The 72,089-nt window shown below is 33.9% G+C and overlaps 2 protein-coding genes across 2 annotated transcripts; both read left to right on the forward strand.

The window, feature by feature from the left end:
- The first annotated feature begins 45,163 nt into the window (after positions 1 to 45,163).
- LOC138348902 (uncharacterized) lies at positions 45,164 to 46,468 on the forward strand. The gene is made up of 2 exons (XM_069298499.1): positions 45,164 to 46,100; positions 46,230 to 46,468. Exons 1-2 carry the CDS (start codon positions 45,164 to 45,166, stop codon positions 46,466 to 46,468), a joined length of 1,176 nt encoding a protein of 391 aa, XP_069154600.1.
- A 2,509-nt stretch (positions 46,469 to 48,977) lies between these two features.
- LOC138348903 (uncharacterized) lies at positions 48,978 to 50,983 on the forward strand. Its single transcript, XM_069298500.1, has 7 exons — positions 48,978 to 48,990; positions 49,282 to 49,512; positions 49,585 to 49,653; positions 50,024 to 50,106; positions 50,446 to 50,538; positions 50,633 to 50,740; positions 50,819 to 50,983. Exons 1-7 carry the CDS (start codon positions 48,978 to 48,980, stop codon positions 50,981 to 50,983), a joined length of 762 nt encoding a protein of 253 aa, XP_069154601.1.
- Positions 50,984 to 72,089: the final 21,106 nt, after the last annotated feature.

The following is a 72,089-nucleotide window of genomic DNA, read 5'->3' on the forward strand; positions in this document are numbered from 1 at the left end:
CATAACTAACTACTATCGGCGATTGGATATATTACTCCGGCATCCAATCATTTAATGAATTCCTTTTTGACGACCTCTTGCATATATGGATTTAAGCGTCTCTGGTGCTCAATACTTCCCTTAAGATTGGGCATGAGTTTGATTTTATAGGAACAAATACAAGGAGGTATCTCAATAATGTACGCAATAGTCCACCCAGTAGCTCTTTTTAACCATTTTAGCACTTTCACCAAACTCTCAACTTGTTGTTCATTCAGGTCTGATGCAATGATTACCGGCAAAGTGTAAACATTTCCTAAAATTCATACCTGAGATGAGGTGGGAGATCTTTTAGTTCTAACTTTGGATCCTCCCCTATGGATGGTTTCGCGAGTGGAGACTTGCGGATCTTCATGTTTAACTCATATTTCATTAGTTTAAACCGAACATCACCACGATCAAGAGCTGCTAATGCTTCTACACCGAGACGATTTTCCATTTGTGTCTCGGATGACTTACTAACTTTGTAGGATATAGCTGATACCGACTCATGGAGCTACAAATGTTGAAGGTCACTTCTTCACTGTTCAACCGAAATTTCATCTGCCCCTTTTCCATATCAACAAAGGCTCTACCCATAGCAAGGAAGGGCCTCCCAAGAATGATAGGCACTTCAAAATCTACTTCACAATCAAGAATAAAAAAAATCTGCCGGAAATATGAAGGACTCCACTTTTACTAGCACATCGTGGAGTGTCCCTATAGGCCTTTTTATTGTTCGATCGGCCATCAGTAGCCGCATCGCAATGGGCTTTGTATCACCCAAACACAACTTTTTGTAAATCGATAGGGGCATGAGATTTATTCTTGATCTGGAGATTTATTCTTGACTCCAGATCACATAATGCTTTCACAAAATGTAATGACCCGATTGTACAAGGAATAGTGAACGAACTCGGATCTTCTTTCATTTGTACTACAGATCTTGTAGCAATAGCACTACAATACTGCATTTTAGCATCACCCTAAAAAGTGACCGGTCTTTTATATGTAACAAGATCTTTCACATACTTGGCATAACCGAGCATTTGTTCTAGCGCTTCCACCAAAGGGACATTGATAGAAAGCTGCTTCAATATCGTTATAAAATGCCGATATTTACCATCCTCAGTATTTTTCACTAATCTTTGACGAAACGGGGGGGGGGGGGGGGTCTAGGCATGGGAGTTACCTTTTTAGGTACTTCAACATATTTTCAAGTGTTATCTTTTACTTCACCACTAACCTCTACCACTTTGTCGTTATCTTTTATCACCTTTCCTCATAAGATGACATAGGTGGGTCAATTGTTTGCTTACCACCGTGAGTAGTTATTGCCATATAGTGTCAATCATTTTTCAGATTTTGGACAATGTTGCTAGGAACAGTGCCCGGTTGTCGTGTGTTCATAGTCGCAGATAATTGGGTCATTTGCAACTCAAGCTGCTTAATTGATATTGCATGTGTATCGACTTTCTTCCCAATACCCGCTAAATCACTCCTTAAATCTTTAATATGATCATCACTAGCATCGAACCTCCTCATTATTTTGTGCAACATATCCTCAACTCGCGCCATACTACTTCCACAATCCCTACGAGCTCCTTCTAGATTTTGATAAGGAACATAGGCACCATTCTTATCATTTTTGTTACTATAGTTACCCTTGATGAAGTTGTTGTTGTAATTTCTATCTCGGACATAATTACCCTCATGGTTATAGTTACCATAGTTCCAACCTTGGTTTCCTTAACCTTTGCACCAATTCTCCAGATTTGAGCCTTGTGAATTCGGTAGGAAACCCTTCGTCATCTCATTTACAATATATGAATCCTCCTCATAATAATATTCATCATTTGGTGGTGGTGGTTTAGACATGTAGTTTACTCCATTTATCTTTTCTGCACCCCAGTGACATGTTTTAATACCAACCCAAGCTCAGTTCTCATCTGAGCCATCTCTTCATGAATTTCATCTGCGCCTATGTTGTGTATGGATTGCACTGCAAATGTATTCTTCTAGTATCTGACTTCCTAGTACACCAAGCTTTATTAATCTAAGATATTTTCTTTAACATTTCAGAAATCTCCGTATAAAGACACTCCCCTTCAAAACCATCCACTATAGTATCTAATACCGCTTTATTATTATCATCATGTCCCCGATATAAGTATTCCTTTAGTGACTCATCATCTTTGTGGTGATTGGGGATGCTTCTCAAAAATGAAGTGAATCTCTCCCAAGAACTGCTAATTAACTCTCGTAGTAGTGCCACAAAGTAGTTCACTCTGTCTTTGTGATTTAGTTTCTTGGAAATCGGGTCATAACGTGCTAAGAAAACGACCCTTAAATAGTTCCAAGTGAAAATTGAGTTATTAGGGAGCTCAGTGAACCAAATAGCAACCTCTCCCATCAGTGAGAGAGGAAATACTTTTAGTCCTATTACATCCAAATCAAAGTCTGGCCTCCCTACCCATCTTTCACACACTTCCCTTACCTTAGCTATATGGACATGTAAGTCCTCAGAAGGTAGCCCTTAAAACAAACCTCTAGCAATGATTTGCATAAGACTAGTAGTTACCACAAAGGTGTGACCTTGTGGTAGAAGGGGCAAGACAAGTGGGTCATTAGAGTCTGCAATGTTATCATAACCTCTGTAGTATTCTTGAGGGCGTGGAGTGGGATTTTGTCCCCTTTGTTGATTTTCACCATGATCATCGGGTAATAACTGACAACGAACATCAACAGGAGTTGGGATGATCTGGTTTGGATCGTCATCGTTAATACCCAAGTTTCGATTCATATTTTGTAGTGTACGCTCTAATTCGTGGTCGTAGGGAAACAAGGGTTCTCTTCCTCTCCGTGTTTTTGGCATACAAGAAAATTAGTTCGGTAAGAATAAAAAAACAACAGAAAAGGAAAATTAAGAAAATATTGACTAAACTTTAGTAATAAATTTAAGTTAATCTTAAAACTATTTAGCCCAGAAGCGGCGCCAAAATTTGATACGCTCAAACTTACTTCTCAAGTAATAAGTAAAGTTGTTTTATCAAGTAAAGAGGTTGGGGTCGACCCCACAAGGATATAGTTCAGACTTAACTTTATTCTATTATTACTATTATTAAGTCAACTATTTCCCTAGAAAACAAAAGACAAAAGAGGGGGGTTTATTTCTAAATTAATGAAACTAATTAACTAAATTAAAGTAAATAACTAACATATTGAAATCTTGGAGCTTAATAAATTAATAAAAATAACTAGGGCTTAATTGTTCCCCAAAGGTTCCTAAGTCGATAATTATAATTATAACAATTCTTTCCTAGTATCTTGCATGTAAAGTTATAAGTTCTGTATCTCTAAAACCTTGGTCCAGCATCTAGAAAATTTCACTCCACATCTTGGTCAGGATACGTGCGTTTCTATACTAACCCTTACCTTTATATCATATTAAGCATTGTATTCGATATTTGACTAAGTTATTACGTCGTACAAATCGACACTAGCCTATTTTATAGTGTACACTAAATCTATGTTGATAATTCTTTTCCTATTATCTACCTCCTTAGTCTGGCAAGTCATATTAAGGAGATTTCTAATGTTGGCCATCTGTTAAAAGACGTTTAAATGAAAGAATTATCAGCAAGACACTATTCTAGAATTGCTATTTTAGTTTTATTTTACCTCATTACTCACCTATGGTTCCCATAACCCTAGTTATGGAGTCTAGTTACCCATGGTAATAATCACAATATTCATATATTTAATATAAGAATTCATGCACTTCCTTTAATGAGACAGAATAAAATCCTGAAATTCACTTGATTAATCAACAAAAGCACCAACAATCATTTCCAGAAAAAGTGCAATAATTGCTGAAATTAATCTTTAATTACTTGAACAAAATAACTAAAGATTATCCAAAAGTCTAACCCCAAGAATGGGGTTTTTCGAACTATTTATAATAAAAACAAAAACCTAATAAATAATGGATTCTAATTACTGAAAATCCATCAAACGCGTTTGAGTCGACGGACCTCGTGATGGACCGTCCTGGTCACAACGGGCTGGCATTGCCTCCGTCATCCCTAACTTCACAAATTCTCTTACTGCTTTTTCATTAACCTAAATGAAAGGTATGAAGGACTGTTCTAAGCACAATGGTCCGTCGAGGGTCTCCGATCCATAATAATTTGACTTGTTGGAATTTAGGTACTAGGAATACTCTCTGATCATCACGACGAACCAGCATGATGGACCTTCAAGGCTACGATGGTCCGTCATGGACTTCTGTAATCCGAAAATAGGTAAGACTTCCCCATCATCCTTTATCACCTTCTCTCCTCACTACGATGTCACCTACGGACCGTCATAGGCTCGATGGACCGTCATAAGTTCCATTGGTGGTCTCTTCTGCATTTCTTGCTCAAAAACATTGCTATGGACAGATTTCCTGCAAATAAGGAGAAACTTACATAAAAATCAATACAAAAAGCCTTTTGGACACACACCAAACTTAAGGAAAAAGCATTAAAAGTACCCAGAAACCACAGTATATCAAAGATCAAGGTTGAGGAGTTCATCAATCTTAAACATGGATCCATGACAGTCAGGGAGTATTTCCTAAAGTTTGTTCAACTATACAGGTATTCTACTTCCCTTGTATATAACTGCACAGATAAGATAAGTTTGTTCCTCACAGGAATTAACCGAGATCTAGAGGATGAGTGTCGGTCTTCGATGCCCAATGATAACGTGGCCCTCTCAAGGACGATGGTACATGTCAAACAAGTAGAGGACATCCGGAAGAAGAGGGGAATACCTAATGTTGGGAGGCCTAAGCCTCAAGATCATGCAAATCTTAATAATGGAGGCAACAAAAACAACTTTGGTGTCCGTGAACAGCCTAGATTCAAAAAGGGGCGATCGAGTTTAGGGAACTCTAACTCTCAGAGTAGTACAAAACCTACAGGAGACAAACCCAATCCTAGGAAGGGAAATGGAGGTAAGATGCAGTGTCCCAGAATGGACTGTGCTAAGTGTTGTCGTGCTCACAAGGGAGAGTGCAGATGGAGAACTAATGTCTGCTTCGGTTGTTGTAAGAGCGGGTTTATGGTTAAGGGCTGCCCACAGAGAAGAGGTCTTGATGGAGGTAATGCTATTCCTAGGCCTAATCCACAGTATGAAGCAGCAGTCGAGCCTCCTAAGAGGAACAGGTTCTACGCCTTGAAGGGCAGGAAGGAGTAGGAGAAGTCCGCTGATGTGGTAACAGGTATGCTTCAGGTATTCTCAATTTCTGTTTATGCTTTACTTTATCCAGGGTCTACACTTTCCTTTGTAACTCCTTTTCTTGCTCTCACTTTCATGATATTTCCTGAAGTTCTTTATGATCCTATAGTGGTTAGTAGTGCTTTAGGAGAAAATGTAAGAACTGATAGAGTATAAAAAGATTCCCAAATAGTTGTATGTGGTAAAACTTTGTCTGCGGACTTGGTTGAGTTACCAATGTGTGATTTTCATGTTATTCTTGGAATTAATTGGTTTCATAGTTGTTATGCTTATATGGATTGACGTGGTATGGTTGTAAGATTTCGTTTCCCTAATGAATAAGAGCTAATCTTGGAGTGGTAAAATTTGACTAGTCCTAATCCCTTGATTTCTAACCTTAAGGGCAATAAAGTAATTTTCAAGGGGTTATTGTGTCACCTTGTGAGTGTTAACGATTTAGACCATGGCATTCCTTCCATAGAGTCAATGCATGTGGTAAATGAGTTCCAAGATGTATTTCCTGATGATTTACCTGGAGTTCCTCCCCCTCGAGAGATTTACTTTGCTATCGATTAAAACCCGAAACTAAACCAATTTCAATTCCTCTTTACAGAACAACTCCAGTTAAACTCAAAGAGTTGAAGTTGCAGTTAAAAGATCTCATTGATAAAGGTTTCATTCCCAAGCATATACCCTTAGGGCGCTCCTATGTTGTTTGTAAATAAGAATGATCGAATCGTTAGAATGTGTATCGACTGTCAACACCTCAACAAAGTCACTGTCATGAATAAGTATACACTTCCTAGGGTAGATGACATGTTTGATCAGCCACAAGGGTCTAGTTTCTTCTCAAAGATTGATATTCGTTCAAGGTACCATCAGCTTAGTGTTAGGGATGGAGATATCCCAAAGACAACCTTTGTACCCATTATGGTCATTACGAGTTCTTAGTTATGTCATTTGGTCTCACAAATGCACATGCTGCATTTATGGATCTTATTAACAGAGTCTTCCGTGAATACCTTGACTGTTTCTTCATAGTATTCATTGATGACATTCTCATCTACTCTAAGACCAAGGAAGAGCATAACAACATTTGAGACTAACATTGCAGGTACATAGATAACATCAGTTGTATGCAAAATTTAGGAAATGCGAATTCTTGCTTCGATCAATGACCTTTTTGGGTCATGTTTTGTCAAACAAATGTGTGAAGGTAGATCCCAGGAAGACTGAGGCTGTTAAGAACTTGCCATAATCTCTTACTCCCACAGATATCCGTAGCTTCTTTGAATTGGCTGGTTATTACAGCGGTTTTGTAGAGAGCTTTTATTCCATTGCGGATCCACTCACAACTTTGACGAAGAAAAAAGTCAAGTTTATATGGGCAATGGATTATGAGAAGAGTTTCCTGGAGCTCAAGGAGAGACTCACTTCATTATGGTGCTAACTTTAATTAAGTGTGGTGAGAGCTACACTGTTTACTATAATTCATATTAGGTTAGTTTGGGTTGTGTTCTTATGTAAGGTGGTAAGGTGAAATCTTATGCGCCAAGACAACTCAAGGATCATTAAAAGAATTATCCCACTCATGACATGGAGTTGACAATTTTGCTGTTTGCACTGAAATTGTGGAGGCACTACTTGTATGAAGTGCATGTGGATGTGTTCACAGACCACAAAATTCTCAAGTACGTGTTCACACAAAGGGATTTGAATCACCGTCAGCGATGATGGTTCAAGCTTTAGAAGTACTATGACATGAATGTCCCCTACCATCAAGGTAAGGCTAATGTTGTAGCTGATGGTTTGAGCAGGATGAGCATGGGAAGTATAGCCCACGTTGAGAATGGAAAAAATGAGTTGGTAAATGATCTACACCTACTAGACAGATTGGGTGTGCGGTTAGTTGACTCTACTAGTTGGGGTGCTTTATTTCATCCTAGTTCTGAATCATCCTTTGTAGTTGAAGTGAAGAAGGGTCAGCATCTTGACACTGTTTTGATGGAGTTAAAGGAAATCGTGCTGACAAAGATGAATGAGTCTTTTTCCATGGGACGTGATGCCATGCTTAGGTACCAAAACAGGCTATGTGTACTATATATGGATTATTTGCAGACTGGGATTGTGGAAAAGGCCTATGGTTCCAGATATTTCATATACCCAGGTTCCACCAAGATGTATCATTATCTAAAACTGATCTATTGGTGGGACTGCATGAAGAAAGACATTGCAAATTATTTGGCCAACTCTCCTAATTGTCAATAGGTTAAGGAAGAACATCTCAAGCTTGGAAATTTTACTAAGATTATTCAGGTTCTAACTTTGAAATCGGAGGCCATTAATATGGACTTCGTGGTTGGTCTTCCGAATACTAACAGATAGCATGAATCCATATGGGTTATTGTGGACAGCATGACGAAGTATGCCCACTTTATCCCTGTCAAGTCTACTTATAGATTAAAGGATTATGCGATACTTTTATATTGATGAGACTGTGAGATGCCATGCGATTTTTTATCCATCATTTTTTATAGACGAGCTCAGTTTACTTCATATTTTTGGAGATCCTTCAAGAATAGTTTAGGAACGCAGGTGAAGATTAGTACTACCTTTTATCCTCAGACTGACGGGCAGGTAGAGCGCACCATTCATACATTGGAGTACATGTGGAGGGCGTGTGTGATTGCCTTCAGAGGTTGTTGGGACGACCATCTACCTATAATAGAGTTCTCCCATAATAACAGCTATCACTCAAACATTGTGATGGCACCGCTGATGCACTGTATGGTAGGAGGTATAGTTTTCCAATAGGGTGATTCGAGGTTGGAGAGTCATCCGTTCTGGGTCCAGAGATCATTCATGAGGCCTTAGATAAGATCAGGGTGATTAGGGATAGGTTGGATACTGCTTAAACTCGGCAGAAGTTTTATACAGACAACAGAAAAAGACCCTTAGAGTTTGATGTTGGGGACCAGGTCTATTTGAATATATCACCTAAGAAGGGGGGTTATAAGGTTTGGCAGGAAGGGGAAGCTGAGTACAAGGTATGTTGGGCCATATGAGATCCTTCAGCTTGTGGGAGAGGTGGCCTATGAGTTGACATTGCCATCTGAGCTAGCTTCTATTCATCCAGTATTTCATGTCTCAATGTTAAAGAAGTGCCTAGGTGATCCAGCATCAATTCTACTTCTTGAAGGTTTGGGGATTGATGAAAATTTGTCATACGAGGAGGTACCTGTTATGAATTTTGATAGACTGGTCAAGCGGCTGAGGAACAATAAGATTGCCACAGAGAAGGAATTGTGGAGAAATCATCTGGTTGAGGTGATACATGGGAGGCTGAGTCCAATATGAGATCCCGCTAGCCCCCTCTTTTCAGCTCTTTATGTTAGACTTCCTACTCTTAAGTGTAAGTTTTCTTATATCTCCATTCTTTGTTGCTATTGCTTGATTGTGTACAGTAACTATGTTATGATCTGACTAGATTAGGCGAAATAATTAGTAGTGTAATTTGAGGAAGAATATTCCTAAGGGGTGGATAATGTAGCAACCTAAAAATGGATATGCTAAGTAATGCTTAATGTGTCTAGAATGCCTATGATTAGACCGGGTTCACAAGGATTGTTGCGCCAAAAACAAGACCTTCGAACCCTTACTAGATCCAAACCAACTAACCTGGAAGATTATATGAGCTAGAAAAGGTTTCCCGCCATGTAGGGCTCGGGAATACGATAATTTACTCGAATGAGTCTTTATCAAATCTAAAAAGGCAAAATCTTAGGTTTGGAGGGTCTAGGGGTAAAATTGTCTTTTTACAGGCTAAGAATAGTATTCTAATTACACTAAATATATAATTAATTATTTAACTAATAAGGTGGAGGGGAATTTTTGGGAGAGAAGGCAGAAAATTCGCTCTTAGAATGAAGACTTGCTCCACCCGGATTCAAACTTAGGTGGAAGCGATGATTTAAATTGTTTTTTTATTTAAGTTGGTAAAATAATGTAGTTAATTAATTTTTTTTCTGATTTATACTAAAAGGAAAAACAGATTTTTAATATTTAACTAAACCTTATTTGACTAAGTCCTAAACTAGACTCCCAAGCCTAAGATAACTCTCGCATCTCACGTCTATCTCTCAACACACATTCAATATCTCTTCTCTTTCACGTTCTCTCTGCCAAAATAACTTCAAGAATAGAAAGATAAACCAAGTTCGTCAAACTTGAAGATCTCACCTGATACGCTCAAACTTAATTCTCAAATAAGAAGTAAAGCGGTCGTTTAATGTAAATAACCCAACTAGTGAGGTTGGATCGTTCCCACGAGGAAAATAGTCTACACTTAACTTCAATCTATTATTACTTTTGTTTAGTCAATTACTTCATTGGAAAGTAAACACAATAAAAGAGGGGTTTCTATTTCTAAATGAATGAAAATAACTACCTAATTGAAAGAGACACTTAACAGCTTTGAATGTTGGATTTTAATCAATTAATCAAAGTAACTAGGGTTTACGTGTTCCCCTTAGGTTCATAACTTGATAATTCTAACTATAAGAATTCTTTCCTAGTATCTTGCATGCAAAGTGATAAGTTATGTATTTCTAAATCCTTGGTCCGGTATCTTGAAAATTTCACTCCGCACCTTGGTCCGGCTACATGTTTTGCTATCCTAACCATTATCTTTACCTCATATTAAGAATCATATTCGATATTTGACTAAGTTATTACCTCGTACCAATCAATACTAGTCTATTAGAAAGTATACACTAAATCTATGTTGATAATTCTTTTCCTATTATCTACCTCCTTGGTCCGACAAGTAGCATTAAAGCGAGTTCTAACGTTGGTCATCTGTTAAAAGACTTCTAAGCGAAAGAATTATTAATACATGAAAGACACTATTCTTGAATTGTTATTTTAGTTAGGTTTTATCTCATTATTTGCCTATGGTTCCAACAACCCTATTTATGGAGTTTAGTTACTCATAGTCATAATCACAATATTCAAGTATATTAAATAAGAACTCATGTACTTACTTCAATGAGAAAGAGGTAAATCCAAAAGTTTACTTGATTAAACACCAATAATCACTTGAAAGAATCTCAAAGTAATCAATAATCTCACAAAAAAGTCTAATGATAATCTAGAATCTAACACTAACACACATAGTCTAATAAAGATCAAGAGTCTAACAATGATCCAGAGTCTAACCTCAAAAACGAGGTTTTTTGAACTATTTATAGAAAATAAAAACCTAATTAAACAAGGACTCTATTTGCTGGATATCTGTCAAAATGCGGCTGGGTCGACGGAACTCGCGACGGATCGTCGTGGTCAGGACGGACTGTCATGGACTCCGTCGTCCCATACTTATGCAATTTCTTCTGCTGCACTTTTCATTACCCTCGACGGCAGGTTTGACGGACCGTCATAGGCACAACGGTCTGTCGAGGGTCTTCGTTTCAAAACACTTGAACTCTTGGAATATGGCTACTGGGACTACTTCTATGAACTTCATGAAGAACCTACAGGATGGACCGTCATAGACACGACGGATCGTCATGAACTCCGTAGCCCCACACTTGGTAAAACTTCCCCATCTTCCTTAAGCAGCTGCACTACGCTGCCACCTATGGACCGTCACAAGCACGACGGACCGTCATAAGCTCCGTAGGTTCTCTCTTCTGCATTTCTTCACTCAAAATCTTCACATTCATCTTTTGTCAAATTTCCTGCAAAATAAAGAGAAACTTATATAAAAATTAGCAGAAAAAGGCTTTAAGACACACTAAACTTAAGCAAAAAGTAATAATAATACCGTGAAACCACGGTATATCATCACCGTGAAAGATAAAAAACAAATAACGAAATCAATCGTGTAGGCAAAGAGAAGGTTGTCCGTTGACTTTAGTGTTGAAATTTTTGTATTGGACGTGTGTTTCGATGAGTTCTTTGGGAAGAAAGTCGAGGTTTGAATGTAAAAAAAAGTATGATTTCTCTTCTCTCTTTGTCCATTACCTAAGAAACCTCTTAAGGTTAAGTAAATTCAGTCCAAAAACTAGGGTTGTTCCCTGTTGCATGTCCTCCCATTGAATCATAGATTTGCTATGTTTGATGGTACAAAACTAGGGATAAAACATGTTTTTGTGATGCTTATGTATTTATATGTATGTTTGGGTGTGTTGCCGTGACTATTGGTCACACTTTAAGAATTGAAATAGCATGTTAGTTCTTTGTATTTCATATACACGTTTTTATGTAAATCATGATGTTCATATGAGATGAAATGTGGCTGATTTGAGTGATAATATCTTGGATATACAGAATGCATGAAAACGCACCTAAAATGTTCTAAAAGCACTATGAAATTAGCCGAAGAACTAACGTGTAATGTAAAGGAAAAGAAGCTGAAAATGTAACTCAAATTTTCAGCACCTTGTTGATTAATTTCAGCCAAGTTAAATTACTTAAACTGTCAAGGAAAACTGAAGAAAAACAAGTGAGGTCACTGAGGGTTGAATCCGTGGCGTCACCACGTTAAAAGTTGTGAAAATAATGAACTGAAAAACAACGTGGTAAGGGGGAATCAAACCGTGCTCTTGGCTGGAAAATAATGTATGAAAATAAGAAATAAGAGGAGTGAAATTCGAAACCACAACATCTCGGTAAAGCTTAATGAAAAATGAAAATAAAATAAGTGTGAGGCGTGGGAATCGAACCCACGACCTCTAGGTTGAAAAGCAAAATTAAAAGAAAAATAAATTGAGGCTATGGGGGTTCGATCCTACATCCTCATGATCAACTCTGAAAAGTAACGATCAAACAATTATAAAATAATGAGGCTATGGGGGATCGATCCCACAACCTCTTGGTACCCAAACGGATAAAACAAAAAGATATGACATCGTTGGGGATCGATCTCGGGTCCAATGTTGTGTGACCGAAAACATATGAAAAGAAAAATGTACGTGTTGTTCAAGGGTTTCAAAACTAGGTTCCCTAGACCAAATATCCGTATTGATACATAAGTCATACATGAATAAATGTTCAACATAATGCTTCCTACATAGATCGGAATTGAGATCTTTACATACATACTTAGATGCATAAGTCTTGTACCACATTATTTTAGGAAGATATGAATTACATTAAAAAACTATTAATGAAGCCTCGTGGCTTGTATGTATAGACTCATAAGTCTAGAATACATTATAAGTATGTGAACCTAAGATGTATGTCATGAAATGATGATATGAACAATTAAATGATGAAACCCTTGAAGGGTTAAGTAAGAGTGTGAAACACACTAAATGTCCAATTGCATTGGAATATGATGAAATGAAAATTCACGTAAAAAGGGGTGAGTAATTATGAAGAGCAAATGCGCTAATGCTACTGATTGCGGTGACAACATGATATGAGGCTAATGTAAAATATGAAAGCAATCTCAAATGATTCTAAGTAAATGTTACCCAAATGTACTCACCTATGAGAGTATAAAGATAATGAAGAGACCAGTCTATATGAACACTCTAATGAATGTATTGAGATTAACACACTTAATACTAATGATGATATTACAAATCATCTAATGAGCTATGATTTAGTCATACTAAAACCCAACTTCCGTGACGTATGAGTTGAATGTAATAAAACTTTATATTAAGAAATCACAGACTAGATATGAGCGGTTATGACTTATTTTGGGAAGGGTGGAGATTCACGTAACTGTCATGAGATAAGACTGTTCAATATGCCGAGTATTGGTCACCTTATATCTCATATTCTTTGAATCTATACTTCCAATATAGGGATCTGGCGGGGTTCAATTCCACATGTATGCTAGCATGTTTTGGATTACTTTGGCACGTGATTCCACCTCTTTTCGGTTTGGGGGACACATTGGATTTTTTTCTTCTCACATGATCAATGTCGGTTAAAGTTAAAGTTCTTAATGAATGAATAATGCCAGCCTCAAATGATGCACATAATGAAATGAATGATACCAAACGTGTTAGGATACGATAATTAAGAGGTGAACTAGACCTAATAATGACACTAGGTCATTCTTAATCATTGCACAACGAACCCGATGAAAGTCTTAAACTACATCCTAGGCATAGCCGGTGTTTAAACTAGCCTATGAACAAAATGAAGTGAAGTACATAAGAATGAATGAAGCAGACTCTGTGTTTGCTAATGTAGGCTCCCTGGTTGCGGTCCCATATTATGAATCCTCATTTTTGGGATGTTTGAATGATAATTCCATGATTCCAAGGTCTCATGGCATATTAACGAATAATATGAATGATGTTATGTGTAATATGAAATATGTTATGTACTACATGCAATATGTTATGTGCTATTGGTGCAATATGATACGTATGACGATGCATGTTATTCTCATGGCATGATTATGCTAATCCAGATTTGGAAGCTTACTAACTTTCCTAATCCGAATTCGGTAAGTCCACTGACTTCTCTTTCCCGAATCATGTTGTTAGGAAAGAGATGTTCTTATTCATGCATGTCATTGGTGTGTGCTTGCATATACAAATACTTAGCGCAGGCACAGGTAGGTTGACTTGGAGCTATCCGGACATGGAGCATTAAGCCGTAATTGGTAGGCTCTCATGCTTTCGAGGATGTCTACAGTTATTATCTAGATTATATGTAGGCTATAGCTGGTGGAGCATGTTCAACTAATGTTTCTTTCCACTTTTGTTAAGACTTTGTATAGGTGTCGTTTTGGCAAAAATATGTTTGATAAAATTATGAACTTATTCTTTCATTGGATTACCTCTTTATTAGATGGTTTATTTGTGAACACCTATGATGTTAAGTAGTGTGTATACATGTATGTTAAGACACAAAAATTTTCAAATCTTTCGCTAAAATTAACCTAGATGACGTAAGAAAGACGTATGTAGGCTTGTTTGTGACCTCTAAGAGGTCAACAATGCCGTTCTCATCTAGGGTTTAGATTTCGGTAGACTTTTGTTATTCTTATAATGGGAATCCAAGTACTTGATTGGTAGACTTTTGTAATTCTTGCTAGTGATATCTTGAATCCTTTTCTTAGATTGAGAGTGTTCTTCGCTATAATGTGATACGCTAGATTTCATCTTGTTAACCTCTTGTGCATAAAATTTTTAGTATTTCACAAAACATTCTTCATCAACTCTAAAGATGTCATGCCTCCACTAGAAAATAAGATAATGTCATCAGAAAAATGCAAGATGATTAATGTTTCGGCCCCTTTTTTCATGCTAAATCCAATGAATTAAGGGTTATGATTAACTTTGTTAAGTTTACAAGAGAGAAATTCAACATTAAAAACAAATCAGGAAGGAGAGAGAGTCTCCTTGTCTGAGACCCCTCTTGGAATAACAAAAATCATATCAACTTCCATTAACTAATAGGGAATACAGGTTACCAATGATACGTCTAAAAATTAAGTCAATCCATAATTCACAGAACCCCATACTACACATAAGAATTCACATATAAGGCCAGAAGACTCTATCATAATCTTTATCTATCTCTAATTTAAGAACAACATTACCTTCCACATTAGCAGAACCTATTTTTTGAATAATTTCTTGAGAAAGAAGAATGATCTCTGTAATATATATATATATATATATTGTTAATGAAACCACTTTTTGTTATTACTAATCAAAAGTTGAAGGACCTTACTAGTCTGGAGTTCAGAACTTAAGATAAAATTTTACAGATTATATTACAAAGGAGTCCTTATATTAGAAAATTGTTGAGGGGGTGATTACTTTTGGGAATCATAGCGATGTAAGTATGAGTGAACCACTTAGAATACAAACTCATTAAAAGATAGAAAGCAAATCTATAGTAACCTTAGAGTCTACCACTCCCCTCCAAGTATGAAAAAAACTATTTGTGAATCCTTCTGGCCCAGGGACACTGTCAAGACCCATGGTCATCAAGTTTCTTTTGATATCTTTCTCGATCGAAATTATTGTAAATGCATGGTTATTATCATCTGTGATAATAATGTTGGTACCTTCAAAAGACTGTAAGTATTTAAAGTTAGGTACTTGACAAGATATTCCTTTGAAGTACTTAGCTACTATTTCAGACACATTAGCATTACCTTGCACTCATTGTTGGTACTCATCCAATAACTTATTGTTCCTAGTCCTTCTTAATAAATATTGGATGACCATATGGAAGTTGTTGAGTTTGTATCCCCATTTACTAGGCATCTGACTTTGGCTTTTTGTCTCAGAATTCTCTCTTGGATTTTTAAGTAAGACACATACTCATCTATTGTTTTTTAAAGTGTAGTTCTTGTAGTTGGAGAGATATCCGGCTACATGGTATGTTCCAAGATTATGATCTCGTTTTCCATTCTCTTGGAAACATCACAAAAAATATCCATATGTAGCTTAGGACCTTTTGTCAAATATCCATTTGGGGGGGTTTGTAACAAGTAAACAAAAACTATGAAAAATGAAAAAGAGTATAAATAAATAGGGGGGGGGGGGGTTCTAGGGATATGAATATAATATTGGATAGACTAAATCATTGGGTACATGTTCTTAATACAGAAATCATTTAATAACTATGACTAGGCTAGACTTTAAAGGTGATAAGCTCTCTCTCGAGAAACTTACCCTTTTCAAGTGTGTTTCTCCCGAACAACTATATTCCACATTAAAAGTAGCCTCCGCCTTAGGCCACTCACTCTCTTTAGCTATGTCTGTGGGAATGAGACTAGGGTTCACTCTCTCGAGCTGAACCTCATGTCAACCCACTCCTTTCCACCATCAATTTATTAGTATATGTTTTATGACTTCTCTCTCGATCAAGACGAAAACACACATATAAACTTTTATTTCCAACTATAAATTCATTAAATTAATCCATAACTACTAAACTAAATCACAATTAAAATACAATTAAACTATCAGCAAGAAAGACCCAACAACTAATCTAACTCATTTTTGCAAATCACACCCCATAAATTGTATTTTTAAGCTACACATTAAAAGACATAATGCTATACCTAAATGATCTTGCATTTTTAAATTTGTATGCAGATTTAAGTCTTAATATAAGCCAAGAATTAAAAAATCCAAGAAACCCAATTTAAAATTGAAGGAGATGAAAATATATTCTTCTTCAAGTCTTCAAAAACCTCTCAACTAAGATGAAAAATATGATAAATGAATATTCTAGACTAAAATAATAGTATTGTTCTACTATTTAAACACTAACTCTAACTAGTATTTATAGTTTTCTCATATATGTGCTGCAGCAAATTATTCGGCATCATTTGTAGGAATTACCGATCAACTCAGCGATTCACCATTTGGTGTAGTTCATCACAATTTTACATCTACATTAGAATTGTCATGCTTAGGTTCATTAGGCGATATAGGATTGCATCTCGGAATTGCTCGGTGATGCCGAATGCTCTTTCATCTAGCCTTCAATTTGTCATCAATTCTTGACCCTATTCATTATAACTAACAGCGATCTTGGATGAGGTCACCAATCGATTTTGAAAATTTCCATTTTCCTTGCTACTTTACCATTCAACACTTGTTTACAATTATCATCCGCTCCTCGGCGATGAGGTAATCTAACGCTGAATGGATTGGTGATATCCTGAATGAAATCAGTATTCACCGTCATTATGCTCTAACGTTATTTAACTTTCGGAAATTGAGTGACCTTTTTAGCATGTCGCCTAATGGTTTTGGTGATCTTCAACTTTTTATTTACCCTGCTTTTTTGGGATGACATTCTTGGAACAACTAGGAAAATTGAAGATCACATTGGCGGATCGCCAAGATGGTTAGGCGATCATCAGGTTGATATTTCTTCATTCTTTATAGAATTTTTGTTCCTTTTATTCAACTTAGTGTCTATGATTTCCTTCAAACTTCAAATACCGGAAACTTATGGGTTTTCATAATATTTTGACGTAAAATCAGAATTTGACGATGATATTTCTATCAAAATATAAACATAAATGACTCAAACTTGTGGACTCATAATGTCCCCGCAATGGATTTTTTTAACCATGAAGTTATAAATACTTTGAGTGTATCTACATAAGATTTATTTATAGCTATATGATTTATTAACATAAGTGTTATAGATCATGCAACGTAAATCTTATCATTCCTAATATTAATTTCACAAAGAAGGGATAGCACCTTGAGTTTCTGCAATCTATTTACCAAATGTTGGAAAAATCGACAAAATTCAAAGAACATTTATTCTCCTCTTGGAATCTTACTCTAAAGACTTTAGTTGTTTATGAACATATAAGAAATCATTAACACCTTTTAAGACCTCAAATATATTTAAAACATTGTGGTATAGTCTTAAACTAGGAATCTGAACAACGTATCTTAGGTATCAAACATATACGGGAAAGACCAAAATTACCCTAACTTAAAAATAATGAAGTTCCCTTAAAGAAAGTCTTGATTGAATGTTTAGGGCTCTACAGTTCGTGAAAAACTATAGTAGTAGTGTACTAATCCGTGAAACTTTGATTGTCTTATAGGGTATTATTAAAATACGCATTAAATTTTTCTCCAAACATAAAAGGGAGAAAAGTTTCTGTAGATGAAAAGAGGACTTGTAGAACATAAATTTTATAGATCATAGGTCACCAAATTCATTTTGTATTCACAGATATGGTCATTTTAATTTGATCCAAGTAAAATCTCATATTGAAACTCAATGGGTTAGAAAGCTATAAACTCAACTTTCTTTTAGAAGAATCTTTTGACCTTAATAAATATAAAATTCATTCCTACATTTTTAAGAATTGATATAACCTCAAAAGTTGACAGGAAACTATAAAGAACCCTCAAAGGGTCATATAAGTCACCATGGGTCTTCTAGGATCCCATACAAGATACTCAAATCCTGGCAGCCCTAGACGTTGGGATACCTCTCCTAAATAGCTTGTGTACCCCTAGCCGGACAGATAAGGGTTCCCTGAAGGTTCCATGGTCCATTTTATGGTCGAGGACTTTCTTGTTAGCCCTTTTTAGACTTTGTAGATGTAGAAGGTCTTACAACCTTGAAGAAATACCTACATAACTTTATTGAAGCCCTAAGCAATGATGTAGAAAGGAGGCTTGAACTTGAAGAACCTCGCTTCTTCTTTCTTGGTCTATAGAGAGGATTTTTGAGAAAACCGAGGAAAGAATGTACAAAATTAAGGGAATGAAATTATGGTGGGTAGTTTTAGGACATGATAAACTTTTATAAATCAAAGGATTAGAGTTTAAATTATATATCTTTTCTTTTTTAGTTCATCTTATATCAAAAGTTGCATATGATCTGAGGGAGATCACACTTAGTGAAATAATACTCCTATGAGATTAGAGGATATCAATCTATCCTACTCAAGATGAAAAAACTGCAAGAGGTGGCTTTTACATTTATCTATATTAACTAAGTGAGAAATATAACAAAATCTATATTATCTATTGCCAGTATACAATTTGCTCTGAAGAAATATCTTAGATCAGATCATTACTTTTCTTCATGGTTGTAAAGTTTGTCATCTCCCATCTTTCCATGTTCATTAGTTTTGGTAGTTCTACAAAAACATCATAGGACCACTTTTTGTTATTACTAATCAATAGTGGAAGGACCTTTTCAAGTTTGGAGTTCAAAACTTTAGAGAAAATTTTACAGATTACGTTACAATGGCTAATAGGACTCATATAAGAAAATTGTTGAGTCAGTGATTAATTTTTTAAATTATGGCTCCGTTAGTATGAGTGAATCATTTAGAAGACAAGAAAAAAAAGAATCAATGAAAATCTTTTGTTACCTTAGATGCTACCAATCCCAACAAGTCTGAAAAATCTTATTTGTGAATCCATCAGGCCCAGGGACACTGTCAAGATGCATGGTCATCAAGTTGATTTTGATCTCTTTCTCCATCGAAAATGTTGTGAATTCATGGTTTACTTAGCTCCTTCTTCAGACACATTAGCATTACCTTGCACCCATTAATGATGCTCTTCCAATCTCTTATTGATCCAATTCCTTATTCATATATCTTGTATAAACTTATGGGACTATGTTGAGTTTGAATCCCCGTTTACTAGCCATTTTACTTTGTCTTTTTGTCTCAGAATGTTCTTTTGGATTTTTAAGTAAGACACAAACTCAACTTTTGTCTTTTTGAGTGTAGTTCGAGACCTATCAGGCTGCATGGTAATTTCCAAGTTTATGATCCCCTTTTCCTATCTCTTGGAAACTTCATAAAAATCTCCATAAGTAGCTTAGGACCGGATGTGAGATGAATAGCGGTTTTTTTTAGTTTTTTATGAAGTACCCGCATTGGATTTCTATGACATTCAATGTTCCACATTCCTTGAACTATTTTGAGTGATTGTGTGTTATCTACAAGTATTAAGGAATCTGAAGTATATCTTAAACTCCTCTTCCTCCCTACAGAGTTACATCACCTAAGGTACATGAACAGAATAGGTTCTAGCCAGGTGAAACACTACTGTTTTGTAGAAGTGACTAAACCATTTTGTCCAACCTTCTCCAGATAGTGCTCGAAGGATCCATGTTATTATATCACGTAAATATGTTCCCAGCAAAACAAGCCTCTTTAACACTAACATCTTCCATAAAATTTATGAATTCAAAACTTTTCTCCAAGCTATATGGGGTTCCTCCTTGCTTTTCCATGACCTTAGAAATTACATTGAAATCTCCCATAATCTCCAGGGGCCTTGGTTATTGTTTGAGAAGGAAACCAAGTCCTCCCATAAGTCTCTTCTCATATTAGCCTTGCATTTGGAATATACAAAGGATATATGAAAGTTAGTCCCTAAAGTTGTATAATTTGAATGAGGTGTAACATGTTTCTTAGTATCATGAGTAATGATGATATTGATATCATTCGTCTACAAAAGCCAAATTTTGTAATTAACATTGGAATAAGAACCCTGCATGTCTCTTGTAGGCTAATGAAAGAGGTGTTAAATTGGTTTTCATATTATAAAGCCTTTAAAATGCACCTAGGGTTCTAACAGTCCTAATAATCCATGAGATGGTATTAATCATTAAAAATATTAGGTATGGAAGTAAGCATATTATTTTGAGATAATTTATTACATTCCACTATGGAACAATCCTTATCAGCTAAAGAAGTTCCTTCAGCGGCTAGTGTGATATGAAACGAATAAAGATTATGCTCATTTTTAATAGTTTCTTTAGAGTTAGTAATAACTCCCTTATTTTCTCCATTTAATTTGTGGAATTCACTATCAAGAGTTTGATGTAGAATATCTTAGAAGTTGTCTTCCTGCATATCCTCCTCTGTGATGTAGATTCATGATGGTTGTATTTGCCTTTCATTTTGGCGTCTGTTCCTGGGTTGTTGTTGTTCTTCGGCTCTTGGGCCTTTTTTTCCCTCGATCTACTGGGGCCAAAGTATCTACAACTTTCAAATTAACAGTTTTTTTATTATGTAGTATCTTTTCAACCACGTTTACATTGTTTTTTCTCCTTGTTATTGTGAACTGTGAAGGCCTTATTGTTGTCGCTTTGTTGTTCATCCTTTTCCTCTCCTTTTTCTTTATCTGTATTCTTAATTCTTGTTTTTCTTTCTTACAGGGGGCTAAAGGTCTCAACCATTCTCTTTTGTATTCTAGGCTTCAGAATTTCAACTCGGTTGGCATTTTCTTGTATCCATGTTGGTTTGGTGGTGACTTTTTTCTTGCCTCTTTTTGAGCTTATGTTTCATTGTTATGCTTTTCCTGAGTTGTGAATGTGATGCCAAACAAGTTGGCGATGTCCGTTGGTCTGTCTTCATCCTTGTTTACCACTTTTTGTGTTATAAAGTTAAATGTGTTCCCATGGTCTTTTGACTACCCTGATCATTGTTCCCCTAAATTCTTATTTTTCCTTTCCGTTTAGATGCGGTCTCCTTCTTTCAACCTCTTCCGTACTTTTACTTTTAACTTCACTTATACTTATTTTGTCCTGTTTTATTGTTGAGCTTTCATTACTTCCTTTCTGCATACCATCAATGAGATAACATTAAATGTCACCCGAACAAAATTAGATACTAAAAGAACCGCACTCAGCAAGGACTTCCTGTATAATAGTCTTCAACAAGTCATCACCACCACCAATAAATTGCAACTGTGTCATGAAATTTTTTCCCTACTTTGCTTTCGTGTGAAAAGATTGTATTAGGGATCAAGATAAAAAATAATCGTCTTTAAATTAGATTCACCACCTATATATAGTAAATCCTTGAATAATCAATGTTAAAAAGGGAAATACAAACTTATATGATTGGAGCTATATAAACTTGGGTACTCCATCTGTTTTGGTGGGGGAGTGAACCCTATAGCTTTATCTGAATCAATGCACAATGAGAATGAACACCACCATTCAGTCTACCTGTATTTGCACTTGATTGTTTCTTTCTCTTGTGACATTTAAAAGTAATTGAAAGGAATGAATAACGGAAAGGAGCAATACTTACCTGACATATGAAAATTAGATTTATAATTGACTATAAACAAGAATAGGTTTTGGGTGTTCATATTGCTATACCACATGTAACATTATATTGATTTAGCAATCAACTCCAGTATCAAAATTCACACTTGATGGAAACAATTGTTGAAATCCTAACTAAATTTTCTCATGCTTTCCCAATATAACTCGATATAACATGATATGATTTTCATTATTTTCATCTATTTTGCACATTATTTCACTACACACACAACAAATAACAAGTACCGAAAAGCAACAAACGAGTAAGGAAAGAGGAAGACAAAAACTGAGGAACCTGTTTCCCTTTCAACTTTGTTTTCCTCACTTTCCCTCTTCCTCTTTCCTAACTCATTTGTTCCTTTTTGGTACTTGTTATTGGTTGAGTGTGTAGTGAAATAATGTGCAAGATAGATGAAAATGATGAAAATTGTATCATGTTATATCTAGTTATATTTGTAAAGCATGAGAAGGTTTAGTTAGGATTTCAACAATTGTTTCCATCAGGTGTGAATTTTCATACTTGAGTTGATGACTTAATCAATCCAAAATTGCATATGGTATAGAAATATGAACTACCAAAATCTACTATTGTTTATAGTCAATTATAAATCTAATTTTCATATGTCAGATAAGTATTGCTCCTTTTCGTTATTCATTACTTTCAATTAATTATAAATGTCACAAGAGAAAGAAACAATCAAGTGCAAATACAGGTCGACTGAATAGTGGTGTTCATGCTCATTATGCGTTGATTAAGATAAATCTATAGAGTTCACTCCCCCCACCAAAACAGATGGAGTTCCAAAGTTTGTATAGCTCTAATCATATAAGTTTGTATTTTCCTTTTTAACTTTGATTATTAAAGGATTTACTATATATAGGTGGTGAATCAGATTTCAAGACCATTATTTTTATTTCGATTCCTAATACAATCTTTTTACATGAAGGCAAATTAGGGATAAAATTTCATGACACAGTTACAATCTGTTGGTGGTGGTGATGACTTGTTGAAGTCTATTATTCAAGACGTCCTGGTTGAGACGGGGTTCGTTTAGTGTCTAATTTTGATCGGATGAAATTTGATGTTTTCTCATTGATAAGTTCAACTTGTATAAAATAAGTTATTGTAGTGATATTATTAAAAGGCTCAGGATATTTTGTGTCTTTTAATGAAGTAAAACTTGTTCAAACAACTACTTGTTTAGTATGTGAAATTTTATTTGGGAATCATCTAGCCGTAATGTGCAGATTCCGTCTTCTTTAAGTGAGGAGGCTTGAGTATAGCTTCACATTAATATTACAACTTTTTTACCGTCTTAATACTTCATGTTCATTCGATATTATGTGGACCTTCCCGTGTTTGTATTTTAACCTTTTTATTTTTCTTTTATAAATATATCTCTATATAACTTGGGAGAATTCAAACATATATCTTTGCTTGTCAGAAAGAGAATCACGATGCTTATCAGATTTAGCAATTTAAGTTGGTCGTTGATATTTAATGCTCTTCGAATGGTTTTTTAATCAGGGTCTTGATTTACTCGTACATTATGCTTTAATACGTAATGTTGCATGTGAGTAGTTTCTTTTTTGTTGTTTGAAACTGTCTATGTTAGTGAAGCTTGAAGCATGAATTATAGGGATGTGTCTGCTTTTGAGTTATGACTAGGATTGTAGACTATGTTAACAAATACACCCTTCAATTATGTGACCTATTTTTAGTTTCTTCCAAAAGAATGCTCCCTCTTTAAGTTTAAGAACAATTCATGTGTAACTTTTTATTTTTTCTTTGATGGCAAGCTTTTACAGCCACACATACTTCAATTGTTTTGTACCTACAAAAATGTTATGGCGTGTCTAGTAGCACTAGTTTCAAAAGTTACCTTATTATTAACCATTTTTCTCTATTTTGATTATTTACTTTGTATCTTTCCACTCATTTGGCATGAAAATATATGTCCACGCTTTTGTATGCAATAATAAGTGGATTCTTCTTTGACTCGAAAAAACTATTTAACTCTCTACCCAAGAGTCAATGGTTTGACAAATGGCATATACATATTTTCAATTTAAATACATAAGTATCATTCCCTATTTGGGTCATGGACCATTTTTAGACTCAAGGTGGTCTTTTAATGGGCCTAACAAGTCTTGAGTGTTGGGTCATCTAAGTCCTGGGTGTTGGGTCATCATAGGCAAATTCACTAAATTAAGGGATTTATTTTCACTCTACGCTTGTTGACAAAGATTGGGATTTATTTGAAGTAGACCGGTAACTAAAGTAGACAACTTGGATTGGGGTAGTTAGCGACCATTACCATCCAGTGACCAACTACATTCACCGAGGTTCCAGAGAAACAATTTTGTTAACGAATGACTCAAGCCCATATAATCTTCCTTTAAGTGAAAAATAAAAAAATTCATTTGACAGAGAAAATGATATGCATGCAATGACAGTTAATATCACAATTTAAACAAATAAGACGTATATAAGGCAAAATAATTCAACAAGTATTAACAAATAATCAAAAAGATTTGATTCATTATGGTTAGAACTAATTAAATCCCCATCAAAGTCGTCGTTTTGTAATATGTAAAAAAAAAACTTATTTTCAAAAATTTATTAACTTTTTAAAGAATAATGAATTTTAAAAGAGATTCGCCGCTTAAGTTTTTTCTAAGAAATTCAGAAAAACATAATAGTTTTCAAAAGATTCAAAGAGAAAAAATCATTTGAAGGTACCAAAGGGGCTTGGCATTGAATTTACACTTCAAGAAAGTGTTAAGACACTTGAAGTGTTTTTGTAATGTTTCAAGTATAATACTATTTGAGAAAAATACTTAGAAAAGAGTCGCCACTTAATTTATTAAAGAAAGTAAGAAAACTTAATAAAAAAAACTCTAAAAAATTAAGTCTTATACATTTAAAAAATGGGGTAAGAGGTTCTTATTTACACTTCAAAAAGATTATTAAGGCATTTAAAGCGTCCGCTAACTTGCGGTTGTCCTACGACTTAGATAACTATTTTGACTATATTTAGGAAAATGTCTTAACTTGAGAAAATAGATAAACAAGGAATACTTATTAAGTTTTAAGAAAAGAAGATATAAATTATAATAATTGATTTAATTGCAATGATTAAGACTTCAATTAAGATAACCCTAAAGTTAAATAGCAAATAAATTAGTAAGGTAAGACAAATTAATAAATTCAAATAGAGAGAGTGAGGGAGGAAGATTTGGGCCTTTATGATATTGGGTTTTGGCCCCATTTATCTGTCCTAAACTATTGTAAAGGTTGCGCAAATATCAGATGGGCTTTGACCAAACTTCCATATAAAGTTGTTTGAATTTTTTTGGGGCTTTTGGCCTGTTTCTGATTTTCGTATAAAGATCGTATACTATCAGTATATTAGTGTATATAACTCTGTTTTTACACACTGAGACTTGTATTTTTGTCATCGACTTGTATATCCACAGTTTGGAGCAATATTTCAGCACCTTGATCTGTATATCAGTGTATAAACATTGTATACAACATATATACAACCCATTCCTTGGTCTTTTAAACTAATTTCCAGCAACATGTTGGAGCTCGTAAAAAGATTTGAATATATAGGGAGGGGGAAGACTCGATGGAAATAATGTGAAAGAAGGAGTTCAAGAGACTCGAGGAGAGCTAAGTAAATGAGAAAATCCCTTAATAACTTAGGTTATAAGGTTTAACGATAATTATTTTAACAATATGTCTTTCACCACAATTTAACCAACAAACACATTACTATCAAAGAACTACAGTCTTGACATTTTATAATTAATCATAAGTCAAGTAAAATTATAACTTAAAGCATATAAGAATTCAGAAAAATTCATGACCAATATATATTTCTCATAACAAATAAAAATGTCAATCAAAGGATATCTTCATAACGACAGATCATGACATAAGGACCATTCAAACAAAAATCAACACTTTAGAACTATGTAGTAATTAACAAAGGAATAAAACAAATTTAGTAGCTTTGTAAACTATCACACATTGATTTCAATATTTTAACACAGTGAGCCCCAACATGACAACTAAAGAATTAGATTTAACGTAGGATCCTGAAAGGTTACCTTCACATGCCTATCCCGAATGATAAAATCATATTATCAAGAATCAATAATAAAGTATACAACCCATGGATCTAAGTCGAGAGGTGACATTTCATGCAAAAACAATATCATAAACGTAAGGCAACAAGATAATAAAAGTAAAAAACCTTAGTATTATAACAAATTATCACTCTCTAATCAAATTTTAATATAAAAAGCATTTAAACCAAGTCTATAGTGGAGTCATGATAAGCAAGGAAGTACTAAAGTAATTAAAGCGTTTCGAAGAAAAAAAGAAAGAAAAAAAACAGATCACTACAAGGCTATGAGAATCAACACAATAAGAGTAGTAATAGCTTGATACCAAATTTCCAAAATTTAATATATATTGTCATGCTTGGAAACAAAAGGCTATTATCTCATTGAGAACAAGAAATTCATTTCCTATTTGGAACTAATGAAAAAATAAATAAAGACTTGCAAAACTCTCGTACTAATAATAGAAGATTAAGACTTAAACCAACAAAGGAGGTATAAAATTTAATCAGCTATACCAAACATCAAATACGGTCAAAATAGTAAAAAAAACATAAATAAGATGAAGAAGTATACCTTTTTTTGAGAAGCCATTGGATTAAGCTAACAAATTGTGAGTCAATAACTAAACCAAATCTAAATTGGGTTAGAGAAGTTGGGTTTGATGTTGGTTTAATCAATGGGTAGAATGAGGCTAATAATGTGGGTAGTAGATGTTACATGAATTACAAGAAACTAATGATCATATAATTTAAAAAAATCAATAGTCATCCTCTATCACAATTTATACACGTTAACTTATGCACTTAATATTTCGTTTTAAAACAAAATGTATATACACCGACAATAATGTGTTTTAAAAAGTCAATCAGCTTAGAATGAATTATATTTTTACAGGTGTTTAATGGCAACTGCACCAGAAGCTGGTCAACTAATTGCATTGTTGTTGAAACTAACAAATCCCAAAAAGATGATTGAAATTGGAGTGTTCACTGGATATTCCTTAGACCTTACTGCCCTTACAATTCCTGATGATGGCAAGGCTAGTGTATCACAATTTTATACAACTAAAATTGTTTTAATGTATAATATATTCTCAAATTCATGTGTAGAACATCATTGATCTATGTGTGCGAATATTATGCAGATTATAGCTATAGACCTTGATCGAGATGCATACGAGATGGAATTGCCAATTATTAAAAAGGCTAACATTGAGCATAAAATTAATTTTATTCAGTCCTCGGCATTATCAGCCCTTGATGAACACTTGAATGAGGTAAGTAAAATTAAAGTTACTTTAAATCTTTTGTATCCAATTACTTGATTAAATGAAACTACTTATTCTATTGCAGAATGACAATAGAGGAATTTTTTATTTTGCTTTCATCGACGCAGAAAGAGTTAGCTATCAAAAGTACCATGAGAGAATGTTAGAATTGGTGAAAGTGGGAGGTATTATAGTATATGACAATACACTATGGTTTGGGACAGTTGCTATGTCAGAGGAGTGTGTTAAGGAAACAATCAAGCCAAATAGGCAACACATCATTGAATCTAATAAATTTTTTGCTTCGAATACTCGTGTTCAGATTTCCCATGTCCCTATAGGTGATGGAATCATCATTTGTTGGAAACTCTTAAAAGAGTACTCTTTTGTTCTAGGAATAACAATTGTGTGTCTTGTGTTTGATGTTGAAATGTTTCCTTTTTTACTAGTAAGTTGTTGTTGCAAAAATTATTGTACTATGAAATTTTCGCTGCTAATTCTGAGTATGTGAAAAAGTAACTCCTTTTTTTAGAGTTATCATATGTTCATATAGTATTTTGCAAATATCTCAAGTTTATCCTTCAGAAATGGATATGATTTTTGAGCAAACATATTCATCCTGTTACAGAGTCCTTTTCATGGTGCAACTTCTTTGGCGAACAAAGTGTCTCAACTATGATAATTCTTTGACTATGACGCTTGTTCAATCCAATATACATGTGAGTGTACGTGATCACACATGCATTATAGTGAGTATCAATGATCAGGTGTTGGACTCGTTGAGACTTATGATTATAGAGGTATAATAAAACTCAGCAGTGTTTTGTTGAAAGAGTTATGAACTTCTTATAACTGATATATTTTTTAAAAGGTTGAGAGTTCTTTTAAACACAAGGGGAGCACCTTCTATTAGTGTTATGATATATCAAGTAATCATGTTGCTCATCGACCTTCTTTAATCTTGCAATATTTATCAAGTTAGTAATTTATGGGGTGAATATTATGACTATGATTCTCCCAAATATCTAATCACATATTTTTGTTTGTCTCACGCCTATATCTCTTATTACTACGTTAATTACAAGGTATGTGTATATCCTAGACACAAGATATGTTTCCCATTCCTAGGCTTATGATCCTACTCTATTTGATCTTAATTGTATCTTACGTCCTTCTCTCTCTCTCTCTCTCTCTCTCAAGTTAAGCAGTACAACAATAAAATCAAAATCAAATAAATAACTCATATGAGAAATATGTAGCACAACATTGCATCATATCATCAACAATCATATTGTTGATATTCTTAAGATACAGCTTTAAATGGTGTAATGTGGTAGCATGCAAGAACAATAATAAGGTTTGATGAAATACATAGGAAATATGGGAAAAGTTTTGAACTTTACAATGGGAACAACTATTAGGTACTTATATATAAATTCTAATTTATAATGTTGTAGGGAATCTATAAACTATAACGAAGATTGGAAGAAAATGAAACTACATAAGACGCAAAATTCGTTATTAAAACACCAAGATTGTGTCCTACAAGGGATTTTTTTTACCATTGAATTATAAATACTTTTAGTTACACATATACACTTAGTCTTGCACTTTCACTCAACCATTTTCAATGCTTGAATAGTTTATCTACATAAGATGCTTTTATAACTAAATTGTTTATTAACATAAGTGTGAACGATCATGCTAAGTAAATCTTATTATTCGTACTATTAATTTAACAAAGAACGGATAACGACTAGAGTTCCTACAATCTATTTACAATTTTTTGGGCAAAAATCGTCGAAATTTAAAGAAATTTTATAATTCCTAGCTTAATCTCCTCTTAAAACCTTACTCTAAATACTTGAAACATTAATGAACGTAAATGAACTGATTAAAACCTTCTAATCCCTTAACTAGATATAAAACATCATGGTTTAGGGTTAAAATAAGAACTTAAATAACATAGCTTAAGTAACCAAACACATAGGGAAAAGAACTAAATGACCCTAACTCAAAAAAATGATGAAGTTCGATTAAAGGAAAGCTTCACGGACTTTTCAAGGCCCCACAATCCGGCAAAAAATTCATTGGTAGTATAGTAAGTTGTGAAACTTTGACTGTCTGATAGGGTCTTATTAAAATGATCATTTTACTCCAAACTATAAATGGAGTAAACTTTGTGAAGTTGAAAAGAGGAATCGTAGTACTTTAATTTGATAGGTCATGGACCATCTAATTCATAATGTACCGAGAGATATGGTAATTTGAATTTGACCCAAATAAAATTTCATATTGAAACTTAATTGATTAGAATGCTTTCAACTCAACTTCGTTCTATGGGATTTTTGTGACCTTAATTCATATCGAAAATCATTCCCATATTTTAAGGATTTATATAAACTTTAAAATTGATGAGTGACAGTGAAGAACCCTAAACGGGTCATACAACTCACTATGGTGCATCTAGGGTCCTATCCAGGTGACTCAAATCCTGGAAGCCCTAGATGGTTGGGATACCTCCACTAAAAATGTTGTGGACCCCTAAACGACTAATTTAGGGCTTCCTAAATGGTTCCATGGTCCATTTTTGGTTCATGGACTTGGTTGTTATCTTTCTTTATCCTTTCTCGATGCACAAGGTGTTACACCCTTGATAGACTCCCTAGATACCTTAATTGAAGACCTAAGCAGTGATGAAGAAAGGAGACTTGAACTTGAAAAACCCTCGTTTCTTCTTCCTTCGTCTAAAGAGAAGATTTTGGAGAAAACATAGAAGAGAATTTGGAAATTTAGGGGAATAAAGTTAGGGTGGGTAGTTTTAGGACTTGAAAAACTTATATAAGGCTAGGGATTAGAGTAAAACGATATAACTTAGGTTTTAAGCACATAGGAAAATAATCAAATATTCTTAAAATAATTGTTGGATTGATCCTACGGTTATGATCTACGGTCCTTATTTCCTACGGACTATGTTGACGCCCAATTTTGTCGCTCCACGATATAAATTAATCATCAAGATTTATCAATTTCAAACAATTTAAAATAATTAGTTTTATAAAATTCAAATAGATTGTATGCTAGCTTGAATAAATTTGTCCCTTTTTTTAATTATAATTTTTAAGCAATATGTATGTTATATATATTTGTGTATGTAATTAGAGTATTTTTATGAATATTCGAAAATCGTCTCAAAAGGATTTTGTTTAATTAAGTATTTGGCTTATTAGTTTAGTTTAAGTTATGGTCTATATATTATCAATATGTTAATTGATTTATTGTTAAGATTAAGAATCTCATTATTTGATTAATAACCATTCATTTTTAGCTTATTTTGACCGAATTCAACTAATTGCCTCAGTTTGATCGAAATAGCAATTCACATGATTATTTTTCTTAAGTCAAATTATCTACATACTTTGCATCTTTTTCAAGACCTGTTTGCCTCAATAACCCAACAATTCTCACCCAATCCAATATCCATCCAAAGCCAACCCTTTAAAATACACAACTCAACTTAATTTTCCACGAAAGATTTAATCATATTCCTTTAAACATTCAATACAATCAGCAAATCTTGTTTGTTGTTTTGTTTTTATCAGTCGACTGTTTTCTTTGAAATTTCATGTGTTGATTTATGTCTTGTCGTGCCTTTTAGTATGAATTTAAAATTAAGAATGTTGTATCCATTGTTCGCTTCTAGAGTACTATGTTTTGAGGTACATTTTATTTGGTCTTCCTTACTTTCTCCTATCATACTCTCATTTTTAGTTAAATCTTTAGTCTTTAGTTAATGCTTGGTTAAATTCTCTCGTTAATACTATTATTATCTAAATCTTTTGTGGATAGCCTCTTAAGTTTATTGAAATTTGTAGCAACTTGAGTATAAACCTGGAAGTTGTAAATATCTATTTATATGCTTGGTTCTTTATTTTCTCTGTTTTTTCTGTTAACTCTTGTTCCTAAGAATTCTTTTTGGTTGAATTGATTCTTTTGTCGTTACTTTGTCACATTCTTTTGCGATCAGATTCTTTATTGAGGTTTCATATCTGCATGTAGTCATTAGAGTCTTAATTTGAGTATTCATATATCACTTTATTTATGCTCAAGTTTAGTTTTATTTCTTTTTATATACATCTGACGGGTCTAGCTTTGTGAACATTTGATCCGTTCAAGTGTAAGTTTAGTAGCTTGTGAGCAAGTTTTCTTCTTTTTCATTTGTGTTTGATGTTTGAATTAAATATTTGTGCTTAAATTCAAATTAATTTTTAGCCTTTTTAGTGTACCATTTAATCTAAATTCCTTTATAATATGTGAGGGTGCATCTTCGCCATTTATTGTCCTTATTTTCTCATGTTTCAAAAGCTTTAAGTTATGGTTGATGTGCATCTTCCGTTACATCTAATGGATTGTGTTTTATTGCATAACAAAGAAATAGATCGTCTTTTCTTGGTAGTGGTTAGATTAATTGATATATTATTTACATGTGTTGCTATCCTTTTTTAAGAGTAAGTTAAGCTTCTATTTTCATCTTCCCTTATTGACTGGTAGTAATAAATTGCTTGCTCATAGACTTGAATGTTATGTCCCATTTATTCTATTAGTTCTTTTCTTTTACTTTGTTTACATGTGATATTGGTTGAGTCTAATGGAACCTAATTCTTCCATTTCGTTGAGTTATAGATCCATTATCAAGTCAACTTCATCATTTAAAAAATCGGAAATTGAACGTAGGGCTGAAGCTAATTTTGAGGTCTCATGAGTTAAAGACTGACTTATACACAATGTTATATGGATAGTATATGATCGGTGCACAAAAATTAAAATTGGGTCAAAGCCTAGAAATCAGTAGTTTTTGGGCCCAATGTTTTTGTGCACAAGTAGGCCCAAAAGCTCCCAATTCTTCTTCCCTCTCTTTATTATATGATCATAATTATATTTATTTTATTTTAACTCTAACTCTTATCTTAATTATCTTCATAAAATTCCATTGAAGATTACCCATCTTTAATATAATTTAAATGATCTAACTATCTCTTTACTCGATCATTTTGTAATTAGATTTTACATTTTTTTTAAATTGAAATTTTTTTTAAGTGCTTTACGTTATTTTATTTTCAAGTGATTTTTATTTGTCATAATATACTTTAAGTATTTTTTTAGAGTTCGTCAAAATGTTTTGGTCAAGTCGTAGGTCAACCACGTGTAAGCAGACACTTCAAGTGTCTTAACACTTTCTTGAAGTGTAAATTGAATGCCAAGCCCCTTTGGTTTCCTCAAATGATTTTGTCTCTTTGAATCTTTTGAGAACTATTATGTTTCTCTTAATTTCTTAAAAACAATTAAGTTGCGACTCTCTTTTAAAATTGATTATTCTTTAAAAAGTTAAATAAATTTTTGAAAATATTTTTTTTTTACTTATTAGAAATGACGACTTTGATAGGGATTTAATTAGTTCTAACCATAATGAATAAAATCTTTTTGACTATTTGTTAATACTTGTTGAATTATTATGCCTCATAAATGTATTATTTGTTTAAATTGTGATATTAGCTGTCATTGCATGCACATCATTTACTCTGTCAAATGAATTTTTTTATTTTTCACTTAAAGGAAGATTATATGGGCTTGAGTCGAAAGTTAACCAAACTCTTTCTCTTGTACCTCGGTGAATGTAGTTGGTCACTGGATGGTAATGGTCGCTAACTACTCCAATCCATGTTGTCTACTTTAGTGACCAGTCCACTTCAAATAAACCCCACTCTTCGTCAACTAGCGTAGAGTTAAATTAAATCCCTTAATTTAGTCAATTTTCCTAAGAAGACCCAACACCCATGACTTAGGTGATCCAACACTCAAGACTTGTTGGGCCCATTAAAAGACCACCTTGAGTCTAAAAATGGTCCATGACCTAAATAGACAATCATACTTATGTATTTAAATTTAAAAGATATATATGCCGTTTGGCAAACCATTGACTCTTGGGTTGAGAGTTTAATAGGTCGTTCGAGTCAAAGAAGAATCAAGTTATTATTGCATACAAAAGGGTGGACATCATTATTCATGCCAAATGAGTAGAAAGATACAAAGTAAATAATCATAATAGAAAAAAATGGTTAAGAATAAGGTAACTTTTGAAACATGTGTTATTAGACACGCCATAACATATTTGTAGGTACAAAACAATTGAAGGATGTGTGGCTGTAAAAGATTGCAATCAAAGAAAAAATAAAAACTTACACATAAATTATTCTCAAATTTAAAGAGGTAGCATTCTTTTAGAAAAAACTAAAAATAAGTCACATTATTGAAGGGTGTAATTGTTAACATAGTCTACCATCCTAGTCACAACTCAAAAGCAAAAACATCCCTAGAATACATGCTTAAAGCTTCACTAACATAGAGTGTTTCAAAAACAAAAAAGAAAATACTCACATGCAACACTACGTATTAGCATCATGTATGAGTAAAGCAAGACCCTGATTAAAAAACCATTCGAAGAACATTAAATATCAACGACCAACATAAATTGGGGATAAGCATCGCGATTCTCTTTCTTAAAAGCAGAGAAATATGTTTGAAGTCTCCCAATTTTTATAGAGAGATATATATGAAATAAAAATAAAAAGGTTAAAATCCAAACACGGGAAGGTCAACATAATATCGAATGAACATGAAGAATGAAGACAGGAAAAAAGTTGTAATATTACTGTAAAGCTATACTCAAGCCTCCCCACTTAAAGAAGACAGTATATGCACATTACAGGTAGACGATTCCCAAATAAAATTTCACATGCTAAAGAAGTAGTTGTTTGAACATGTTTTACTTTATTAAAAGACACCAAATATCTTGAGCCTTTAATAATATCACTACAATAACTTCTTTTATACAAGTTGAACTTATCAATGATAAAACATCAACTTTCATCCGAACAAAATCAGACACTAAAAGAACCCCATATCAGCCATGGACTTCCCGAAAAATAGACTTCAACAAGTCATCACCACCACCAACAGATTGTAACTGTGTCATGATATTTTTTCCCTACTTTGCCTTTGTGTGAAAAGATTGTATTAGAAATCGAGATAAAAATAATGGTCTTGAAATCATATTCATCACCTATATGTAGTAAATCCTTTAATAATCAAAGTTAAAAAGGGAAATCAAAATTTAAATGATTGGAGCTATAAAAAGTTTGGAACTCCACCTGTTTTGGTGGAGGGAGTGAACTCTATAGCTTTATCTGAATCAATACACAATGAGCATGAACACCACCATTCAATCGACCTCTATTTGCACTTGATTGTTTCTTTCCCTTGTGACATTTAAAAGTAATTGAAAGGAATGAATGACGGAAAGGAGCAAACTTACCTGACATATGAAAATTAGATTTATAATTGACTATAAATAAGGGTAGATTTTGGGTGTTCATATTGCTATACCACATGCAACTTTTGATTGATTAAGTCATCAACTCCAGTATCAAAATTCGCACTTGACGGAAACAATTGTTGAAATCCTAACTAAACCTTCTCATGCTTTCCCTATATAACTCGATATAACATGATACGATGTTCATCATTTTCATCTATCTTGCACATTATTTAACTAAACACACAATCAATAACAAGTAACAAAAAGGAACAAACGAGTTAGGAATGAGGAAGACGGAAAGTGAGGAAAACAAAGTGGTAAGGCAAGCACGAATTTCATCTAAGAATGTGATAGATCAGTGTGTTGTCTCTGTACCTACTGAATTGCTTCAACCAAAGTGGCCTAGGAAATCTTTCGATAGTGTTCCTCCTCATTCCCTAACGACCCTATCCTAGGGAACTTTGGTGGAAGAAATGTAGTAAGCACAAAGACAACACACTCATCTATCACATTTCTAAATGACTACCTACTTTGATCACCACTTTGTTTTCCTCACTTCCCCCATCCTCTTTCCTAACACGTCTTTCCCCTTTTGGTACTTGTTATTAGTTATGTGTGTAGTGAAATGATGTGCGAGATAGATTTAAATGATGAAAATCATATCATGTTATGTCGAGTTATATTAGGAAAGATCGAGAAGGTTTAGTTAGGATCTCAATAGATATTTTCGTCAGGTGTGAATTTTGATACTGTAGTTGATGACTTAATCAATTTAAAATTGTGTCTAGTATGGTGTAGCAACATGAACACCTACATTTTACTCTTGTTTATAGTCAACTATAAGTTTAATTTTCATATGTCATGTAAGAATTGCTCATTTTCGTTATTCATTCCTTTCAATTACTTATAAATGTCACTAGAGAAATGGAACAATCAAGTGCAAATACAATTCGATATACTGGTGGTACTCATGCTCATAGTGCAGTGATTCTAATAAATCTATAGAGTTCACTCCCCGACCAAATAACCTAGAGTTCCAAAGTTTGTATATCTCCTATCTGGTATGTTAGGATTTCCCCTTTTTAACTTTTGTTATTCAAGAATTTACTATATACAGGTGGTGAATCTGGTTTCAAGATAATTATTTTGATGTTAACTTCTAATACAAATTATTCAAATGAAGGAAAAGTAGGTAAATAAATTTTTATGATACAGAGTTCCTCTCTATTATTCTTATCTCAAGTTTAATACTAACTTTTCATCAACATTTACCTCATTTTTATCAAACTTTTCTGAACCCTTAGTGAAGACCTTAGATTAAAAATGCTTACAATCAACATCAATCCATGCAATGGGCAACTTCGTTCCCACTTTCCAAATTGATTTCTATGATTTCACAAAAGTTAAAAAATCAAATTACACCCTTCCATTTCCATTTCGATGATAGCCTTGCCACTCACAAAATCTGAAACCATCACATCCATGGCATTTTCCTCAAAATCCACCCACATTCCATCCTTAAACAACATAACCCTCACCCACATCCTACTCTCCCTGAAATTTTTGTTGTTTTGAACGAAAAAGTGAGCATGATCAGTCAACTAGCTTCCACCTAATGTTATCGCCGCTTCCACCTAATGTTATCATTGAAAATAGCTGAAACTGAATTGGCTTCATCGTTAAAAATAATCGGAGCACTTGAACCGATCGAAGCTATCTAAATCCCTTCGAATTCCATTGAGTGATACAAACAAGAGGAGAAGAAAGAACTTCGAAGGAATAATCAAAATTTGATACAAACGAGATAAAGAAGAAAAAGAAGGCACACAATACAAAAAAGTTCTCTAATAGTAAGAAAAAACAAAAAATTAAATGATGTTGGAGAAGACGAATAAAAGAAAATGATCATCTTAATCTTAGTTTAACTTCACTTCAATTGTAACAGCTTGTTCTTAGTGTGAGAGAATATTTGGATAATTTAAAAATTATTGACCTGAGAAATGTTATTGTTGACCAAACTAGATTAGTAATCAATAATTTTATGATAAAAATTCTAATTGTATTTTATATTTGACCATTTTTCACATTATATTTTTTTATAATTATCAAGTCTTTAAGGATGAATTTATCAAAGAAATTTCCAAAAAATAATATTTTAATTTTTGTTAATGAGACAAAGTTGTTATAATTTTTATTTTTTTCTAAAAAGGAATAAGAACAAGAGTCATTGAATGGCTGAGCAACATGCTAACATGAGGGCATGAATACCTATTAACTTTGCAAAGAATTATGTATGTATATATATATATATATATATATATATATATATATATATATATGTTATGCCGTAATTTTAATATCTTTGAAAAATCACTTTTTGAAATATTTCAAGTATAATACAATTTGAGAAAAATACTTAGAAAGGAGTCGACAGTTAATTTTTTAAAGAAATTAAGAAAACTTAATTTAAAAAAAATCTAACAAATTAAGTCTTAAATATTTAAAAAATGAGAAAGAGGTTCTTATTTATACTTCAAAAAGATTAATAAGGCATTTAAAGCGTCCGCTAATTTGCGGTTATCCTATGACTTAGATAACTATTTTGACTATATTTAGGAAAATGACTTAACTTGAGAAAATCGATAAACAAGGAATACTTAATTTTTAAGAAAAGAAGTTATTAATTAAAATAATTGAATTAATTGAAATGATTAAGAATTTAATAAAACTAGATTAACTAGAATTATTTTAAATGATAATTCGAACTAAATTAGTTAATTCAATCATGAAACTATTTATAATTAATTAATTTTTTTTTTACTAAAGATGTTAAATTAATGTATGTTGATAAAAAAAGGAGTTAAAATGTACCAACATAAAAGGACATCTTTCATCTTTTGGGAAATTTAATTAAGATAACCGTAAAGTTAATTGAAAATAAATTAGTAAGGTAAGACAAATTAATAAACTCAAATAGAGAGAGTGAGCGAGGAAGATTTGGGCCTTTCCGATCTTGGGCTTTGGCCCCATTTATCTGTCTTACACTATTATAAAGGCTGCGCAAATATCAGATGGGCTTCGATCCGACTTTCATATAAAGTTGCCTGATTTTTTTGGGGCTGTTGACCCATTTCTTATTTTTGTATACAAATCGTATACTATCAGTACATCAGTGTATATAACACTTTTTTTAAATAGTGAGACTTGTATTTTTGTCTTCGACTTGTATATCCACAGTTTGGAGCTATATTTCAGCACCTTGAATTGTATATCAGTGTATAAACATTGTATATAACATTTATACAACCCATTCATTGGTCTTTTGAACTAATTTCCAGCAACATGTTGGAGCTCGTAACAAGATTTGAATATATAGGGAGGGAGCTGACTCGATGGAAAAAATGTGAAAGGAGGAGTCCAAGAGACTCGAGTAGAGCTAAGTAAATGAGAAAATTCCTTAATAAATTAGGTTATAAGGTTTAAGGATAATTATTTCAACAATTTGTCTACCACCACAATTTAACCAACAAACACATTACTATCAAAGAGCTACTATCTTGACATTTTAGAATTAATCATAAGTCAAGTAAAATTATATCTTAAAGCATTTAAGAATTGAGAAAATTTCATAACCAATATATACTTCTCATAATGAATATGAAAGTCAATCAAAGGATATCTTCATAACGACCGATCACGACATAAGGACCATTTACACAATAATCAACACTTTAGAACTATGTAGTAATTAACAGAGGAATAAAACATATTTAGTAGATTTGGAAACTATCACAGATTGATTTCAATATTTAATCAGAGTGAGCACCAAAATGACGACTAAAGAATTAGATTTAACGTAGGATCCCGAAAGGTTACCTTCAGATGTCTATCTCGAATGATAAAATCATATTATCAAGCATCAATAATATAGTATACAACCCATGGATCTAAGTCGAGATGTGACATTTCATGCAAAAACAATATCATAAACGTAAGGCAACAAGATAATCAAAGTAAAAAACATTAGTACCATAGCAAATTTATCACTCTCTAATCAGATTTTAATATAAAAAGCATTTAAACCAAGTCTATAGTGGCGTCATGATAAGCAAGGTAGGAATAAAGTAAATAAAGCAGTTCAAAAAAAAAGAAACAAAACAGATCACCACAAGCCTATGAGAATCAACACAATAACAGTAGTAATAACATGATACAAAATTTCCAAAATTTAATATATATTGTCATGCTTGGAAACAAAAGGCTATTAGCTCAATGTGAACGAGAAATTCATTTCCTATTTGGAACTAATTAAAAGAAAAACAAAGACTGGAAAAATTCTCGTACTAATAATAGAAGATCAAGAATTAAACCAGCAAAAGAGGTATAAAATTCAATCAGCTATACCAAACATCAAATTACGGTCAAAATAGTAAAGAACATAAATAAGATGAAGAAGTATACCTTTTTCGGCAAAGCCATTGGGGCGACGAGTTTGAAAGTAGCGATTTCCACACCTCAATTCAAATACAAATAACAAACTAAGAATCCCCAAGCAGAATCTAAGTGACGAATTTCTCATAATTTAACATTAGAGAATCGTTTTAGAATGTCAAGTGTAAAACAATTATTGCTTCAAATATCAAACTCAAAAGCCGTCAAAATCCAATTTCAAATCCTCTGTCTATATCACTGAGGGTGGAGGGCTATATATAGGGAAGAAGATCTGGTTTTGGGGGGAAATCCATTGGAGAAATTTTGAGTTTCTTTCCCCCTTTCCAAGGAGAACAGTGAAAGAGATTTGAAGATCTCTCAAAAAAGGGGAAAATGGAACAATGATTTGATCGGTTAGGTTGCTTGGGTTATGGGTTCTGCAGGGTAGTTTGATGAGGGTAGTGGTTTCTTCGCATGTGATTATGGGTTTGTAGAATAATTTGCTCGCTGGATTTTACTTTTGACTGTCGCATAAAGGAGAAGAAGACGCAGAGTCACATATTGGTCTTATACGCAACTGCAGATTGTTGTTCTATTGGAATGTGTTTGGGCCGGGCAATCATGAAATTGGAATAGGGATGAGAATATGTATGTTTGGGTCTTTGGACCGATGGATAATTGTGTAAAAAGCCCAAAATTTTGGTTTCAAAATTGAGTCAATGTGGGGGATAGAATAAAAGGTAAAATGACCATTTGAATTTCAATTAAAGCCAATTGAAATCAAGAAATATAGCCAATATGAATTTAAGTAAGAAAATTGGCTAAAAATTAAGTAAAATGAATTAGTATAATCAACTAACGAGCTTCTTAATCGTAACAAAAATAAAACAAATAACAAGATTATAAACTAATAACTCAAAATTATAAATATAGCTTATAGTAAATAACAAAATAGTTAACTAAAATGTAAAATTCTTTGTAATGATTTTCCAAATATTTATAATATAACGGGATTGTAAATATATATATATTTATTATTTATATTGATAAGATTTCTTTGAAAATAACTTAAAAGCATTTTAAATTACATAAATTATTAATTCATAAATACAACCATCACTAATAAAGTACTTAAAATATAAAATATTTTAAGATGATTTTTGAATATTCATAAAATACATTTATTATCTAAACAATTATATTAAACACATATATTTTTTAAATATCATAAAAAGAGGGACAAAACTTGCAAACTATATATATTTTTTCATTTTTTTTTAATTTTATTTCAAATCATTTGTGTCACGCCCGAGCCTACACCCTGGACATGGTCGACAATCAATAACCATTACTGGCATTGAGTAGACCCTTGAGATGACTTACATAACTCAGCAGGAGAAAACACTCAATACGATAATCATCAAAGGAATGAACTAAACTGAATAATAAGATAATTGGATTTTTTAAATGATTTAAACATTCAACTTGGCCTAAGTGCACTGCTAGAAATTTGACTTACTGCAATGCTTATTTAGCAACGGTTATACAATCGTAGCAATAGCTCACCTATTACAACGGTTAAAACCGTGGCCAAATATCCTTGAATCTAATAGAACAATTCTTAAAATAAACTGTTGTGTAATCCCTATAACTGTCCCTATAGAGTGTGTATAGCAACAATTTTCAAAACCGTCGCTATTGATAAAATCTATGGCAACAGTTTTTTAGAAAAATAATTCTGATTTTTTAGCCCTAAATAATTTTCCCTCCTAAAAAAATATACTTCCCTCCAATATAATTTGGCAAAGATACATTAGTCCCTCCTAAAAAACTAATTCTGATAAATTAACTTTTTAAAAAATGTAAAAGAAAAAGAAGAAATTGTTTTCAGAAACCCTTATTTTTTCAGACAACGTGAGAGAGCCATTTTCGGGTGAAGCTGCATGTGAAAGGAATTCTGAAGATTTTGGTGAGAAAAATGAAATTTGTTGGTGAAGCTGTTGGTGGAGCTCGTTAGTGAAGATTGTTGGTGAAGCTGTTGGTGAAGCTCGTTGGTGAAGAGCTGTTGGTGAAGTTGTTGGTGAAGCTCGTAGGTGAATCTATTGCTGAAGCTCGTTGCTAAAGCTCGTTGGTGAAGCTCGGTGGTGAAGCTATTGCTGAAGCTCGTCGAGGAAAACAACCAGCTCGTTCTTTTTGGAGATGCTTTTGAGGTTCGACTACAAATTCATCTTAAAGGTTAATAATGCTTAAGTTTTCTATGCTAGTTCATGATTTCTAAGTCCCCATTGAAGTAATTTCGAAAAATCTTAAAGAATAATGTATGGGTTAGTCTTAAATCTATGTTATTTGCTCCAATATAGTTAGTGTATAAACTTCCCCTGTTTGATTCTGTGATATATAAGAGAGTCGAAATCTAGTGCTCCAAGTTTGTGGATCTATAAGTATTTCTCTCTGGATTTTTTTTGTTTCAAATGAATTCTTCCTTAATATTCCCCATTTGATGTGAATCTGGACAAAAATTACTCCAAAATTATTTCCTACTGGTATTTGTTTCACTTTTTGTTGACTGATATTGCTTAAGCTAATTCGTTTTTGAAAAACTTTCTTGTCCTTTTAGTGACTACAAACCTTGATGTAAATATGGTAGTTGTGTGACCCTGTGTTCTCTCCTCTGTTTTTTGGTGTTCATATTGCTGATCTCAACTTGTTTCGGATTAAGGCTTAGTTATCTTCAATTTTGTTTTTGATTATTAAGAGATGTTTAAACTTGAGTATCATTGTCGTCTTACTTTGAAATACATTCGGATTCTGAAATTGTCTATGTCTTTTGCTTGTTCGATTGAATGTTATCTTCCCTTATGAGTCACTGCCAGCATAAACTGTGACACATATTGCACTTCTGACAATATCATTAAGCCTTTCATCTGCAAATATTTCTGTTAATCAAACTATGGCATGCTACAAGCACAAAATAAGAATTGATAAATGTTGTATGCATTAACATTTACCTGGTGTTACATAATCAGAGAGACCAAGTGAATGGCTTTTAAAGGAGAGTTCTCATTTTTAGAAACGAAAAGAAAATTCTGAATAGAACAGAAGAACAACTGTCAATATAATGAGCTTGGAAACCAAGCATACGAAACATAGAGTGACGTAAGAAAGAAATGACACTACATTTGTTCACATATATGGTGGGATTAGATGAAACCCTGGAAATTTCTATTAGATACCGTATGAAAACATGTAGATCATAACTAATTTCTTCAGTGGTCTGTCCGAGACACAAACCTCCGTAAGCATTTTCATTTGGTTGAGCTGATTTAACTCTCTCAATACTTTACAGGGGCTTACGAAAAAATGTAATTGGGTTGTCAGAATTCATCATGTGATATTATGTTACCAAATAATTCATGAATGATCTTTTAATCACCAAATTAGTTGGGCAGGATCCTAGGTATCCATAATGAAAAGAAACATTAAGGTTGACAATTTCAACTTACTCCATGACTATATAAACATTTTCCTTGTCCTCATAGGCATCATAGAATTGAACCAGATTCCTATGTCCTGTTAAAGCACGCAATATTTTGACTTCTCTCCTTACATCCTCAATTGCATCTGTTGTAGTCATCTGCAAAAGATTCCTCAGTTTCATTAAACAAAGAAATAATTCAATCAGGTGATACTGCTCTTGGCATAAAAATATAGTCCTTGTCTTTGTCCCACTGTTTTTTTTGTATGTGTGATTTAAAAAAGGAATTTTTTGATGGAGTTTTCTAAGCTAAGCTACTTATCTTGGACTTATATCTCTTATATTTTTTCCTCTCTTTGGCTTGGTTTCCTAATAATATTGTGTGATTATGTTATTTACAGGCTTGGCTGATACAGACCCAAAGGTAACACTTAAGGATTTTTGAAGTAGTTCGTTTGGAACCCGAGAAGGCTGATTGGTAAGAAATTGAAAGTAATAAAAATTTTCTGCTATATGGTAGCTAGTTTTTAGATTGACCAGCTAACTCCCTTGTATTTTTTTTATAAAGAGAATATGAGTTGTTATGGTTTGTCCGAACTACTTTTTCCATGTGAACAATCAACTTTGTTATTGTTTTACGAATACATGAACTGTTTTGCTAGAATCAAAACTAATGTATTGATAGTTATTTTGTTTACTTGTTGCAGTCTATTGCTATAATGTATGTTATTTACTCTAATCTAGGTCTGCCCTTATTGCATTGAAATGTGTTTGCGTGTGCCTTTAGTCATTCATTTGTATAAAGATTATTAAATGGTGGAAGCTGCTAATAACTTAACTTCTCAATATTTTTTGGTTCTCTATTAGTGTTGTAATTGTTTGTTGTTGAATTGATGTGAAGGTTTGAGATTCGATTAATCTAAAAGTTCAAGTTGTTAAGTTCTGCCGATATTATTTGTACGCATGAATTTATTGGTGTCTTCATTTGTGAGGCTGGCATACTTTTGCTGACCCCTATTACACCATATATAGAATGATTGCATATTCTTAATGCATAAGAGTATAGAATTTTGTTTTTTCTCCTTTAGTAAAATTACTGTATGTGGTATTGAGTGGATTTCTATAGTATGGTATGAGAAGATACTTTCTTCTGGTAAAACTGTTAACTTGTTCTGCTACATTGACACCAACAGAATTACTAACCTACGAATAATGATTGAAAACACAAGGAGTTGCTACTCATGATATTGTAACGAAGACACATTGGTGGACCTCAGAATCTAACACTCTGCTATGTTTTCAGAACTTTGAACATACCACCATAGACATTAACAGATAAGATGCGTACTCTATGCAGAAACTTGAAGTTGTCATATTCACATACACATATATCTTCAACAAGATAACTGAAATCCATATGCATATGTCTTCCATTTAAAAGTCAGTGATTGATCCCTATAACTCGCTTTATGAATTCATAAACCAGCTGAGCTGCAAACAGACAAAATCTAGCAGTTAACTAAAACCCCAACTCCCTCAAGTTACATAAAACACACATACACACACAGGTATCATGGATTGAAGTAGTAAAGTAACAAACTCAAACCATATAAGGTGCATCACCTTGCACATAATTATTGGAGCAGACTCCAAATAGCGTAAAATCATCACTTTCTTCGGGTAATTAAATATTGAATAACAACTTTGTGCCACTGTTTTTTTTGTATGTGTGATTTAAAAAAAGGAATTTTTTGATGGAGTTTTCTAAGCTAAGCTACTTATCTTGGACTTATATCTCTTATATTTTTTCCTCTCTTTGGCTTGGTTTCCTAATAATATTGTGTGATTATGTTATTTGTAGGCTTGGCTGATACAGACCCAAAGGTAACACTTCAGGATTTTTGAAGTAGTTCGTTTGGAACCCGAGAAGGCTGATTGGTAAGAAATTGAAAGTAATAAAAATTTTCTGCTATATGGTAGCTAGTTGTTAGATTGACCAGCTAAATCCCTTGTGTTTTTTTTATAAAGAGAATATGAGTTGTTATGGTTTGTCCGAACTACTTTTTCCATGTGAACAATCAACTTTTTTATTGTTTTACGAATACATGAACTGTTTTGCTAGAATCAAAACTAATGTATTGATAGTTATTTTGTTTACTTGTTGCAGTCTATTGCTATAATATATGTTATTTACTCTAATATAGGTCTGCCCTTATTGCATTGAAATGTGTTTGCGTGTGCCTTTAGTCATTCATTTGTATAAAGTTTAATAAATGGTGGAAGCTGCTAATAACTTAACTTCTCAATATTTTTTGGTTCTACTATTAGTTTTGTAATTGTTTGTTGTTGAATTGATGTGAAGGTTTGAGATTCGATTAATGTAAAAGTTCGAGTTGTTAAGTTCTGCCGATATTATTTGTACGCATGAATTTATTGGCTTTAATGTTTTGCACATGTCATGTAGGATAAATATTCAATGAATTTTTGAGATAAAAGTTGGATGAATCTCCGAAGATCCACCAATGAATATATTGATGGAGTTAATGATTTTCTTGATAAAGCATTTGAACGAGCTTCCCAAGGAAATGAAATATTGTGTCCTTGTAAGAAGTGCTTTAATCGTAATTGGCATTGCCAAAATATGGTAGAGGATCATTTTATTTGCCATGGATTTGTTCATGGATACACCAAATGGGTTTTTCATGGTGAAGGATTTTCCTCAAGAAATACACCCCATCCAACCGATGAAGAAGAAACTTCTAACATGCATGACGACATTGATATATTACTTCATGATACTTTTAGAAATATAGTAGATGATCAGAGACATGAAGGAGTGAGGGAGGGGCCACATGAAGATGCAAAGAGATTTTTTAAATTAGTGGAGGAAGGGAAAGAAGAGTTGTATCCAGGGTGTAAGAATTTTTCTAAGTTCAGTTTTACCATCCGGCTATACATGTTTAAATGCATTCACAAGTTGACTGATGTGGCCTTTTCAGATTTGTTAGACTTGATAAGAGAGGCATTTCCAGTTGCTAAGATACCCGACTCGTTTTATAAGGCAAAAAAGGTCATAAAAGATTTGGGTCTTCATTATGAGAAAATACATGCTTGCACTAATGATTGCATATTATTTTGGAATGACAATGCAAAGTTAGATAATTGCTCTGTGTGTGGAGCTTCAAGATGGAAGAATGTTCGTAATGACTTAAATAATAAGGTTACGAAAATCCCAGTGAAGGTGTTAAGGTACTTTCCTTTAAAACCTAGGCTTCATAGGATATTCATGTGTTCTGAAACATCTGTAGCTATGAGATGGCATGATACTGAACGACTTAAAGATGGAAATTTAAGACATCCTGCAGATGGTGAAGCTTGGAAGGATTTTGATTCATTGCACCCTGACTTTGCTAATGATGCTCGTAATGTTAGATTGGGTCTTTCAAGTGATGGTTTCAATCCATTTAGAACTATGAGCATTTCCCATAGCACATGGCCAGTTATGTTGATGAACTATAATTTATCTCCATGGACTTGCATGATGTCGGAGAATATTATGTTGTCAATGATTATACCAGGTCCATTGTCTCCCGGAAATGATATAGATGTATAATTGCAACCACTGATTGCGGAGTTGAAGGAACTATTGGAAGTGGGAGTTGAAACATATGATGCTGTAACTAATCAAACATTTCTAATGCATGCAGGTTTATTGTGGACAATTAGTGATTTTCCAGCTCTAGCAATGCTTTCTGGATGGAGCACCAAGGGGAGATGGGCATGCCCCACTTGTAACCATAATACTTGTTCCCAATATCTCAAACATAGTCGCAAGATATGTTACTTGGGTCATCGGACGTTTTTACCTCCTGATCATCCATTCAGAAGAGATAAAAGATCATTTAACGGTAAAGAGGAACATAAAGTTGCACCTACTCCATTATAAGGTGCACAAATTCTTGAAGAGCTTCGTGAATTCAATAATGTATTTGGAAAGAACAAATAGAAAAGAAAACGAAAGATTGATGGTCCATGGAAAAAAAATCCATATTTTTTGAGTTACCATATTGGGCAACAAACAAATTGAGGTACAACCTTGATGTGATGCACATAGAGAAGAATATTTGTGACAGTGTGCTTGGGACTTTATTGGATATACTTGTAAATTCCAAAGATCATATAAATTCTCGCTATGACTTGTATGAAATGGGGATACGTAAAGATCTTCAACCTCTAAAAGATTGTGATACAGGGAATATCCATCTAGCTAAAGCTTGTTTCTCTATGACACTAGATGAGAAAAAGTTATTTTGCACCGTCTTAAATGATGCCAAATTACCAAAAGGGTGTGCTTCTAATATATCAAGTCGTGTGCAAATTGAAGAGATGAAAGTATCAGGATACAAAAGTCACGATGCTCATTTCATAATGCATTACTTGCTCCAGGTTGCAGTCAGAAAAGTGTTACCCAAGAATGTAGCTATGGTCTTGATTAGATTGGGGAATTTTTTTAGAGCCACATGTAGCAAGGTTATAAGAAGAAGCGATCTTGATAAGATGAAAGCAGAAATCATAGATATTGAATGTGAGCTTGAAAAGATTTTTCCTCCATCCTTTTTTGATATAATGACACATTTACCTATCCATCTAGTAGATTAAATTAAGCTTGGAGGCCCAACTCATTTGCGTTGGATGTATTCTACAGAGATAACTATGTGTGACTTCAAGGGGCTTGTTCGTAATCGAAAAAATCCTGAAGGATCAATAGTAGAAGGTTTTTCAGCTGTAGATTGTTTGAACTTTATTTCCATATACATACCTAATACGGTGAAGGCAAAATTAAGTAGGTGTGAAATAGAGGATGATGAGTACATTCAAACAGAAGAAGGTGGTGTTTCACATTTATTTCCTATGATAGGTCATCCAATTGGAAGTGAGAATATAAGGAAAGGCAAGATTTTTAACATGGAGCAGCATGAGTTGTTTGAAGCACATCGATATACTTTGTTCAATACAGGATATGAACAAGTAGAGGCATTTATGAAGTAAGATAAAATACTCGTTTGTTTTTAAACTTCATTTAGATGTTATGATAATGTATTTCAAATTTCATTTCATTTGTAAATACACATTGATTAAATTACATTACATGCTTACAGGGAACATAAGAGCTTAACTGATAATCGTACTAGAGGCAATGCATGGGTAAAAGCACAGGTCCATAGTAGAGAATTTGGTGATTGGTTTAGTGAAAAAGTTAAAAATATTGAAGTGTCCAATCATTTAAAATGGCTGGCTAAAGGGCCTAACTTTGTGGCAAGAAGATATACTTGATATTTCATTAATGGATATCGATTTCATACGAAGACACGGGATGCCCCTTGTAAAACTCATAATAGTGGAGTGACTTTGTCAGCCACAACGGATAGTTTTGCTAGTGCTAGGGACCAAAATCCTGTTGATGGAATGGTTCTCTATTACGGAATTATTCAGGATATCATTGAGATTGATTATTGGGGTTGCTTTAGTGTTGTACTTTTTAATTGTGATTGGTTTCATAATGAAGTCGATGATTATGGATTGACTCGGGTATATTTCAACAAAAAATGTAGTACAAATAATCCTTTTGTACTAGCATCTCAAGTGCATCATGTTTTTTATGTGGAAGATCCGGTTGAGAAAAATGTTTATTATGCAAGAAACAAAGTCCCTGTGGATTTGTATGATTCGGAGGAAGAGAATTGTCCTAATATTGAAGAAACATTTTTGAGATAGCCTAATGATGATATTGGTTCATCAGAAAGATTAGTTGATGTAGATGTTAGATGGTCTAGAGAAGATCTTCCTGTTGATATCATCGATGCTCCTTCCATTGCACAACATTCACAAGATGAAGCTATGGAAACATCGGAAGAGGAGGATGACTTTGATGATACTGATTGGGATTGGATGGAAGTTGATGATTGACAAAGGATCTTGTGGACTTGTTCAAATACATTATGTTTTTTTTCTTATAGTAAGTAATGAATATTATTTGAGGTGCATCATATAGATTATGAATGTTGAGTAAACTGTACTTGCTATCTCTTGTTTTTGTTTCTATGTTTTTTTTCTTCATGTTATCGTTAAATTACTACAACTTTTGGATTATTAGTTTTGGTAAGTCCTTTTTCTCTCTTATTGATCATTTTCATTCTTCTTCTTTTTGCAGTTTCTCTGAGCAATTTCAATATATTAGTGGACCAGCAAATAACTAGCTTCTTATCTCTTTATTAAGGTCCAACACTCCAGGTTCGTTCTCTCTTAGAGTACTTAATATTAGTGTAGACAGTAAAAAACTTGTTGTTCTCTTATAATTTAACCAATTGGCACCTAAAAACACTCTAAATCTTGTGTGTGATTGTGAACAGTAATAGACCTACTGAATGTGATTGTCTGCAAAAAAAATTATTAGAATGTCCCTTAAGGGTACATTTTATTTTCAGCTCTTTGTTATATCTTGGTGATTGATTTGTGTAAGTATTGCAGGTGTACACTGCCATACATTTTAGCTTTTTAATTTCTATTTTTACACAGGTTTGTATAGTCATAGATATGAGTCAACAAGAAACTTCAAAAAGAACCAAAAAAGCCAAAAAGAAGACATTTGCTAAACCGGGATCGTTATCATTCTTGGCAAATAAGAAACGACGGTTATTGACAACAAATGAAATTATTAAAGAAATAGAGTGCGACATCTGCTCAAATTAATTGGAGCAGAACAATTAGTAGCACCACAATCTGAAGCAAAAAGACAATCTGTCGAGGAGTTGCCTTTTGAAAATCAGCCTGTCGAGGAGCTGCCTGTTGTGCAGCCTGTCAAGGAGCTGCCTCTTGTGCAGCCTGTCGAGAAGCTGCCTCTTGACCAGCATGGAAAAGATTTTCCTTTCGAGGATCAAGTGCAAATGAATTCAGTCACTCCTCGAAGAAATGATAAACCTGAAGAACAAGGTAACATATAAGATTACAAACTTATTTTATGTATTTAGAATTTTTAATTATTATTCTTGTATTTTCTTATAGCTGGAGATGTTTCCACTCCAATTAAAAGAGGTAGAACACAAATGCATGATGTTCATGCCCGAAAAGAACGTAAGTTGATCATACTGAATATTAAAAATCAACCCGTTTGTCATATGGATGATGTTTTCATAGAGCTAAGTAGCTTCCTAAGAACATTGGCTAGAAATGCGACTCTTTGCCCATTTGATATATTGGATTGGAGGAGCATGGACACTAAAAAAGATTTATGGGATTATACCAAGTTTGTAGTTTACAATAATAAATTATTTGTAAAAGTATTTTACTTCTATTGGCTAATTGAATGACACAAAATTATAGGGGAAATATATTATTCCTGAAGTTGCGTACCATTGGGCTATGGTAACAATTCGAGATGCTTGGAGAAGACATAGAAGTTATTTGAAGCTTAATTATTACGATCCATATGACAATGATGCAGTTCGAATGGCAAAAAAGCCTGGTCATATTCCAGAATGTCAATTTAGAGAGCTCCTCAAATATTGGAATTCTGAAAAATTCAAGGTAAAAATGTAGTTCAGAATCTCAATTTTTTGAATAAGTAGCATTTGTATTTGGTACTTTAGTGTCTAAAGTAGTGTGATAATAGTATATATTCTGCTTTATTTTTTCTTCTACTCTCTTCTCTATTGTAATATTTTGCTGCTTCTTTCTTCATTTATTGTGATAGTCACATGCATATTACAAGACACCTTAACACTATATAATGACTGATATTGACAGATTGTTATAAAGGAAAAATAGACTGTTATAAAGGAAAGACAGACTAATATTGACCTCATCTAGTACACTATATAACACGAATATACCTTCGATTAACATTACTTATTTATTTCTTTGCAGAAAATGTCTGAAACAAATGCAAAGAATCGAAAGAAAATGATGAATCCACACACTACTGGCAAAAAGAGTTTCGCTTTAGTTCGTAAAAAGCTGGCGAGTTCTCTTATTTATTATTTTTTTGATGAAATTTTCTTTTGGATCTCTTCTAGTGTGAGTTTATTTTTTATATATATTTCAATTTGACTAGGAGAAAGATAAGGAGACAGTATCATCTAAGGATCTCTTTGTGGTTAAAAGAACAAGAAAACCTGGTCGTTTGTACAAGGCCTCAAATGAAGATACTACTAGTAAAATTGTATGTGTCTGTCTATTTTTTTTATTGAGATCAATTATTTATTTCATAATATTGTGTTTGTTGGATATGCTTTGGTAGGCTGAAATGGAGGAAATTGAAAAACAAATAAGCATAAATGGTGAGTATGTTGATGCATTTTCAAGCGTCATGGGTCCTGAACATCTGGGACGTCTAAGACTATATGGCGCAGGAGTTACAAAGACTACTTTGAAAAAAAAGTTGGCAATTCGGAATCAACTTTAAGTGCAACAACTGATGGAATGCAGCAAATGCAAGAGAGGATGCAGAAAATGGAGAAACAGATGGAGGAACAAAAGAAAATTGTGCGACAAGAAGTTATTGTTCAACTTAAGCATGCGGGATTAATTGATCCTAACATATTGGCAGCATTGTGGACTCCTTCACCAAGAGAATCTACTTCTGTTCAAGGGGCTAAACAAGGTTGGTGTCGCTAATTCTATGTTTTGATTGGAATTTGTTGTTGCTACTTGCTATAGGATTAGAATGGAATAGTATGCTATTGATCTAAGGATGTTGGGGAAAAGTTAGGCAGAGGATCAGTAAATGCCTTATTCATGAGTATAATGTCTGAGTTGCTGCTTGTTCTCTGATAGTTTAATGTCTGAGTTGCTGCTTGTAGTCTGGTTCATGAGTTTTCTGGTGCTGCTTGTAGCCTAGTAGAGGACCACTTGTTAGATTCATGATTTTTTTGATACTTGCTGCTTGTAGTCTTGTTTTTTGTGGTTTCTTCTTTATGTTAATTTAACATGTCTCTTGTAGCATGATAGTGTTGTTTCTACTGCTTGTAGTTTGGACTCTTGTTTCTGCTGCTGGTCTCTTGTTTCTGCTGCTGGTTTCTTGTAGCATTATAGTGTTGAATCCTAGCTTCACGATTATGTTTAGTCGAGCCAACGTAGTAGCTAATTGCTGCATGTATAGTAGTCTGGTCTCTTGATTCTGCTGCTTGTAGAAGTTTAAATGCAGCTAGCAGTTGAATGTTATTGGCATGTGTAGTAGTCTGGTCTCTTGATTCTGCTGCTGCTTGTAGAAGTTTAAATGCAGCTAGCAGTTGAATGCTATTGGCATGTGTAGTAGTTTGGTCTCTTGATTCTGCTGCTGATTGTAGAAGCTTGAATGCAGCTAGCAGTGGAATGTTATTGGCATGCAATGTAGTCTGGTCTCTTGTTTCTGCTGCTGCTTGTGGAAGTTTGAATGCAGCTAGCAGTATAGTAGTCTATGTGTCTTTTATTTTGGTGCTGCTTGTAGCAGTTGAATGTTATTGAATGCAGGTAGCAGTTCAATGTCTCTTGATTCTGTTTAATGTCTGTTGATTCTGCTGCTGCTAATGCATTGTTGTAACATGTTAATTTCCAAGATTTGAAGTTTGCTAAATTATTTATATTTTTTTCTGATTATATGTAGGTGATGAAATAGAAGAAAGGGATGAAAGCAGTAGTGAAGACTTGACATAGGAGCTGAAGTATATGTTGATGTAAACTTTATTGATGTTCTAGAAATCATATATTTTTGAAGATTGAAAATTCTATGGCATGTGTTTCACCTTTTTGGATGCTACAAAAAGATTTGTATATTTTGAATCTTGAATTCTAATTAAGGTAATGAACATTTATTCTCGTTAACGATTTATGTGTGTTTTTATGATATAAATTTGATTCTCATGAATGATTTAGTATATATATAGAAGGTATATATTAGCTTACTAATATTGCATTAGACTTGTTGCAAATAGCAGGTAATAACCGTTGCAATAGGCATTAAGCCACAGTTCTACAATTGTTTGAAAGTGTTGCAATACCCTATAACAAGCGTTGCAATAGAGTGAAAATGGTGTGTTGAATCGAAAAAAACTGTAGCCATAGCCTTAACAAAACTGATGCATAAGCCTGTATTACGACGGTTAAAAATTGTACCAATATGTCCATAACCGTCGGCAATTAATTCAAATGAGAACCTTGGCAATAGCTCAACGTATGGCTACAGTTATTAGAACTGTCGCATAGAACCGTAGCAATATCCCTATTGCTACGCGATTTGTTGTAGCGGTTGTGGTAACCGTAGCCTTAGACCTATGGCTACGGTAGTAACGTCATTTGCTACGATAGGTGAACCGTGACAGTAGACCAAATTTCTAGTAGTGGTGGCAACAAAGTCTTTAACATAAGACTAATACAGTAAAGACTAATGAACTACTCCCTGTCTATTTGTGAAGCCCTCTAAAACTAATATGTATATTGGGACATACCCCACAACATCCTATAAAAAAAGGAAAGACAGAAAGTGATAAATGTGTCCTCCAGAATACAAGGAGGCTCACCACTGACTCTCAGATGGATCAACAATGTGATGGATGATGTTGATCCTGGTTACCTGCGTCTACATCGTTATATGATGCAGGCCAATTGACATCTATACATTGAATGTATGAGTATGCGAGTTGTAATGTTAAAACAACATAGGTTTGAAAAGGACTAAGAAGGAGCACTTACCTTGGCCTGCTCAACTCAAGAATAATATGACTCAATAATACTAACTCTTTTCAATATAAACAAATTTAAAAGCATGTGTAATATAAAGAAAATCTGTTTAAAAACATGTTGTAGATTCTGAATGTATTCAAGGATACAAATAAGTCTGAGATTTATGTAAGAATACAAATAAGCTAATGTGCATATATATAAATACATTTAACTTCTGTGGGAGTTTCTCTAATAGAAAATATCTAATAAGAGCTACAATAATGATACAACGATCTACCTCACTCCGATAGGGCATCGTATACCCGACCAAAGGTATAAGATTTGATTGCCTAATGGATCCACTAGAATAATGTGAAAAAGGTTCATCTAAAGAGTATGAGCCTCTTCTATCCATGGTGGCTACATGGTTTATGGGGCTGTGACTTGTCTAAACTCTGCCCCATATTGGTGGTCAATGCTACTCTCAAAAATATACTAGCTCTTGTGTTTTAAAAACATACTAATTTTGTGATTTGAGATTAGTGCTCAAAATACATAGATCAATGGCTATCTTTGAAATAAAAATTCCTCTACTTGGTTCATTTTGAAAGATATTTCGTATTAACTGAAAACTATGCCAAAGACTCTTTGGAAATCTCAGTTTCTCTTTTTTTTCAACAATGAAAACAATATAAGTTCTTTTGGGAGTACTTTGTTCCTATATACTGCTTTGAAGGAATACTTCACTTTACTTTGAACTTAACTCGAGATAAAGTCTTAAAACGACACTTCAAACATTATTAGAGTTTTGAAAACTTGAAATGAATTACTCTTTCGAATCTTTTAGTCCTTGATTAAAATGAACTTTAAGCGTTAAAATAAGTTAATGCATTTGCAAAAGACTTCATGAATGTACTTTAAAATTTTTCTAGACTTGGCTCTAACTTTCCCAAGTTTGAATTTATGTATTCAAGGTTGTAAATTTGTGTTTCTGGTTGATTTCCATGTAATAAGAAGTCATTTAGAGTAGTATGAATGATTAGAAAGAGTTAAAAAACCTTAGAAGGTCTTAATTGGACTAAAATAGGAAAAGTGGGCACATAAACGACGATTTGGGCGCGTTCGGGGCGCTGGGCCAGACCATTTGGTCTGAGGCACCATTTTGGTGTACTTCAGGCTTGCCACCCCTTGCTCTTTTGCATAGATGGGGCGCACCGCGCGAGGTGGTACCCAGATGCGTCTGAATGGATTTTCTTCTCTCATTTGTGATCCTAAATCACCCAAACCTCCATAGTTCTATTCCCAAATCCTTCGGTTTATTAGTATCTACACTACGCAAAAGATGTAAATTGACCCGGAATGACGAATTAATCCAACAATAGGCAATCAACAACTACACAATCAAGAACATAACCATGTTTTTCTAGAAATTCAATATTCTCATTCAACCAATTGGAAAATCAAAAGATTGAAGTAAGATTGGTGTGTGGGTTAACTAACCCAACACTAAAAGATCTCACAAACCTTTATATGGATCAACCCCGAAGAAATCCACAAGTTAAATGTTGGCGTTTTTGGGGAATCCTTGATTTTTCTCCCTTCTCTTCTTTTTTTTTTCTTTTATCGAAGCCTTTAATGTGATTTTGATTTTTTTGTCTAAACTAAAACTTGTTCTTACCCTATTTAACTCATAAAACAAAATAGAAAATAAATTGTTTAAAAGACTAGTTTTCCGTTCTTTAAATATGGATTTGGACTTTATTTACTTCAACAACCCACCTTCTGATAGGCATATGTCACTCATAATTTATCGAAAATGTGGAAACTTGGAAAAGTTGGAAAGATCTCTCCAAGTTACTTCCAATAATATCAAGATCTAACTCTAGATCATCTTGAGCTTGAAGTTATGGTTGTTTCAAAATGACCAAAACTCACTTTCACTTAGGCAATTTTCAAGATTTCTCCTTTTCTTTCTAAAAATGAATATTTTTAGTTTGTCGGTTTATTCCTAGATAATCTAAATTTGTTAGATGTTAAAATATCTCCCCCTTGGGAACATTCATCCTCGGATGATATTTCTTTCACTAAGCTAGGATATTAACCTCAATTCAACACTTAACAAATAAAAGCAAGTAACCACATGCTTACTCATAGTTTATAAAGTACCTGGAATAGAATTAGTACCTTGATATGCATTACCTATAGATTCAAAGAGATGTGGATATCTCCTTTTCATATCTAGTTCAGCTTTCAAAATCGCTTCTTCAACAAATTGGTTCCTCCAAAGAACCTTGACTGATGTAACATCCATTGTTCTAAGCTTGCGAACCTGGCAATCTAAAATCTTAACCAGAATCTCCTGATAGAATAAACTATCCTTAATCCCAAAAATCTTAGTTGGGATAATCAATAAAGGATCTTCCATTCACTTCTTCAACATAGAGATATCAAATACAGGGAGCTCCAACTTATAAGCTACATTGCCAATTATCTTGGATATTCTATAAGGTCTAATATGCCGGGGACTAAGTTTCCCCTTCTTACAAGACCTCATAACATCCTTCATTGGTGAAACCTTCAAGTATACTCAACCATCCACTTCAAACTACAACGACCTTCTCCTTATATGTGTATAGGATTTTTGACGACTTTATGCTGTTTTTGGTTTCTCTTGAATTACCTTCACCTTATCCATAGCTTAGTAAAATATATCTGGTATTATAAACCCTAATTAACCAACTCCAAACCACCCTATACAAGATCTGCATCTTCTTCAGTAAAGTGCTTCATATGGAGCCATTTGGATGCTTGAATGATAACTGTTTTGTTAGCAAACTCGATGAGAGGTAGGTGATCATCCCAATTGCTCTTGAAATCAATCAGCAAGACCTCAACCTATCTTTTAAAGTCTGGATAGTACGCTCCACTTGCTCATCCGTCTAAGGATGCAATGTAGTTCTTAGGTTCACCTTTTAATCTAAACCTTTCTGGAAAGATTTCTAAAATAATGATGTAAATTGTGTACCTTTATCTGAAACGATCAAAACTGTGACGCCATGAATTCTCACCATATATTTAATATATATTGTTTCATAATCCTATATCAAGTGAATAGATTTTACCTAGTATTTCACATCCGTGGAGTACCCCTTAGACGTAGCCGGCATCATCATCCTCCAAAAGGATTTAGACTAGCCTCTTAGCATTCGTTATAACATATCATAGGTTAAATTGCAGAAATATAAAACTTTTAAACTACTTCTACATTGAGGTTTACTTACACCTCTAACTTACCTATAATATATATATAGGGAGTTTACATAAACTCCTCACATAGGAAACACTTCATAGGCTTCTACTTTTATTTCACACACATAATATAGCAATATAGATTCATAAGAAGTATAAGATACGTCTCATATTAAAACCATGTTAATCAAATACAACATTTAGGCATAGACCATACTTCTTTACAATAAAGCCTCATATTGGTATATATAAATATATTCCTCAAATAAAAGATAAAGAACCAAATGTCTTTAATACTAAAAAAATAACAAATAACAAGATAGTGGAACCTTCCACGGAAGGTGAGGACCTACTGAATTTTGAGAATGAGAATCCCAGTCTTCTTAAATGTCCCTCTAATATTCAATGGATTGTAGAAAACATAGAGAATGAGTTAGTACACCACTTGTACTGAGTATGAAAGCATGCACATAAAACATTTGAAAGAATGCATGTGAAAGGGATATTTACCTTAGACAACATGCTATGTCATTTAAGAATCTTTAATGCACATTAAGAACCATATAATCCAATAAGCACATATTTATCAATATATAACCAAAGAAACATATATACTAGCATACTTGAGTACATAGTCACAACAAACCTAAGTCATGCTATAACAACAAGCAACACATAAGGATTCAGGATATTACAATATATAGAAGACCTTCACTCACAATCCTTCATTAATCCTACAAGTGCAATGACCAAGTAAAGCCCCATAACCTTAATTAATCAAGTAAACCAAACAAAGGATTATAAATGATGTTTAACATCACATAACATAGTACAAAGAATAAACATTAGCACATGTAGTAATTTAGAGCAATAACATTGTTCATAAGTAAAACCAACATCATATAGGATCATCAACATGTAGAATCAACATATGCATAACATTACTCTATATAACATAAGAAAAACCTTCTAAGACTTCCCTCAAATCAAACTAGTGCAATGTATATGTAAACCCATACCCCTACCAAGACTAAGTCAACCTCTGATGTCACCTTTGTTAGTTCTCACTTCTTTACTTCATTTTATTTTCGGGAACACTTTCCTTAATCGCCATAGAACACACGAGCTATGTGTGGAATCCAGTGTCATGAAACCTTACACCTAAAGAAGGTGGACTACTTGCCAAGTTAGTACCACAACATGATCGTAACATTCTAGGTGGATCCACTAGCTACTATTACTATGAGGGCAACATACTTCAAGAACTAGAAGATGTGTTTCGGGACCCTCGTTATGCATATTTCATTGTAGTCTACAATATCACGAGTACAATAGTGAACCTACATTCCCTACTCGGGAAAGGACACTCCTCATTACTAGTTCACTCGGCCTTAACCTACAATCTCTTTTTGAAATGTCTTTAAGCCTTCAATATTCATCATAAGTTAGTTTAGATCATAGGAAACTAACTACTTGTTTATCACAATCATTATCTCAATCGGAATCGCATGCGAACATCCTTTCAGTACAACCCTCATATGTGAGTTCAACACATTATCATCATTATGTCATAATAAGGCACATAGGAAATTGATAACCAACATTTTATTATTACATCTTAAAACATAATCTCACAATTACATAATCAAGACATTTCAATTTGATCATCATACCAATACCTACTTAATCCAATCAAAAGGCATGCTTAAATTGAACTTTATCACCATGTAAAAGCCGTCACAATTTAAGTAAAGGTTCAAGATTACAAAGTCTTACCAATTTCTCCTTCAAAAGCCATCATCATTGGTTTTACACTCAACCAATAAAATTTCAACCCTAAATAGGTGTAATAACATTATAAAATTGTAATTAACACAATAATAAGTCAATTGTATCTATTCTAATCAATTCAACATGATTTCATAACCTAAGGTTAGGCAATTTGGGTCAATTCTTGATCCATTTCACATACTAAGTTAAACATCAACAACTAACATAATTTAACAATAATACCTCATAATATAACTATAATTATCATTAGAAATCATAAACAACACAATTTAGAAGATCAATTATGAATTAGGACGAAACCCATTTGTAGGAGTAAACCCTAAGATTTGGGTGATTTGAAAATCAACATTGAGAGGACCTCTTGGGGAAAGAAAAACAAATAGTGAAGAACCCATACCTTAATAAAGCTTAATCCACAAAATTCTAGCAAAAATCCTAGAGAATTTGGTTTCCTTCTTCAACCTTTCTTGTTCCTTCAATGGAGGTTAAATAGAGAGAGAAAGTAAAGAGGAGTGGAAGCAACATACATTTCAATTTGGGTTTGTGTTTTAGAGTGGGAAATGAATGATTTTTGACCTAAAGTCAAAATAGTCCACCCCAAATACCGAAACTACCACTCATTAAGTTGGAATTCCAAAAGTGAAGTCCAACTAAATTTCACTGTGAGCTCCAGCCCATCTTGAAGCCCTGATTCACAGTCCATATAGTGATTAGGGATCGTTGTGGTTTTCATGAAAGATGAGGCAATAGCTCCTCCGAGTGAGCCACCTCCGTTTTTCCTGCCAAGGCTATACCACGAGACACTTCGTTCCCTTCCGTGAAGATGCACCGTGGACTGTTAAGTGGCTCGTGGTTCTCTTAGGCAGTAGCTCCCCAACACCTCACCAATCTCCCCTCAATTGGTTAAGGCATTTTCACGGCTAGCCGTCTCTTTCCTTCAAGTGCACCACGAGCCATAAAATGTATCGTGCTTGGAAAGTATCTAATTCTCAAGGACTCTTTTCCCCCATGGCCAAGTAACCTTCACTAGCTCCCTTCCTTTTCCGTTATCATGACCACGAGCCGTGGTCATGCTCATCAAGAGTGAGGCAGTAGCCTACCTTCTTGGGCAGCTTTGGCCTTTTGGCTCAGGCTTGCCCTAGAAAAAGGAATTCCTCACTTGGCTTATCTTTAATTTACCCCCTATTAAACACCTATGCCAATTTTCATCACCTCACCATGATTAAAACTTTCAACACCTCCTTAAAACCATCAAGACATCACACTAGTTCAAGTTACAAGTTAACTAGACGTCGTGGACGTCTTTTAATGTTTTGACTCAAAAAATACCTAAATTATTTATAAATATTATTTTTGACTTTAAAATAATATTACAACACTTTTACGCTGAAAGGATCTAAATTAGGTCTTGGACTTTTGAAGTGTTATATGCTAGAAGTGGGATGATTTTGTCATTGTATCGACATTCACCCAATTGAATCATGCTGCCTGTAATACCTTGGTAAACCTGTCATGAATACCATATTAATCATCTCCCACTTAAATTTTGGAAGTTCTATATTCTGAGCCAACCCTTCATGCCTTGGTTCACTACTTTAAATTGTTGGTAATTTGGGCACTTGGAAACAAATTCGTCAATTTCCTTATTCATACTATTACACCAATATATTTCTCTCAAATTATGGTACATCTTTGTTAAATCCGTATGAATGGAATATCTGGAGCTAAGAGCTTCGTCCATGATCCTCTATTGGAGTCCATCCACCATAGGTGCACAGAATCTACCTTGATATCTCAATACACCACCTCCCCCTTATTCAAAAGCTAATACTCTGTATTTATGGGGTATATTCATATCACAATGAACAGTAAGAACTAGCATTTTCAACCTGATCCCATATCGTAACACTTCAAAACGTACCAAAACTTGATTAATTCATCATGTCCGTTCTTATGGACAGTTGCCTTCAGTTCAAGCAAAATAGGATCTTGGTCTTGCTTTTCTTTCACTTTAGACACTAATGATAACTCAACCCCATTCGTCACCACTATCCCTCTTTTTGTGTAATCCATGAGTTGGACTCCTAGGCGTGCAAGTCTATACACTTCTTGTGCTAGTTCCTTTTTTTCTTCCTCAAGATGAACGGTACTACTAATAGACAACCTACTTAAAACATCAACAACAATATTAACCTTACCTGGGTGGAAAGAATGATCATGTCATAATCCTTGATCAATTTTAACCACCACTTTTGACTTAGGTTAAGCTCTCTTTGAGTGAACACATATTGCAAGATCTTGTGATCAGTGAAGGCATCCACATAAACACCGTAAAATTTGTGACGCCATATCTTCAAGGGAAATACTACAGAAACAAACTTTAAATCATTGGTTGGATAACTCTTCTCATGAACCTTCAACTGTTGGTTGCATAAGCTTTAACGTTGCCATTCTGCATCAATACACAACCCAAACAAACTCTAGATGCATCATAGTACACCAAAAAACGTTGAGTACCTTCGGGTAAGGTCATGACCAGGGCAGTTGTCAACCACTTGTTCAATTCCTGAAAGCTTTTCTCACATGTTTCAGACCATTGAAACTTAACTATTTTCTAAGTCAACATGGTCAAAGGAGAAAAGATAGATTAAAAGCCCTCAACAAACCTTCTGTAGTAGATAGCCAAACACAAGAAACTTATTCTATTTGTTAGAGACATGGGTCTAGGACAACTTTGAACTGTTTTTATATTTTGGATATCAACTCTAATTCAACATGCTTAAGTCAAAACTCATATTTTGAGAACTTGGCTTGTAACTCTTAATATTTAAAAGTCTGTTAGAATTTTTTGACGTGATTAACATGATCTTCTTCATTCGTTGAATATATTAATATGTCATCATTAAAACAATACCAAACATATGTGAAAAGGTTTAAAGACTCTATTGATATGTTCCATGAATGTTGTTGGCGTATTGTTCAACCTAAAAGACTTGACTAAGAACACATAATGCCCATCTCTGGTTCTGAAAGATATCCTTAGAATATCACATTCCCTATCTCTCAACTAGTGGTATTCTAATTTGAGATCAATTTTGAGAATGAGGAAGCACCCTGAAGCAGATTGAAAAAGTAATCTATCCTTGGAAGAGGATACTTATTCTTAATAGTAACCTTGTTCAGTTAAAGTAATCTATACAGATCCTAAGTGAACCATCCATCTTTATCATAAACAAGAACGGAGCAACCAGGGTGAGAAACATGGTAAAATGAAACCCTTGTCCAACAAATATTTTAACTTTTCTTTCAAATCTTTAACTATGTTGGGGTCTAATTGTATTGAGGAATAGAGGTAGGATGAGTATCTCGAAAAAGATTTATACCAAAGTCTATCTCTCTTTTAGAGGGACTTTGGGGAGATTATCTGGAAAGACTTCTGGGAACTCCTTCACAACTAGAAATAACTAAATAGGAGGTACCTCAACACTTTAATCATTAGCTCGGAATAAATAAAAAATGAGACCCTTAGGCACAACTAAATTTCTTTTTTCACTCTAAGACTTGCTCATTTGGAAATTGAAACTTTATTAATACAGTTGTACAATTAAATGAGGCATAACATGCATGAAACCGATGCAAACCAAGAACGACATCGAAGTCTAATATGTCTAACTTAAATAAATCAGCCATGGTACTCTTGTGATTGACAAAAATGGGAAAATCATGATAGACTCTTTCTGCTAGAATGGATTCACCATCAGATGTGGAAACACTGAATGGTCAATAAGTTGCTCAGGAATAATATCAAAGTTCATAAAAATGTATGGATTACAAAAGATAAATTTGTTCCAGGGTCTAGCAATGCATAAATAGTAAACTTTAAGACTTGAATCATAATAGTAACAACATCTGGAAAATTATCATGCTCCTGGCGATTGATGAAAGCATACAAGCAGTTTGATCATCCGCTTATAGTTGAAGTATCTCCCATAGGTGCAACCTTTTCTAGTGGAGCAATTTATGAAGAATTTTCTCTATTGCCCCCATTACCACTTCCTTACTTGTTCTTTGGACACTCCCTCATGAAATGCCCGATTTGACCGCACATAAAACAACTAGTGTAGCCCTCAAGAAAAACACCGGAGTGGTTACTACCACACTTGGTGTAGGCAGGAAACTTACTACCCCCTTGTGTCACACTACACTGTGAATATGCAGGTTTAGATATGTAATTATAACCATTGTACTTACAATTGTTCGTACGTGCAGATGCACTCGGAGATGATGGGACAGGACCCTTCTATATTTGTAGGATGACCAATTAGTATTACTCTTCTTCTGTCTGGACTCATTTCCTGTCTTAGCTCTCTTGTTTCCATTCTCTTATATGTCCCCGAACATCTTCTATTCAACCTTCAACACATAAATCATCAAGCTGGGTATGTCCATGTCTCCTATCAATATTGCAACTCTTCTCTCTTTCCTTGATGCATGACCCAAGATAACTACAAATTAGCCCATCCTTCTCCTGATGTCCTTAACCATTTGAGGTGCATATCTAGACAACTAGGTGAACTTGAATCCATGCTTATTCTCACTCAAAAAGTCTGGCTTTAGGGTAAGAAAATCGCATACGTTAGACCTTTTTAGTTCTCAAGGAAAGAAATCCCCAAAGAAAGCCTTTTCAAAACAAGCCCAACTTGGATGTGGTACGTCCTCATCTCTCCCCTCTTCCAACTAATCAAACAGAGTTCTAGCCACATGTTTCACTTATTATGTAGCTAGTTCAGCTCATTCTGCATCAGTAACATTCATCATATCAAAAACTTTCTTCCCGTTCTTAAATTTTTTTCTATATTCTCAATGGTGCTCAAATGAGTGAAACTTTGAGGATTCGTCCTCAAGAACTCACAAATACTTGAGGTGTCACCTTCTTCTTTTCAAGCTCCTCTATGCTGCCCAACTTGATTGGTCACAACTTGGCTGAGCATCCTTATTGCCTCTCTAAACTCAAAATTAGAAACTTCTCCTTGCGGTTGCATGTGAGGTGTATTGTGCAACTTGGCTACCTCTATATTCCTCCTAGCTGCACGAACTCATTATGCTTGTTGTGGAGGCATGATTATCTGAAAACGTGTGCACACATGAGTTAGAAACAAACTTTTAGAGATGAACTCTACCAAACGAAAGAAATATGAAAGAAGTGAAGTATTTCCTAAATGTCATAGCCTTCTAATTATAGATGTGACAAGCTTCACAACGATAACGAGGACTCTATAGACACTACTTCATAGACTTTCTATGACTCTAAAACTCTATATTCTGATACCAAGTTTGTGATGCCCTGAGCCAACACCCTAGACATGGTGGACACACAATGACCATTGTTGGACTTTAGTGGATCCTTGTAATGGCTTACTTAACTCAGGGAAAGAAAACAATCAATACTACAATGATCAAATAACAAAACTTAAATGAATAATAAGATAACTGGAATGCTTTAAAGATTTAAACATTCAACTTGGACAAAGTGGAAACCCAAGTCTTTAACATAAAAATAATACAATAAAGATTTTTGAACTATTAAATGTATATCTATGAAGCCTTATACAGTTGATATGGATGTTGGGAAAGACCCAACAACCTCTTAAAAAAAAGGAAGAATGTAAAGAATAAATGTGTCCTCCAAAAATGAATGTAGGTTCACCACTGACTCTGAGTGCTCAGCTGGATCAACGAGGCACTGGATAATACTGATCCTTGTTACCTACGTCTGCATCATGATACGATGCAGACCAATTGGTATCAATATATTGAAAGTAGTACTATGCGAGTTGAAATGCTAAAACAACTTAAGCTTTAAAAGGAGTAAGAAGGAAAACTTACCTTGACTCTTCTCAACTCAACAATGATATCACTCGATAATACTGGCTAATTTCAATGTAAGCAACATTGTAGTGCTATTGCTACAAGATCTCTGGTCCAAAAAAAGGAACATCCGTGTACGTTCACTATTCCTTGTACAATCGGGCTATTACATTTTGCGAAAGCATTATGTGATCTGGGGGCAAGCATAAATATCATGCCCCTCTCAATTTACAAGAAGTTGGGTTTGGGTGACCCAAAGCCCACTGCGATGTGGCTACTGATGGCTGATCGAACAGTAAAACGACCCTTAGGGATACTTCGTAATGTGCTAGTAAAAGTGGAGTCATTCATCTTTCCGGCCGATTTGGTTATTCTTGATTGTGAGGTTGATCACAATTTACAAGAAAGTACAATATAAAGAAAAGATGTTTGAAAAATGTTGTAGGTTATTAATATAAACAAGGATACAAATAATTCTGAAATGTATGTGAGAATATAAATAATTGATATGTGTATATATATATGTATATATCTATATATATATGTCTGTATATATATATATATATTAATACATATATATATATTAATATATATATATATATAAATTTAACTTATGTGGGACTTTGTATAATCGATAACCATCACATAAGAGCTACAATAATGATACAATGATCAACCTCACGCTGTCAGTACATCTTCTACCCAACTAATGGTATAAGACCTAAACTGTCTAATTGATCTACTAGTTCTAAGTGTAAAAAGGGTTCATCGAAAAAGTATGACCCTTCTCTACCTATGGTGGCTACATTGTTTATGGGGGATGAGAGTTGTTTGAACTCTCCCCCATATCGGTTCTCAATACTACTCCAAAAAATATACTGCTCTTATGTTTTAAAAACATACCGATTCTGTTATATGAGATTAGTGCTAAATATACTTAGCTCAACGGCTATCTTTGAAATAACAGTTCCCTGCTTGCTTCATTTATAAAGCTATTTATCATTAACTGATACTAGCCCGAAGACTATTTGGAAAATTCAGTTTCCCTTTTTTTTAATGTGAAAACATTTTAATTTCTTTTAGAACTACTTTTTACCCATTTACTGCTTTGAAGGAATACCTCACTTTACTTACTGAACTGGAGCTTAAGTCTTAAAAATACACTTAAAATGCTTTTAATGACTTATGAAAACATGAAATAAATTTCACTTTCTTATCATTTAGTCCTTAGTCAGACTGACTTTTATGTCTTAAATATAGTTAATGCATTTGCAAAAGACTTCATGAAAGAACTTTAGGAGTTTTGTAGACTTGGATCTAACTTCCCCTTGAATTTGAAGTTATGGATTCATGGTTGTAAATTTGTGGTTTTGGATGTTTTCTATGGGATTAGAATTGATTTAGAGTTAGAATGATTAGGCAGTGTTAAAACACCTTACAAGATCTTAGTTGGACAGAACTAAGAAAATTTGGCAAACAAACATTGATTTCAGCGCGTTCAAGTCGCCATTATGGCGTACTGTACATGCTGCCTAGGCCCTCTAGAGTAAATGGGGCGCGCCATGCCTGGTGTTACCTAGATGCGTCCGAACAATTTTTCTTCTCTCGTTTTATGATTCTAAATTGCATTAACCTACATAGTTCTTTTCCCAAACCCTTAGGGTTATTGTTATCTCCAATAACCAATAGATCTAACTCAAAAAACAACCCAGAGTTATGATTTAAAGAAACAATAGGCAATCAACAACTCAACAATCACGAATGTAACCATGTTTTTCAAGAATTTCACTATTGTAATCAAACAGATTAAAGAATTAAAGGATTAAAGTAATATTGTTGAGTGGGTTAACTGACCCAACACTTAAAGTCTCACATACCTTGATAGGGATCATCCCTGACGAAATCGATAAGTTAAACCTTGACGTTGTTGCCGAATCCTTCACTTTTCTCCCTTTTCTTCTTCTTTTCTCTCGTCTCCAATCCCTAAAGGCGATGTTGATTTTTTAATCTGAACTTAAACTTGTTTTTACCCCAATTGGTGAAAAGACTAGTTCGCCCTTCCTTAAATTTGGATTTAGACTTTCTTTCAATAACTTAACTTCTAATAGGCATATCTCCCCCATACATTATCAAAAATGTGCAAGTATTGGCATATCGAAAACCCCTCATACGTTATCAACATTGAGACGCCTACATATCCTTAAACATTAGAAATTAGGCTATTTGTAGTTGGACTCGATCGGTTGAAAAAAATATCTATTCTGTTAGATAAGCTTCAAATATGCAAGAGTCACAAGTAAGTCGAGTATGAAAAGAGGTTTTAAATCTCTTAGCCATGAATTTAGCTGTTCAAAAATATAAGAAAGAACTTACACAAATATAATTTCCAAAGCTCTTGGTGTATTTTCTCTCAGATCAGAAAGTTGCTTCCAGTGAACACCAACATATTTCTGGATACGAAACTAAAAACTGATAAACTAAAAGAAAATCCCACATGCCCTTTAATTGGGGTATGGTTTGATTGTGGTTAAAGTCACTCTTTAGCTCGTATCCTGAAGAGTTTGATACTCCTTCTTGGACTATGTACCAGTTTGCTGCTAAGAAATAGTTCCATCTTGTGATGCATTATTTTTATGTCGTTCACACATGTTTGATTTGAGTATTACTCTTCCCAGATGCTCTCAACAATGACTTAGATAAAACTCATTAGTGTAAAATATAATTCAAATTGAGAAATAGAGTCATTTACCATGTTAAACTTAATTTTCTCCCTGAATATTTTATGTCAACTTCTTTCATTTTGACGTAAAGAAAATAAATGATGTATCTCATATTTGTGACATGACTCTTCATTGTACTCTTCTGTTAGTATTAAAGTAGTAAAATATATTAATGTAATATGTTTATTTTTCTCTTGATGGTTTGAGTATGATGTCCCTCTCGATAGTTACATACACAATGGACCTTTTGATGGTTTGAATATGCAGTGGCCACCTTGGTGGTTTGAATGTTACAATCCTGTTGACGGTCTGAATATGATGTCCTTCTCGGCAGCTTTTAATATAAATTCCCCTTTTGGTATTTTGATATGAAATGGAACTTTTGACAATTTAAACATGAATGACCCTCTCGGCAATTTGAATATGAATGAACCTTTTGTGGTATATATATAATGGTCCTCTCAGAGATTTGAATATGAAGTGCCATCTTGGAAGTTTGAATATGAATGTCCCTCTTGGCGGTTTTAATAGGATATCCCTCTCGGCAATTAAAATATACAATGGCCCTCTCGATAATTAATATGAATGAACTACATGGCCGCTTGAATATGATGACCCTCTCGACAATTCAAATATTCAATGACCCTCTTGACATTTTGAATATGATGGACCCTTTGGAAGTTTGAATATAAATCCTTTTGGCAATTAAAATATGCAATGACCCTCTAGGGATTTCGAATATGCGCAGACCTAGACTATGAATGTCATCCTTCATCAATCAATACTAATTGCATATATCGGTCCCAAACCCATATAACATTGTTCAAGCCATCTTTCTGAATAATCTTTATAGATGGTATCTCAACTTCGGCTAGTATCACTGCTGCAGTTCCGTATACCAATATATAAGGAGTTTACTTATTTGAGGTCAAGATTGTGGTGTGATAACCTAACAAAGCATAAGGAAAACTTTCACCACAAGATTTATAGGTGTCAATTATTTTTCTCAATATCCATCTTATTAGCAGCTTCCACAACTCCATTCATCTGAGAACGATATACAGTTGAATTACGTGGGTAATTTTGAATTGTTCATATATCTCTTTCATCAAGTGACTGTCCAGATTTTCTCTATTATCTGTGATGATAGACTTTGGAACCCCAAAATAACTTATCAAATTATTGCAAAGAAAATCGGCCATAACTTTCTTCGTCACAACTTTGTAGGAAGCATCTTCGACCCACTATTTGAAGTAATCAATGGAAACAAAAATGAACTTATGACCATTGGAGGCAGCACGATAAATCGGTCCAATAAAATCCATGCCCCATTCTGCAAATGGGCAAAGAGAACTCATCGCATTGAGCTCGTGTGGAGGTTCTTTGATCAGATCTCCATATACGTGGCATGTATGACACCTTTGGATAAATTGTCCACAACCACTTTCCATAGTGATCCAAAAGTATCATGCCCTTAGATTTTTTTTGCCAATGTAAACCCATTCATGTGCGTCCCACGAACTCATGCATGCACTTCTTCAAACAATTTTATGGCTTTTGTACCATCCAAGCATCTCAGTAATCCCAAATTGGGAGTCTTCCTAGAAAGAACCTCTCCATTCAAAAAGAAGTTGTTCGCCATTCTTCAAATTGTTTTCTTCGGAATACTTGTTGCTTTTTCTGTATATGTACCTACTTTTAAGTAGTTTTTCACATCGATATACTATATATTCCAGTACCATTCTGCTTTTACATGATGAATGTTGTTTTTTCTACATCTTCTTCATCCATTAGAATCTTGTGGTATCCCCCAAAGAAATCGACACAATATTGCAACTCATACTTAGCACAATTGTCGATAAGTATACCGATATTCGGCAAGGGAAAATTACCTTTTGGACTCACTTTGTTGATATCCTAATAATCTATGCATATCCGAGTTTTCCATCTTTCTTTGGCAATGGAATAATATTATCCATCCAAGTGGGATTCTTGGTCACTTCGACGACCTTTGATTCGATCTAGTGCATAACCTTATCTTTTGTCCTTAAAACACATATCGGGCTTGAACTTTCTGGTTTTCTGCTTTATCAGACAATACTCTTAATTGATCGACAAATTATGGGAATTAATATTAGTGCTTAACCGTCGCATATCATCATAACACCAAGCAAACACATTGATGTATTGTTTGAGTAGCTTGACTTATTCTTCTCTTTGTGTTGCTGCAAAATGGAGACTGGCCAACTCTTTATCTCCTAGGTTTACTATCTCCGTCTTATCAAGGTTGGGCTTATATCATTTTAAGTTGCCTCAAGTCTTCAATGAGGTGTTCAGGAATTATGGAGTCGTTTTCATATTCTTCACATTCATAATTATTGACCTTACTCGGTTCACTGTGCTCGTGACATAATATGACATTGAAAGGCTTAGATTCATTTTTTACTGGAAAGAACAATAAATCAATTATGTTAGATAGAAAGAGCATAAATGTATATATTAGAGAATGATTCGCAAAGACAAGATGATTTATTTAAAATAAACGAGAATTTCATTTGAATTTCGGAATGGCATACAAAATTTGGTCATGATTTATGAGTCATCTCCTTTTTAAACATTATGATGAAAAATAAAGTGACATAAATGGTGATTTCGACCCTCATCTGGAAAAATACAAATTTTTAAAAAAAAAATTCAAATCTTGTCTTTGTCTACCAATCCATTCGATGGATCACCAGTTGATTGGCCATAAAATTATATAGCATATCTCCAGGTCCGGAATATTAGCTAGAGAGCCTTGTGGTGCATTCTTCTAAGATCACATCACATTCTTCATTAAACAATCTTCCCATCCCTTCCACTATACCATTAATCTCAGGCTCTAAAGCTTTAGCAATAAATGACTTGTACAATTATGGAATAGGCTTTGGTATATTACAATCATGCTTCTTCTCTATTTATGCTTCAACCAATTCTTCCTCTGTAGGGTTCTAACATATGCCGAACCAGATATTTTGAAGTGGGATAGGAAGAGGATTGTATATGCCATCTAAATTCTTGCTTAACCCATTCTAGGCTCAAAACCGCTTCTTAGCATAGTCATGGCTAACATTTTATACACTAGTGGCATTGGTACTTTTTGTGTCGTATCAACAAAATAAGACTTCGTTATCTCCACCATGTGAGTGTTAATACCTCCACAGGAATCTTCAATAACGGGAATGGAAAAATTGGGGTAACTATGGTCATTCCCTTCATCATGGATGACAATTTCATTATCCTCCAAGACAAACTCCAAAAGTTGATGCTGTGTGGATAAGAATACTCCAACATTATGGATCCATGGTCTTCCTAGAAATAAGTTTTATCTTCTAAATACACCCATCACTTGGAACTCATTCACAAATTCTACTGGCTTTATTTTGATACATAAGTCTACATCCCTTCTTGTCTCTCTTTGCGCACCATCAAACTCTCTTATATCATGTGATTTTAATAATTTTTTCCAACATCATAATTTAGCTGAGTAAGGATTGATAATGGGAAGATATCGTGTCCTGAACCATTATAAATCAATACTCGAGCTATAAACTTGTCTGTGTATTTCAGCGGTGATATACAAGGAAGGGTTGTGCATTACTCCTTCGAGTGGCAAATCATATTCCTGGAAAGATATTTGATGATTCCAAATAACATGAATTACAATAGTGGTTGAATTCTCCCAACTTGTTTCCATTGGTATACATGCATCGTCAAGTACCTTTAATAGTGCTTTTCGGTGTTACTCAAAATTCATTAGTAGCGCCCAAACATAAATTTGAGTTAGAGTCTTCTCCAAATGCTTCAAAATGGTGTACTCCTTAGGCTGCATTCTTTGCCAAAACTCTTCATACATACCTTCTGTGATCGATCTTTTTTGGTTTCTTGAGCTAGCTCTTTCAGGACATAGCAGCTTCCAGAACATGTTATCCCTTATGACATAGCTTCCTGGAACACAAAATTTTCTTTGGGTTTTTCATTGCTTCATTCTATTTCCAAAGCAAATGTCAGGTGAGGTGCAGTTATTACAAAAAACTCTAGACGGGCCTTTATTGTCCATGAGGACACTATTGTATAAGTGAGTTGACATTTGCTTCATCCCATTAGCGAGACAATATTCATATCTTTCGATCATGTTGATGGTCGTTCCCCTATGGGGGCAGGGTCTTGGAGAGTGATGACTCTATTATAGATCAAGTCAAGAATATAATGTTTCAGATTGATACACCCTTCTATATCATGTCATTCCTCTGTAGAAATCTCATAGTTTTAATATAAATTAAAATCTATCCCTCTTTAGTTTTGAAATATATTAATCCCTTAAAAGTAACACAAGTCGGATACATACTATATAGCTCGAATATAGTAAAGAGTACCTCTGATACATTATAATATATATTGAATACATAATATGTAGAAAGATACATTAAAAACTAGCTCAAATACATTATAAAACAAACTTTATTCATAATGTGTAGCTCGTATACATTAAATATTATCTCGAATACATTAAAGAAATAAGGATTTTAGAGATTTTTTGAAATATAACGGAAAATTGACAATAAGAGAACATAAGACGCTTATTTCAGTAATTTTTGCATAAAATAAATGGGTCAAGATTCAATCCAATCCAAATTTGTTTAGGTCATAACGGGTTAAGTCAAACGGGTTAGGTCAGACGGGTTAGGTAATGGGTCATAACCCATTCCTTCCAATATTTGTTTCCGTAAAATTACAACAAGTAGACAACACTACAATGTCATGCATAAGGACATAAAAATAATCATATACATTAGAACACCTATATAGAACTCCTTTCGAGAGCTATTTGTGCAATGCATAGGTTAAGTTCCATACCCTCACCTATACTAAGAAACTTCACTTAGCTTATCCTAGTTATGATCCATTACTTCACTTCCATTGTCCATTTTAATCTTGGGAAACTATAGCATTACCCGGAATAAATACCATGGGTGCTAACATGTAATTTGGTGTTGTAGAGCCTTACACCAAGGGATTCTCTACGTTTTCAAAGTAGAACATTAACATCATCCTAGAATATTAGTTTATATCCCTTGCTAGATCCTATGGGGCAAACTTAGTTTATGAAACTTGTAGGCATATAAGGAAACCCTGTTTATGCCAAATGGGGCATTGTAGTTATCAACCTCATGAAGACTATGTTGAACAACTCTTCCCACAATG

This window comes from Solanum lycopersicum, chromosome 5, assembly GCF_036512215.1.
Source record: "Solanum lycopersicum chromosome 5, SLM_r2.1".
In the NCBI taxonomy this organism is placed as follows: Eukaryota; Viridiplantae; Streptophyta; class Magnoliopsida; order Solanales; family Solanaceae; genus Solanum; species Solanum lycopersicum.

Coding starts and splice junctions, on each gene's coding strand:
- LOC138348902 (XM_069298499.1), top strand. CDS start 45,164: ATGGTAGAGGATCATTTTATTTGCCATGGATTTGTTCATGGATACACC. Junction 46,101..46,229: donor GTTGTCAATGATTATACCAG/GTCCATTGTCTC, acceptor TAATGCATGCAG/GTTTATTGTGGACAATTAGT.
- LOC138348903 (XM_069298500.1), top strand. Junction 50,539..50,632: donor CTTTAGTTCGTAAAAAGCTG/GCGAGTTCTCTT, acceptor CAATTTGACTAG/GAGAAAGATAAGGAGACAGT. Junction 50,741..50,818: donor AAGATACTACTAGTAAAATT/GTATGTGTCTGT, acceptor ATGCTTTGGTAG/GCTGAAATGGAGGAAATTGA.